Source organism: Aythya ferina, assembly GCF_964211825.1.
Source record: "Aythya ferina genome assembly, chromosome: Z".
NCBI classification, from domain to species: domain Eukaryota; kingdom Metazoa; phylum Chordata; class Aves; order Anseriformes; family Anatidae; genus Aythya; species Aythya ferina.
The window spans coordinates 56387103-56459191 of record NC_140299.1 but is presented as its reverse complement, the minus strand read 5'-3'; the positions used below and the strand labels follow the sequence as shown (position 1 = coordinate 56459191).

Below are 72089 nucleotides of genomic sequence, written 5' to 3'. Positions count from 1 at the left end.
CTATAACTACACTTTTAAGAAAGTTCTGGGGTTTATCCTGAAATGGGATAAAGCTGACATCTTAGAGGAGAAAAGATGAGGTTCCCAGGTGCTTTGTGGCAGAGTGCCCTGACAGGTAGTTCTCAGGAGCATGGGAACGCGGTAGAGGGAATGTTGTGGAGAATGTTTCTGATTGGAAGAACTTTCTGGGAGGAGAAGTGGGAAATGAGGAACTGAGATGTGTTCAGCTGAAAAATGGGAGGTATGGAACAGAAAGGACAGAATGCCAGTACCGGGAGACACAGACATCTTGAGCATCCTGTCATTTCCCTGCTGGATTTTCCCTTTGTGCTCTTATGGCATTCCTGCAAATCTCTCCTTCCATTTCTTATTTCTAAAATAGCCAAACTACAGGAGAAAATGATACCTCAAAACAAAACAAAAGCAAACAAACAAACAAAAAAACACCTTACCAAGACAGTTTTGGTTAACAATAGTATATTTAGTTGTAGGAATATCATCATAATTATTTTTGAGTTGTTCTGTTACTACTAGTAGGAGGTGAATTTTTTTTTTTTTTAAGTGCTTAAATTGACTTTCATCAGCTTTATTAAGTATGCACAGAGTTTTTAGATTAATGGTAAAAATGAGTTACATTAAATTAATCCTCTCAATAAATCACAGATTACTAACATTTGCAATATCAAGTTCAAGTTTTACATGCTAATTTATTGATTGCAGATTTAAGATGCAAAAGATTTATTGATAACTCTTTTGTGAGTTTTCCTAGTACGTAAGGTACTACAAGATGAAAAATTGGGTAACTCTGGTCACTAAAGTGTGAAACTATAGATCAAAAAATACCTTAGGTTTTCTAATGGAAGCATAGGGAGCAGAAACAATATGGAAATACTGGAAAATTCCCTTTACAAAGTTGTATTTATCTATTTATTTTCTGGTAGTGAAATGTTTCATTGAGTAACAAAATCCATGCTTTTCTAAATGTCAGCATATTGTTGCTTTTTGCTGTGGTAAAATGTGTTCTAAGGTCCTGTCCACTGCTAACCTCTAGATGAATTTCAAATTGCTAACATTGCTATCATTATTCTTGATTCTTATATATAAGAATGTTAAGGACAGATGGAAAAATAAAAATTAAAAATAAAAAGGGGAAAAGTGATCATTAAGGGGGAAAGGCAGAGAAAGTACAATTTAGACAGGATTAGGTAATATAACCACATTCTTAATTTATACTTGATGTTCCTTCAACCAAGAGCAAGCCAAAGAATCTGGGAGAGTATCATTGATAGTCTGAGAATAATAGTCTTACAACAAGATCATTCAGAGCCATTTGTATACAATGAGAGAGTTCATAAGACAGCAGAGCCAACAAGAAGCCACAAAAAAAGAAGGAAGGAAGGAAGGAAGGAAGGAAGGAAGGAAGGAAGGAAGGAAGGAAGGAAGGAAGGAAGGAAGGAAGGAAGGAAGGAAGGAAGGAAGGAAGGAAGGAAGGAAGGAAGGAAGGAAGGAAGGAAGGAAGGAAGGAAGGAAGGAAGGAAGGAAGGAAGGAAGGAAGGAAGGAAGGAAGGAAGGAAGGAAAAGTTGTAGTTCAGGAACTACTGTGTACATACTGTGGGTCTTAAATAGATGTTTCACGAAGAGGCAAAATATATTGGGCATGAAATTCCTGAAACATCATTTTATTAGTGTGAACATTGCATAGACCAGGTTAATAACTTGGAATAGAATAACAGAAATAATCTGATATCAAAACCAAAACACTAAGATTTAAATAATTTGCAGGAAGCTCTTCCATGCTTTTATGGTTATCCTGGTCAAATGGTTAAAGAAATTAGGTCATATCTAAGTATTCTGAAGACTTTTAGTAGCACGTTATTGAACAAAAAACAAACAAGGAAACACACACACACACACACAAAAAAAAAAAAAAAAAAAAAAAAAGATTTTGGATTACTCTAAATCATAGTATATTAAAAACATGAAGATTCTCTTCTTTCATACACCAATTTTCCATACAGTCAAATTTGTAGTAGTCATATTTAAGAATAAATTAGGAATCCTGTTACCTTCTTCTGTTAGTGAATGATATACCTTTTTGTAATGGTTAGCTTTTGGTATCTTTTCAATATGAATATGCACTGTGCTCTTTTGCATTTCAGCAATTTCACATCCTTTTCTATAAGAGGGCACAGTCTTTTAAAGTTTGACATTTAGTTTACATTATAAATGAGCAGCTCCAGAGTGACAAGGTTGATACAAAATACTTATGTGATTACTCAGCTCAAGCATTTTAAAAGTGTACATTATGCAGCTGTCAGACATCCATTTTTGAAAATAAATCAGACAAAATTCATGTTTGATAAGTAACACAAGAGAAGTGAAAATTTTGCTTCTAATCCATTAGTTAGTGACAGACCAGATTTCCTGTGCTACATTTAATCTCCCATCTGCCATTGTGAGTGAGTCATACTGGTTAAATTGGAGGAACACTACAATACTTCAAAAATTGCTTGCATTCTTGAGAAAACTGAGCTTCATTCTTTGGTCATGACAGATCTTGTCAAAGATCTAGCCTGACTCCTCAGAGATACTTAAAGAATAATTACCTCTCTCCCACACAAATTAAAATTATTAGTAACTAATAGAGAATTATGTGCAATTCTGGAAATCCAGACCTAAGCCTCTGTATGTTTCTTCTTTCATTTGTAAAATAGGCACAGGAAGGAAGCTAGACAAATTATCAGCTAGCAGTAAAGCTTTGATTGTTCCTGTCAACGGTGTCAAAAAAAAAAAAAAAAAAAAAAAAAAAAAAAAAAAAAAAAAACTCTAGCCAAAACCAATTTGTTTTCAGGTTAACGGGAAAGAAGTTGAGCAGACACCTACTAATCTATTGAGGGCACCAATGGGCTCATTATGTTCCTTGAAAGACAGGTGCTGACCAGAAATACTTAGGATCAGCTTATTTTATATGAGGATTTTGGATCAAACCCTTGCTCTGAAAAAGGCATTTAGATATCTTTTATTTTATTTTCCCCAGTTTCCAGGTAAGAATTCAAGTTAGTGGTAACATGGGTGCTGATCATTAAGAATATCCTGCTGACATGATTCCACAGAGCATCAAAGTGCAATAGAACTGATGCTATAGTAGTGTAAAATAGCTAGGTTTTAATTGGAAGCAGTGCTGTTTTTAAAAGACTAGCATTTTGCCCTTTCCCCCTCCTCACAATATTATTTTTTTTTAATGAGTGAAAAAAAAAAACCCTCTCATAGATGATTTTTTTATGTTTTTTTTTTTTTTTTCTGTCTTAATTTTACAACTTATTTTCATAGTATTTAAATGTGTAAAAAGCATCTCAATGTTGTCATATTTGATTACAAAGAACAATTTAATGAATTGCAATACTTATTGTTGAGGCATATTCAAAAAACTGTTTGTTTTTCTTTAAAAAAAAATAAAAAATAAGGAATCAATCTGAGAGATGAACTTTAGATTTTCTCTCTTATTTCTCCATTTTTTGGAAATGTCATCCACAAATGAAAGATTGATTATTTTTTAGTAAAGTTAGGAAAACTTTAACATATCACATTTGAAGACTCAGCTATGTTATAAATGAGGTCTGAATTCAATCTGAATTTTGTAATATTTATAAAACAAATATTTCTAAAAGGTATAAAAGGCAAGTAAACAGCGCTGGGTGTGCGGGGAGTCTATGCTCCACCAACACGCACACACAAACATCAAACATTCTAAATATACAGAACACTGCTTTACATACTAAACACAAGTACATGTATGCCTATACATACGTACAATCCGGAAAGGTAACAAACAATCTTTTAAGTTTCATGACTTACTGAACTTGAGTACACCTATACGTATGCACATTCAGAAAAGGTAACAAACAATCCTTTAAGTTCCATGACATAACAGTCTCCATTTACCATTCCTTTTCTTGATTACAAACAAGTCTCCATTTTCCATTCCCTTTGAACAATACGTCTTGCTTTAAGTTGTCAAGCAACTTGGTCTTCAGGCCTTATGTATCTCGTTCTTCCCAGATCGAAGAAAAGCATACCCATCTCTTTTTCAAGGCCAATAGGCCTGGGTCAAAAGGCACGTCCAAGTCGCCATGGGGCGGAACAGCAAAAGCCTTCAATGGCTGTAGCAGCAGAGGGGCCCATGGCGCAGCAGTCGGATCAGTAAAGGAGCCCACAGCTCCCTCACTGTCTGGCAAACCACACGTGTCTGACTGTGGTCCCACACGGCTCTTGAAGGCCTCAGAGACTGCTCACCAAGTGCCGAGCAATCCCACTGCAACTGTATCGTTTCTAGTTGCAGAGTCCCACACCTTGACCTCAGTTTGGTCCCATATTTAAGGCTCATAAACTGTCCGATTGTTAATAAGGAGAATAAGCTGTAACGTTACCAGGACAGTCTTTGTTCCTAAGCACATATGATTCCCCATGATGTGCAACTGCTTGCCAGCGAGAGGCAGTTGTGTGCACAGGTCCGCTTCTCTCAGCTCAAGCTTCTCTCCAGCTCCAGTGCCCCTATTTCCAGCAACTTTCTGTACAAGCTTCTCTGAGCAGTTTGTTGAGTTTGGCCGAACCTATCTTCATGAGGCAATCAAAGTGCCTGTTCCCATCCTGGTCTCCATTCTGCCAGCCTGTTCCTCTTCACTTCTTTTTCCTGCTTCTTTATTGATGTAACTTCATCGTGTTGCCTTTTTTTTTTTTTTTTTTTTTTTTTTTTTTTTTTTTTTTTTCTCGAGAGCAGTTTCCCCTCTTTTACCCTTCTCCCCACGGCAGTTCTTTTCAAAACAACTTTTAATTGGTCAAGCAACTTTGAATGTAACAACAGTAAACACACAGAAACATCCATGCCTTAACGGCTTGAGAACAAGAGAACCAGCTGGGGAACAAGAAACCAGAGACTGCATGGAGTCTCCTGAATCACCCTTCTTTGTTCCCTCTAAACTCTTTTATATTCCTGATGGCCTCGTCGTTAAGAGTCTAATGTTATCTCAATCATGGGGTTTTCCAACCCCCATGGCCACATTCCTAAATCTCCCCCTTCTTTATTAATATCAACCATTTTCTCAACACGAATTACCACTCCATATATAACAGCTATGTCTTAGAAAAATGAATAGAATGAAGAATCTACCTCAGCAAAATAAAAATTTGTTTTGTATTTCTCAAAAATAAGTGCTGCCTCATTAAATTTTTGTCCCATCGTTCAATGTTCTCAGTGCTGTAGTGAAAACTCAAGAAGCTTATGCACACCCCTGAACAGTTGAGCCATGTATTTGTCAAGGGAGTTCATAATGGTATTTGTTGTATAGAAACAAATGTCTTCACATGGTCGAGTTATCACCAAATAAGATGGTCCCTGTCTCCCATGATGTATTTGTCTCCTGACTACATTTTACTCAAGCTTGTAAGGGAAGGGCTAAACTGAAAGGTTAAACATTTAGTTATTTAAGTTCCCTTTTATTATTTTACAATCCTAACCAGGATTGGGAAAAGCTCTCACAGAAAACTGTTGCTTTACTTCACATTCTGTAAAAAATATATCTATAACCCAAGTCTTTTCTTCTCTGTGTTTATTGCTGTTTCACACTTTCACACATCATTTCACAGTACTTCACACCTCATTTAGTTTCTCATGTCTTCCTGTCTTAGCTCTGGAAAGATATTTCCTCTGATTGTTTAGAAAGTTATAAAAGAAAGTATTTTCAGATGCTGAAAAAAAAAAATGCATTTTAAAGTGCTTTTTGAATAAAAATGACTGAACTACATTTCACCAACATTCCATGCACATTTTAAGAAATTTTAAAAATAAATTTTCTTGCTTAAAAAGAAACTTTCATAATTAAGACTGTGATGCACTAAAATATATATTTTGAAGTTAAAAAAAAATGAATTTAGTTTCATCAGATCTGTACTTCAGAAATTACAGCCCTTAAGACCCTTATAGTTCAAGACTGTAGGAATCTTTCCTCAGTTCAGATTTTAATGCATTGAGAAAATGTTCGTGCAACTGCACAAATGCATGTTTAACTACATGCCTTGTAATAATTACTGCAATAGACATAACCACATGCAATTACATTGTATGTAATACAATAATTACAGCATGTGCTTATGATAAACATTTTTCAGGTGCTGATGAACTCATGTTTTTGCTTTGAAGTTTTACATTCATATTTATCACTTACAGGGTAATTTTGTGCCCGAAACATTAATTTGGAAGTTATCACAGATATCACAGATATCACAGATATCACAGAATTTCTAGGTCTCTGGAAGAGACCTCAGGATCATCTAGTCCAACCTCTGACCTAACGCTAACAGTCCCCACTAAACCATATCCCTAAGCTCTACATCTAAACGTCTTTTGAAGACTTCCAGGGATGGTGACTCCACCACTTCCCTGGGCAGCCTGTTCCAATGCCTCACAACCCTTTCGGTAAAGTTCTTCCTAACATCTAACCTAAAACTCCCCTGGCACAACTTTAGCCCATTCCCCCTCGTCCTGTCACCAGGCATGTGGGAGAACAGACCAACCCCCACCTCGCTACAGCCTCCTTTGAGGTATCTGTAGAGAGCGATAAGGTCGCCCCTGAGCCTCCTCTTCTCCAGGCTGAACAAGCCCAGCTCCCTCAGCCACTCCTCATAGGACTTGTTCTCCAGGCCCCTCACCAGCTTCGTCGCCCTTCTCTGCACCCGCTCAAGCACCTCAATGTCCTTCTTGTAGCGAGGGGCCCAATTAAATTGAGTTGTAATGATTCAAGTTCCTCTATTATATCAATGAGCTGAAAATACTCACATTGCTCCTTAGTGAATCACTGAAAGCAAAACTGAGTCCCGTTATAGAAATGGGGACAAGTAATTAGGGACACGCTACACCTTCGTATGTTTTTGTGAAATCTGTTTGGGTATACATGTATATGAAAAGTGCTGACTTCTGGAAATCTCTTTAAAAAAAAAAAAAAAAAAACACAGCCAAAAAAAAAAAAAAACCTACATCCTTCCATCATTTTGCTAGGTTATTTCAGTTTAAAATATGTACATAAAAACAAATACCTAAATAAATAAAGCTTATGAAGAATATCTCTATATAATATTTGAAATATATGGTGCAAGATTTTAGTTATTTCTAATAGTCATATGGCCAAGAAAATCCCCTTGAACTTAAACCCTCACTTTTTCCAGGTTTTGTTAAGTGCATTTTTATGCTTTAATAAATGTGATATGGAAGTATGCTGAATAGTGAGACACCTAAAATCAGGTGAATCCAAGTCTTGCACAAAATGTAATTTACAGAAATTCAGAAATACATTCACTAAGTTTTCCATAGTATACAAAATGTAAAAAGACAAAAAATAATAAATAGAGCTACATATCAGATATTAATTATGGTTTTCATATACATGTATGTTAGAAAAACAAGGCATGGTAGGTTGCAGTGAAGACCTCAGACTGAAGAAGTCTTTCTCTTGTGGCATAGATAGGCAGCAGACCTACCTGCAAAAGGAATACCCAGGTGGAGGCCCTCTGCATCAGGTTGCTGAGCTGCTGGAGCTGGTAAGAAGGCTTAACGACATCAGGGAGGCTGAGAAGGCGTTAGCTTGTTCCAAGCCATTTGCAGTGGACCCACAGCCAAACAGCCCACAGGCACACACAGAAGGGAGGAAGGCCCATAACAGAGAATGGAAGCTTTCAACAGCAAGGACTGGCAGGAGGAAAAGACTTCCCCAGATGCTCTTGCAGAACCACTCCACTGCTCTGTGGACTGAAGAGGAAGGACCTGCCAGGTCACAGGAGAAGCTGGCCCTGACTAAGAACAGCCCGATCTGTTTCCTATATAGAAACCAATGAAATGAAAAAAAAAAAAAAAAAAAAAAAAAAAAAAAAAAAAGTTGTATGTGACTCTTTTCTGAGTGATACATAGGCACCTGTTTGCCAGCCTGACACATACTCAAGAGAGGTGTGTTGCCTGCCAGGGCTTGTACTAGGGACATTGCTGAGACTACCAAGCCTTGTGCAGCTCACAGACTACTATACGCTGCTGTTTTTTCATGTGGACACCATCAAGAGCAGACCAAAGCATATCATGAAGGACGACAGATGTCTTGGAGCACCTGTAAGAGGCTCTGGACCACAGATAGTCTCTCTGATTCTACCAGTCAGAGGAAAAGGCATTGACAGTACCAGTCAAATCTTGCAGATGTGTGGCCATACAACCAGTGGAATTTGGTCGTTAAGACCATAGGACTCTCTCTGAGAAACCTTGCCTACTGGGGACTGATGAAGTTCATCTTCTGGAGGAGGGAAAGAGCGTTGTTGATCACAGGCTTGTCAAGCTGGTGAAGAGTGCTTTAAACTTAAAGGTGCTTGTAGGAGGGGAACCTCAATCCACCTGACTAATCAGATTGATGCCAGTGCTGGCAATAGATGTCCAGAGACAGGAAAAGGATCAGAGGTCAGCAAGAGAGCACTTAAAGAGCAGCACAAAGGGATTACAGCCACTCCAGTCAAAAACAAACTTTTTCATCAGGGAAACAAATAAAATGTCTTTATGCAAAAATAGGTAGTATGTGGAATAAACAAGAGGAATTAGAGATGTGCACACACCTGCAGGGCTATTGGCACCACAGAGACATGGTGAGGTAGTTCCTATGATGGGAGTGTTGCAACGGAAGGTTATAGACTCTCTAGGAAGGACAACAGATGAGAAAGTGAATGAAGCTCTACCTGGGATGGGTGAAGAGACAATTGGAAGTTTATGGGTCAAGATTGAAAGGAGAGCAGAGAGGTATGAGGTTACAGTCGAGGTCTGCTACATGCAGCTCACCAGGAAGACTGAGCATGTGAGGCCCTCTGTAGACAGACAGGAGGAGCCTCACATTCACAAGCCATGATCCTCATGTGATAACCACGTTGGTATCTGGTGGAAGAACAATGCAGTAAGGCACAAACAATGCAGAACGTTCCTGAAATGTATTGGTCATAACTTCCTTCTCCAAGTCACAGAGGAGCCAGTCAGGTGCTATGACAGACCTTGTTCTCACCAACAAGTAGTGGCTGGTGGGGAATGTGAAGCGCAAGGGCAGCCTCAGCTGTAGTGACCGTGAAATAGTTGAGTTCAAGACCCTTATGCCAGGAAGGAGGGCACAGCAAGCTCACAGCCCTGGGCTTTGGGAGGGTAGGAATTGGCCTCTTCAAGGATCTAATTATTACAGGAAAAGCCTTGGAGGGCAGAGGGGCCTAAGAAAGCTGGCTGATATTCAAGAATCACCTCTTTCAAGGTCAAGAGCAATGCACCTCAACAAAGAAGTAGTCAGGCAAAAATGCTCGGAGGCCTGCATAGATGAACAAGGAGCTCCTGGTCTAACTCAAGAAGAAAAAAGAAGCCTTCAGAGGGTGGAAACAAGGGTGAGTAACGTGGATGGAAGACTGTACTGGGTTTACACAGCAAGGTTTCGATAGTGGGGGGTTGCAGGGGTGACCTCTGTGAGCAAAGCCCAGCAGCTCCCACGTTACATAAAAGCCAGTTTCATCTGGCTCCAAACGGGACCTGCTACTGGCCACACCTTACTGGCTAGTAAGTGACCCTGGTTGGGCCTGTGACAGCATATTTAAGAAAGGGAAAAAGCTGCTGCACAACAGCAGCTGGAAGAGAGGAGTGAGTGAGAGGTCCTGCAGCCCCCCAGGTGAGTGCAGCAGGAGGGCAGGAGGTGCTGCAGGCAGGCAGCAGCAGTTCCCCTGTGGGCTGTGCAGGGAGAGGCCCCTGGTGGAGGAGGCTGTCCCCCTGCAACAGTTTCAAGAGCCAGCAGGCTGGGGGTGGGTAAGAGGTGGGGAGGGGACATCACCAGGACAGCTGACTTAAACCAATGAAAGAGATATTCCATACCATATGATGTCACACTAAGCAATGTGATGCGTGGGCTCTCATTATGAAAACTTCTGTCCTTCTGAATAGCAGCTATGCGTATTGAAGCCCTGCTTCAGAGACACAATCAAGCATTGCTCATGGATGGGAAATAGAGAGTAATTTCATTTCCCTCCCTCTGTGTTTCCACATGGCCTTGTTTTTTGTTGTTGTTGTTGTTGTTGTTTTTTGTTTGTTTTGTTTTTTGTTTTTGTTTTGTTTTGTTTGTTTGTTTTGTTTTTGTATTTTTTTATTTGTTTTTGTTTTGTTTTTCTTCTGTTTCCTTTTCCCTTTGGTTAAATTATTTAATTTCCCTTAATAATAATTCTACATTAATAATTATTTTTCCTTTAATTAAATTATCCTTATCTCAATGCAAGAGTGTTGTGTTTTTTTTTTCCTTCTTCTCCTCCTCCTCTTCTGAGGAGGGGGAGTGGGAAAGAGGTTGTGCTGGTGTTCAGCTGCCTAGCAAGGTAAAAACACTACAACCCCATGGTACAGATCCATATTGGAGCATTTCTTGAAGATCAGCTGCCTCTGGGAAGCCTGTGCAGGATCAGTTTGGGAAGGACTGGAGCAGGGGCAGAGAGTGACCATGAAGGAGCAGTGGAGACAAACAACTATAGACTGACTGCAGCTCCCATTACCTATTCCTCTGCACTGCTCAGGGGAGGAGGTGGAAGAGGACACGTAGAGGAAGGTGGTTTTAGTTTGCTTTTAGTTTCTCACTGCTCTAGTCTCTTAGTGATAGGCAATAAATTATTTTAATCTCCCTATGCTGAGTCTGTTTTGCCCATAATGATAATTGGTGAGTAATCTCCCTGTCCTTTTCTCAACACTTGAGACCTTTTCATCATATTTTCTCCCTCTTTCTCTTTGAGGAAGGGGAGTGGGAGTGTGGTTGTGGTAGAGTTCTGCTGAGCAAATGGTTAAAACCACCACCACAACTACCACCATGCTTTTCAGGGATAAAATTAGGAAAGCTAACACCCCGACAGAATTAAATCTGGCCAAGGACGTCAAGATCAACACGAAGTTATAAAGGAGAGATTAGGGAAAGTATGGGCCCTCTCCAGAATGAAGTTGGAGACCTTGTTACTGGGATAAGGAGAAGGCTGAGGTACTCAGTGAATTTTATGCCCCTGTCTTCACTGGCAATAGCTCTAGATACATATCCCAAGCCCCAGAAGGCAAAAGAAGGGCCTGGGAGAATGAAGAACTGCCCAGTGCAGGAGATCGGGTTTGAGACCATTTAAGGAGCTTACATGTGCACAAGTCCTTGGGACCTGATGAGATGCATTTGCAGGTCCTGAGGGAACTGGTGGATGAAGTTGATAAGCCACTGTTGATCATATTTGAGAAGATGTGGCAGTCTGGTGAATTTCTCAGTGACTGGAAAAGAGGAATCATTTTTAGAAAGGGAAAAATAGAAGACCCTGGGGACTAAGCCAGTCAGTCTCACCTTTGTGCCTAGCAAGCTTATGGAGCAGATCCTCCTGGAAACTATGTGCAGGCATATGGAAAATAAGGAGGTGATTTGTGACAGCCAACATGGCTTCACTAAGGATGAATCATGCCTGTCTAATCTGGTGGCCTTCTACAATAGGTTTACAACGTTAGTGGATAAGGGAAGGGCAACTATGTCATCTGCCTGGACTTGTGCAAAACATATGACAGTGTTTGACATGATACCCTTGTTTTCAAATTGGACAGACATGGATTTGATGGATGGATTACTTGATAGATAAGGAATGACAGCATCCAGAGAACTGCAGTTAATGGCTCAATGTCCAGGTGGAAACCAGTGACAGATGATGTTCCTCAGGGGTCAGCATTTGGAATAGTACTATTGAACATTTTTGTCAGCAACATGAACAGTAAGATTGAGTGCACCCTCAGCAAGTTTGTAGACGATGCCAAACTCTGTGGTGCAGTTGATATGCTGAAGGTAAGAGATGCCATTCAGAGGGACCTGGACAGGTTTGAGAGGTGGGTCTGTGCAAACCTCATGAAATTTAACAAGGACAAGTGCAAAGTCCTCCACCTGGGTGGTGGCAATCCCAAACATGAATCAGGCTGGGCAATGAACAGACTGAGAGCAGCCCTGCTGAGAAGGACTTGGGGGTAGTGGTGGCTTGTATCCCAGAAAGCCAACCATATCCTTGGCTGCATCAGAAGAAGTAAAGAGAGCAGGTTGAAGGAGGTGATTCTCCCCCTCTCTTCTACTCTTAGAGTACTGCATTCAGTTCCAGAGTTCCCAGCACAAGAAAGACATAGACCTCTTGGAGCAAGTCCAAAGGAGGGCTATGAAGACATTCAGAATGCTGGAGCACCTCTTCTATGAGAAAGTCTGAGAGAAAAGAAAGCTCATGGGGAGACCTTTTCACAGCTTTTCAATACTTAAAAAGGACTAATAAGAAAGATTCAGAGATGCTCTTAATCAGGGAATGTAGTGATAGGACAAAGGTAATGGTTTTAAATTAAAAGAGTGTAGATTTAGGTTAGGTTTTAGGAAGCAGTTCTTCACTATGAGGGCAGTAAGGCATTCTTTGCCCAGAGGAGCTGTGAATGCCCCATCCTTGCAAGTGTTCAAGGCCAGGCTAGATGGGGCTTTGGGCAATGGAAGGTGTGGAGGGTCCACTGCAGAAGGTCTGGAACTAGATGATCTTTAAGGTGTATTCCAATCCAAGCCATTCTGTGATTCTGTGGGTCTAAGAATGGTGCTGAGATCCTCCAAAGCAAACTGCAGGAGTTGTAGAATGAACGTATAATTTCCAGTAGATAAGGCCCGAGTGCCTTTGCTTGTGTGAATTTCCTGATCTTTTTTAAAGGTAATGACCTCAAACCTACTATTTTCACCGACCTGCTTCGATTTTAGCATTGTAAACCTGTGAGGATCTATTAGAATGAAACTAAGCCTGCTATTTGATTGCAGTTTCACAGTTACAAGGTAAAAAGACTCAGAGAACATGTTTCCATGTCTGTCATTCTTAAATATATATGTATACCCAGATAATTTCCTATGTTTGTTGTTCTGCTTAGTTTAAAATCTAATGTCTTAGTTTAGAATCTAAAGTCCTGTTTAGAAGCTGTGACTAGCCCCTCTCCCCTCCCCCCCCCCTTTTTTTTATCCCAAATATTTGAGGTAAATATACGCATGAAATAGTCCACATTAATAAAACCCTTAGCTGGGATGTCAATGACTTTCAAGCTATTTTTGAATTTTTGACAAGTGTTGTGTTTTGGGGCTTGTTCAGCAGATTCCTTCTGAGTTTGATTTGAGCTTTTGGGTTCTACAGTAGGATATGACTGCAGTGCATCCAAAGAGTAACTGAAGCTTCGCAGGTAAATATAACACATTTTGCAATCTCTTGTCAGTCCAATTCTGAACTACAAGGACATACACAAACGCTTGAAAGCTCTGTGTTATGTGCGCTTTGATTCAGAAAGCTGTAATAGATATGAAACTCAAAACAGCAACAGTGAAATAAGGTCCCTCAGGACTCAGAAAAATGCATTAAAGACAAAAAAAAAAAAAAAAAAAAAAAAAAAAGGTATAGGAAAGAACTGCCTGAGGCTATTGAGCACAAACCCTATGCCATACAGTTCGAGTTCACAAATTGTTAATGACACCACAATCTCCTGCATACCAAATGATGGCAAGTATTTTCTAATGCCTTTTAAAAAGGTAAATCTATTGTATAAGATGAAGATAGCAAGAGAAGAAAGGAAAACCACCAGCATTCTATATCCCAGACACTTGGGAATAGTTTCTTAAGCAATTCCAAGGATGAAGTTATTTTTCATTTGTTTCTCATGTAGCAAGAGTTCTTTAGAAGAAAAGGAATTGGTGAAGATCATTTAGAATATGTAGGAATCTTATTCAGGGACTGACTGGAAAAGAAAATTTATTGAAGGAAAGAAAAATCTGTATGACAGTGATTTCAGTGCAGAAATTATGATTTGTGCTTATAGTATTTTTTCTACCATGCCATTTTGTAACTACAAAACTTTTTTTAAAAAGAAAGAGCAAGGATTAAGTGAATCTTATGCATGGAGTATGATCTTGATCCTGTTACTTTTAATATGTCTATAGAATATAGTGTCAGTGTGGTACCAGTAACATCCCAATGGGCTGCTACTGTTGAGATTTAGTCTTGAAGTGTCATATGCTATATAATAAACCAGAAGTAGGGGGACATAGAAACTGCTCTATCTAAATTCAGCCAAAAACATTCTGTCAAATCCAAATATATCACAGAGTTATTTTAAAACTCTCAAAAGAACATACTGCCATTATTTAAGTTTAGGAATTCAGAATATTTTATGCTCATAAGGTAACCCTAAGCAATGGCATACACATTTATTTTTTCCCTAAGCAATGGCATACACTTTTTTTTTTTTTTTTTTTTTTCAGTAACAGTAATGTGATTGTGTCAAAGGAAGTATGATTAAGGTTCTGATTCCATACTTCAGCAGGCAGCTGGAGTCTGTCATTTACTGTGATTAAAATGGGATCAAAAATAAGTACTATAATAAGAGATGTGTTATAGAAAAATATTTTAAAAGTCCTATTTAAAGAAAGATTTTAAAACTGAGATTATTTTTCCACCTGATTTTTCTCTAACTTAAAAATTCAGGAAATGATGACTTTAGAATTTAAAACATTGTTATATTTATGAGTAAGGAAAGAATAGGTATCTAATGACATTGCAGTAATAAGACAACTAAATTTATACTTTAAAAACAAATTTTCAACACATTAAAATGCAATGGAAGAAAATCTACAGAAAAATATTGTTCTTTAATACTGAATGTGAAACATTGAAACATTTTGAGTAAGTGCATAAATTCGCATTAGATTTAAAGTAGACTGAAATTTAAAATAGACCTAGACTTTTCTGTGAAGAAAAATTTGCTGTTCTAGTTTGAAACAGAAAAAAAACCTTTATTATTTATTAACACTAGTGCAATAACAACCTTTTAATTTCTATAATACAGATAATATAGATGCTTTATTTATAACATATTGGCAATGAGTCAAATACCCTTAAAGATTATTCTATTCATATATACATGCCTAGATAAATATTTAGGAAATAACATCCCCCCCCCCCCAAAAAAAAAAAAAGGCCTTTTCGGGTCTCCAATCTTAAATTGACCTTAGCTTTTAAATTAAATTAAAATAAATTTTAATAAAATATCTTCAAAGACAAAGCAAAATACTGCTATTACCATTTGCAGGTGGTGATCCAATGGAACTATTGAGACTTCCTGTAGAAAGTGAAAAGGGAGAAAAATCTTCTGTATGGTCATTAGCAATGAGTATTATCTGGGCAGTGAACAACCTTGGACAGCAAACTTGATGAGATACTTCTGCTGATTTATCTTTTGTATCTTCTCAGCAGCCATTTGGGATGGAACTTAAGTCTTAGTTTGTCCCTGTTTTATTGTTTCATTTCAGACACAAAAAACTCTAGTGTTGGATTCCAGCTGTACTACTTCATTCTTGGGAACAAGACATTATTCCAATGACAATTTAACTGCAGGTTGGAGGTCTTAGCCTTTATATCTTGCAGTCTTTTACTAGTTCTGTTGATCTGCAAGTAGAGATGAGTCCTTGAGAAAAGCTTTTTCCACTTGCTCAGAAAATACTTTAGACTATACTTTTATCTCAGTCTGTCTTGGCATTCTACTTCGCTAATTTTACAAAAACAAAAAATTCTGAAAAGAAAGCTTTAAGGAAGGTGCTACAGAAGAGCAAAGACCATTCTAATTTGAAAGAACAGGCAGAGATTCAGAAATGCTCATTCTGTCACAAGCAGTCTTAACAGAAAAAAAAAAAAAAAAAAAAAAAAAAAATTAAAAAAAAAAGTATTAGAATGGTTATTTCCAAGAGATGAATAGAACAAGATTTGATAAAAGCACACAAGACGAAGAACATAACTAGCATTAGGATTCTGTTTCATATCCTCCGTGAAGTATGAAAAGGGGTACATTTAAAAAACTCAGAAAATAGCTGATAACTGGATAAAATATTTATAAATTTCCTTCCACATAATGTGAATTTACCATATATAACTTACTGTAGCAAATTTACCTGTATCCAAATACTAACAAGACCTTTCTATTTTAGCATTCATGCTAAATACTTCCAAGCATTAATGAAAAATGCTTCTGAAACTGTTTGAAATGATATTAAATACTTGCACTTCTTGTGCATAAAACATCACCTACATGAAGGGGAAATGAATATTTAAAAATAAACTTTCTCTGTGAGTAGCTAGCACTAGCATTGTTTGAAATCTTATGAAGTAGGTTGATCATTGGTCTAATCTACAGAAAACCTTATAATCTTTCCCATATCAGAAAGAATTCATAATTGCTAAGCAAGACCTGTTTTGTAAAAGAATAAATAGTTTTAGATGTTTTCATTGAAGTCCAATCTTACCCAGAGAGTTGGTGATTTACTCTTTTACCCATTAGAAACAAATAAACTCAAATTATCCCTCAGGTACTCTGCTAACTTATTCTGATATTAGAGTTTATAATTTGTATGAAATTGTTTTGTCTAACTCTTTCTTTTTGTATTCTTCTTCAAATGCATGGAAAATATTGGAAAGAAAGTTATTCCTCCATTGGGAGCTTTAAAAATATAAATGCAAAAGATGCTGCTGTGGTTTCAGAATGGAGGACGAAACAAGGAAAAGTGCAAGAGTGAGAAAATATAAAACAAATACTAATATATGTCCACGACAAGGTATAAAAAGTAAAGCAAACAAAAATCCACCCCCAAAAAAATAAATAATAATTATTATTATTGTTATTGTTATTGTTATTATTATTATCACTATTATGTCACTTTGCAAACAATGGAGATTTGAAAAAACAAGGGAAATGTAAGTAAGTAGCTTCAGCTACTCTTCTCTCACTCTGTTCAGAAATGTAGTAGATTCTGACATTAAATTATTTGTTGAGGCATTGTGAAATCACCAGGGAGAGGTAGTTTTATGTAGTAGAACCTTCTACTTCATTTCACCTTCTCAAAATAAAATAAAACCTATGCAGAATATATAATAGGGTTGACATGCTGTACACGTGGACAAAACACTACTAAAAGGGAATATGAATTCATGGAGGCTGTCAGCCTGTTAAAGCTCAAATCCTGGACAGAATGGGAGACAAATTCTAGTAATGGCATGCTTAAAAGTGATAAATTCCTGAAAGACATATGTGATTTCTTCTTTCAACCATCTTTTTACCTAATTTCCACATTTTAAAACTACAACTAAAAAGAAACATTTAAGTAACATTCCTTTTGGCTGAGCTAAGTAACTAAAGCATCTTTGGAAAATAAATGTTAACTTAGACACCTTGAATGTGTCATAGGTACATTTTTCATAGGCATTTAGCTAAATCTGGAATTCAGTTCTAACCACTGATGGAAGCTGACTATGGAAAACCAAAATTCAGAAGTTAAACTGTGATTTGTAATATTACAATTCATAGAACATTGCCAAGCACATAGAAGAAAAATCATTCTTGTTGCTCCCACCTTGACATATTCAAAAAATTAGACAAGCTATCCAAAAATATGTTCACAATATACCAATCCACGCAGAAGTGTAGTGACCTAGAAGGTAACTATCAGAAAATAAAAGGTCTAGAGAAACAGACAGAAGCACTATGTCTGCAGGTGGCACATTTATGTGCAGCTGGGGAAGGTGCCTAGATGACAAGGCAATGGAAGAAATGATAGAAAGAGAAGGTGTGACAGGGATTTATCAGTTAAGTGCAGTTATAGTCAATTCAGTCAGAATAATGATACTATTATAACTGGTAAAAACATTTTTAAATCAACAAGCATTCAGAGAAGGAAAAGGTGCAGAAGTGAAAAAATAGAAGGAAAATTTCATGCAGAGGGAATATAATTAAACTTATTAATTAAACAAAAATATAAATTATATAAATTATATATATATAAATTAAAAAATAATTATTCCTCACAGAAAAAATATTACAATTCCCATTGGACATGAAAAATATATGAGACTTAGAAAGATTTTCCAGCAAATATTAGGTCATGAAATTAAAAATATATTCTTATTTTGCTCTCATTAAACTCTTTCTAAAAGATTTTATATTTCAAAGGCATAAAAATAAAATTGCAAGTATTCTGGACATTTTTAAAGAAAAGTAAAAACGCTTTGATAGCTAACAGTCTTCTGTAAGAAATACTATTCTCTTACGTGTGAATTGTATTTACTATCTCTGCTTCTCCATCAAGGTCCTTATAGCCATATGTATAGGTAATCTTACAAAATAGATGATAAAAGCTAAGCACTGCTCCCCCCCCCCCCCCCCCCCAGTAATAACAAGAATAATAAACAACCCTAAAGCCCTTACCCAGAATTAATTTAATTAATATCAACTGTAATTCTGAGACTCCTTATGCACTTTCATGAAAGGTAAATGTGGGGAATAAACACATATATTTACTTACCATAGAAAAAAAGTGCACATGTGCAGTCAGATACCTTGGCTTAATTGAGTCATGAAAGGTCACAAAAAAAAAAAAAAAAAAAAAAAAAAAAAAAAAAAAAAAACCACAGCAAAAACAACAGTGTTGTTGTTTCTTCAACAGTGTTGAAGTCCACATGACAGCTTTAGCGGTATCCCAGGATTCACATTCTCTCGTAATATACACCTAAGATGACAAGAAGACAGAACTACTAACAGGTCTATTGGGTATGCTTGGTAAACACTACTTGCATAATTTGACCTAAATACCATAACTGGGAATATAATTTCACATACATTCATTCTAGTTTATACTGAACTTCCATAAATACCTTTTTTTTTTTTTTTTTTTTTCTCTGACATGAACAGCAGTACTGCCTTCTCTGGGCAGTAATATATTGTATTTCACTTCCATCTTCAAAATGGTGGAGAACTTAAACTCATTTCAACATGTTTAAACAATTTGTGAACTATTTTTCTTTGATCTTTCTATTTTGCAAATTGGAATAGCCAACAAAATGCAACATAGCACTTCATTTTATTGCTTTATGGATGTGATTAGTTACAGAACCTGCTATCTGCAAAGAACAGTTAATAATTATAATATACATTAAAGAAATCTGTTATATTCATTGACTATTTGTGAACTTTCTAAATAAAGCAATTCAATAAAGCTAAATTCAATAAATTAAATAAAGCTAAAGCATGTTTTGCAATAATCTATTAATTTTTTGATAATGTAATTTTATCAAAAAAATGTATTTAATGTAATGTAATAAGGCAAGCAGCTATATAGCTAGTGAGCACAGAAAGGTAGCTGGAAACTAAAGTATTGAGATATTACTTTTTTTTTTTTTTTTTTTTTTTTTAATAGTGGTGTTAAAACTGTTCAGATATATAATACTGTCAATGACAAAAAAAAAAAAAAAAAAAAAAAATCCAGATCTATTACTTTAATTTAGGAAATCATTCTCTAGCACCCATTAGGAAGAGTATGCACATTTAGAAAGGTAAGTTTATTCTTCAATAATAAAAATTATTTTAAATACTTGTTTGTCCTTTCAGGTGCTTTTCTGAGTTACACCTGACCACTGATTTCGTATTCAAATTTATCAACTGTCAAACCATTGGATGTGAAAAAACATTTGACTTGATAAGGATTCAAATGAACTAAAGAAATTAGATTAGTTGGTTTTCTTCTTGAAGCTCTTTATTCTTTGAAGAAGAAAACAGTATGAAGGATAGAAGAAGTATCTGGCAGAAAAAGAGTAAAGGATTCCTGTGAAAAATTACATTGCAGATTTTTCTGTGAGGCAGATGTGGAAAAAAACAAACAAATTATAATTTATTATAAATAAATAAATAACTTCCATGAAGTGAGGAAGATCAGGTGCAACAATATAGATTGTGTGTTTATTTTTTTTTTAATATTTTTGGCATTTCTGAAAACATAGTTCAAGAAAAAAAAAAGAACTTTAACATGTTCTTAAAAATTTAAACTGATTTAAATCTTCTCTCATGCACTGAGAGCTCATCATAGCTAACTATAACTAATAAAAATTAGCAACCGCAATTTAAATTATTCATCTTTACTGTTTTCTACTATTTGACTGTGTTACTACACTTGTGATCTTATCCTCTGCTAGCACACATATGAATCCTCTGCAACATTTTAGAAGTATAGAATAATTCATGTTGGAAAGGACCTGTCAAGGTAATCTGGTCCTATTTCCTGCAGAGACAATGATAACCTCAAAGTTTTAGCAGGTTGCTCAGGGTCTTGCTGAATTTTGATTATCTCCATTCTCTCAGGAGGAACATTCTTACTATGACTTATTTGTTTGTTATTCAGTATTTCCCATGCTGTAGTGCATAACAGTTCATCTCTTCACTAGGCACTTTTGAATGAAGACTATCTTCATCTTTTTTATAATCCCCCAGCAGTCAGATTAAATCAATCATAAAATATCTTTCTCATACTCTCTCCTCCAGGCTGTAAGAGCACTGAACTTCAACCACACCACAGAGCCCAGGTCCTCCAGGCCCTGGTTATCTTAGGGGCACTGAGTTGTTGCAGTTTACTAGTCTCAGTTTTACAGAATCACAGAATGTTAGGGATTGGAAGGGACCTTGAAAGATCATCTAATCCAATCCCCCTTCCAGAGCAGGAACACCCAGATCATGTCACACAGGAACATGTCCAGATGGGGTTTGAATGTCTCCAGAGAAGGAGACTCCACAACCCTCCTGGACAGCCTGTTCCAGTGTTCTTATACCCTCACTCTGAAAAAGTTTCATCTCATATTTAAATGAAACCTCACTTAAATCTCACTTGCTTGCACCCATTGCCCCTTGTTCTATCATTAGATGTGTAGTTTATCTCTCTTCCTTTTGGAAGTCCCAAACAGGACAGAATATTCAGGATGCAGAATCCATATAGGTAGTACAGAGAAAAATCACATCTATTGAACTGCCAGCTATGCTCTTGTTGTTAATAGGCAGGTGCCTTTTTATACTCAAGGCTGCACTGTCAAATCCACATCCACCTTTTTGTCTGGATGGACGTTTTCTGCACAGATGTAATACAGAGTTATTCCATTTCAGGCACAAGACTTTTTAAAATTGTTATTATATTCCATAAAGTGCCTTCTTTCAGCCAGGTCCTCCAGACTGTAAGAAGTCCCTTTGTTGAGCATACAGGTCGCTTCTCACAGATTGGTGTTACCCATAGGCACAACGACAGTGAAAAGATTACTTTGTTCACTTCCTTATCTTTATGCCCACATTAATATGCACTTCCCTTCTGACCCTAACATAATCATCTGTGCTTGACATTCCTGTTTTACTTTTACCCATTGCTCTACTCCAGGCATGCAAGTTATTCCAGCAATTCTTTGTAATCCCAGAGATGCTGCAGGTCTGTGCTTGAACATGAGTTATCCATTCTGCATCAGTTTATGTACATAGACGTAATCTTTCTTTATTCTTTTTGAAATTCAGATGTGAAATCATGTTGAATTGCAAGGTAGTTAGCCTACTCTTCTCCCCATAAAAATCATTTCATAATATAAATGCATTAGCTTCTAATTAATTAAAATTAATATTTAACAAAATCAATGGTGATTAATTAATTGCTAGGATTAAAGGTAATCTAAGAACAAGATAAAATATTTTCACAAGTCCCTGCTTTTCCTAAAGCCATTAAATGTCAAAAAATAGACAGGACATTACATTCTGGATATTGCAAGAATATGCCTTGTCATAGTTAAACATAAGGACCATTGGTACATTTTATTTGCCTGAAGAAAGAAAGAAACCCACAAATTATCTCTACAGTTCACGTAATACAAAATACTACTTTCCTAGTTTCTTAATGTCAGCAAATGAGCTTTTGTCTCTGGTAACACATTAAAGCTGTGTTTTCATTTCGCTGTAGCAAGGGCTACACGTTTCTCGTACTTATCACCTGGGCCTCTGTCACACTGCATATTCAGTTTTTCAGGTGAACACTTCTGAGCTGGACATTAACTGGCAGGTATTAGCTGACATTAAACTCTAGCAGGTACCATTAGCAGGCTCCATCACAACTGTCATATAAAATGCCTCAGTTATGTACTATACTTATGTGGCAAGGCTTTGGCAGCAGGTGGCTGCAGGGGTAACCTTTGTGAAAAAAATCCTGCAGCTGCCTCATGTTAGATAAAAGGCAGTTTCAGCCAGCTCCAAAAGGGACCTACTGCTGGCCACAGCTGAGCCAGTAAGTGACCCTGGTTGGGCCTGTGAGAGAAGGTTTAAGAAAGGGAAAAAACTGCTGCACAACAGCAGCCGGGAGAGAGCGAGGAGTGAGAACCAGCCCTGCAGCCCCCAGGTGAGTACAGCAGGAGGGCAGGAGGTGCTCCAGGCAGGTAGCAGCAGTTACGCTGCGGCCCATGGAGAGCCCCCGCAGGAGCAGGCCCCGGGCCGGAGCTGCAGCCCGTGGAGAGGAGCCCATGCAGGAGCAGGGGGTCTGGGGGGAGCTGCCACCCACCCGTGGGGGACCCGTGCTGGAGCAGTTTGCTCCAGGGGAATGGATGAATGAATGGATGGATGGACCCCGTGGGACGGAGCCATGTGGAAGCAGTGCTTGAAGAGCTGCAGCCTGTGTGCAGCCCCCGCAGGCTCAGTTTGGGAAGAATGGCATCCCTGGGAGGGACCCCACGGGGAGCAGGGGCAGAGAGGGACCATGAGGGAGTGGCAGAGACCAAGTGTTAGGGACTGACTGCAGTCCCCATTCCCTGTTCCCTTGTGCCACTTGGGGGGAGGAGGTGGAAGAGGGTGGGTGGGGGAAGGTGTTTTTATTTTTTGTTTTGTTTTGTTTGTTTGTTTATTTCTCGCTGCTCTAGCTTGTTAGTAATAGGTAATAAATTTTATTAATCTCCCTACTTGGTTTTGCCTATGACGATAAATGTTGAGTGATCTCCCCATCTTTATCTCAACCCTTGAGCCCTTTTCATCACAGTGTTTCCCCCTTTCCCTTTGAGGAGGTGGAGTGAGGGGGTGGTTGCGGTGGAGCTCAGGTGCCCACCAATAAATAAATAAATAAATAAATTAATTAATTAAATATTGTGTAAATATTTCAAAATGTTGATATTACTGAATTTCTTTTGGGGAAAGAAAGCTTAGTTTACTAGTTTACCTCAGTCACATGTTGTCATGTGGCTTATATGATAAGAAAGCACTTCCCAAGCCTAACCAGAAGTTTACTATAGTTCAGGCGTGTTACTTGCTGGCCTGTCAGCAGTGGACATAGCTAAAAGTAGCTTTTGTTTTTCCCTACATTGGCCTTCAAAAGATAGGCCAGTGTGGGAAACAGGTATTCTCTCAAGGATACCTGTTGTCTTCTTTACACTTTTAGGAGTCGTGTTGTTGTTCCAAACCTCCTTGTTCAGATGCAAGAGGAATTATATCCCCTAGATTTACCCAGTCTGTTATCCCAAGTAGATTCCACCTGAAAGGAAGATTGAGTTATACTCAGCTACATCAACTGACAACCCAGTAAGCACGCAGGAAATTACACATAAACTGAAGAACTGAGTTTTCAAAATATGAAATGACCAGCTGAAGTAAATTTATCTAAGCAAAAGTATCTATTAATGCCTGTAGGATAATACAAAACTGATAACTGAAAAAGCATTCTGTACAACCACTTGACATTGATTAGAAGTGCTCAAACAGCCTCTACAGGTGGAAACAGAACTCAGACAAAGTGATGGTGAAGTGCTTAATGATTTGTACAACCTTGATCAGACAGCATAATGTCTTAATTTAGAATGGATAATTTTATTTTTATTATTATGCTTCTTTCTCTTCTAATTCAAGAGCATGAAATATTCTTAACTTACTACACTGAGAGATGAAGAAGAGAAAAAATCATATAGTTAGCCATCTGTTATATCAAAAAATAGCAATTTTCTTTAAAGAGAAGAATTGCACACCAAAATTTCAGTATTGCCAGATGACAGCCACTTCTACTTAAACTTAGCACCCTAGAAACCTTTCATTATCTTATTCTCAGTCTCTGACCTCTCTGTATTCTGTGTAGGTGTAGGTATTACTACTGTATAACAAAGATTTGGGGCTACAAGTTGTTTGTAAGTGCTTACAGTGCTACACTTTCTTTACAGTTATTTGAGGCCAAAGGCATATGATACTGTGCAAGTGCATGTACTGCTGCCTGCAGCATGACACCCATGTCAAGTCCTCTGCCATATCTATGATATGTTGTCTTCTCTGCCCTCTCTTTTTCCAGAAGGAGTGGGCATTTCTCTAGGTCTACACATAGCAGTATTTTCTCTGAAAGTAGCTGGTAAACATAAATAATTCTCTCTAAGTAAGACTAGAAGTCACAAAAGATAACAATTTACTTATTCAAAGATGTAGTCTGTTTTAATTAACTTCAGGGATCACAAAATTTAATGAAGTCTACACCAGTCTCATTTCCCCAGTTTCTAGTCAATGCTTTAACATGATTTCTCCTTGCTTTCAGCAATATTCCCTCCCCATCCCCAAAAGCAAATAAATAAACAAAACAACAACAACAACAACAAAACAACAACAATAATAATGGTGATAATAATAATATAATAATAATTAATACATCAGGGTTCCCTTTTCCTTTGTATTTCATGAAGAAAGGGAAGAGACTCCCTATCACTTGGAAACTTTGTACTACACATAGAAGTGTGAGGGAGAGACAAAGATGTGATCTCCACCAGTAGGCCATTCTGTTGTCCATGAAATAAAAATATTTATTTTTATATTTAAAATTTTATATTTACCACACTGATTTAAAAAAAAAAAAAAAAAAAAAAAAAAAAAAAAAAGCTTTATAAAGATAGGTGGGAAAGTTATAAGCTTTACAAGAAACAGATCATCTGATGAAAGTTAAGGCTTTCAATAATATGCAGTAAATAATTTTATTTTTAAGTCCAGGTACATAGTTATTTACACAAAAGTTTTCAGAGAAAATCTTGCTATCCATCTTCATGAAATGCCATTCAAGCTAGTGGTTCGCAAGGATGGAGCTTCTACAATGAATTTTACCTGGCTTGGAACCAGAACCTCAAGCAAGTGCTTGACCAAATTTTGGGTTGGTTTATCTTGGCAAAAATTTTCATGCTGATCTACAAAAATCTTTCCAGACAAAGCCTTCTTGAAGAACAGTCTATATAGCAAAAACTTTCAATTTTTCAAACCTGGGTTTTCTGAAGCAAAGTGAAAGATGTGTGTCCATTAAAAAAATCCCAGATGAACCTCCATGTCTAATATTAAAGCAGGCAGTTTTTGTAGTCTTTCATGTTAGTTTCCCCAAAGGGGCAAACATTAGATAATTTTATGCTTAGAATAAGTCTACAATTAAAAACATGAATTTAACAGTCAGTTTTTAATTTAATTGATTGCAAAATTATGATTTTTCTGTGAAATTCCATAAAAAAATCCCTCAGGCAAATGAAATACCGATATCAATATTTGATTTATGATTGTAAACTTAGATTTAATTACTACAAATCCTATTTCTACCAGCTTCAAGCATGATCTAGATGAAATTTTAATTTGTAATGTATTTTAAGCACTAATGTTTAGACTAATTAAATTTTATTAGTGTCAGGATATGAAGTTAATTTAAAATAAAGATGGTTTCTTTTTTTCAAGTAGTCTAATGTTTATTAAATGTAAATGTTATTAAAGTTATTTGAATTGCATAAACAGGACATAAGCTTCCCTCACTTGACTTCAAATGTCATTGCTTCTCACACTGTTATTTTTTTTATATATATCATGAAAGAGCAACACTGTAAGTATTCAGCTACATTGGTAATCTCAGCATATAGTCTGCAATGACTTTGAAAGTATACAGGAAAGCAGAAATAATTATGCTTTAAGTTCACACTTAAATAATGAATATCATTCCTTTCAGGCATGTTTTGCAGGATTGTATTCAATAAATTATTCTAGCTTCTCCCCTTCACTTTCGTATGAATCTCAATTATCTCACACAGAGGGGAATTAAAGAGTAAGACAGCAATGAAATGGCAAACTAGTCCTTCTAAGAGGAAGAAGAAGAGTCAAAGAGGAGAGGTATGAGTCAAAGAGTAAGAGAAGGTGACCACTATTAATTTCTTTATTTTTATTTTTTGCTGGTAACATGAAGAGCTTCTGTGTAAAAGCAGTTATTTAAAGGTGGAAGGCAAGGAAAAAGGTATGGCACAAAATGTGATTTCTGAAACAAACTGGAAGAAATACAGAAAGTTATTTCTTTTCATCCCATTTTACATTAATGGTAAGACTGTGGATGTTGAATAATTTTTGACAGGGTTTTTGGAAACAGTATTTGCCCACTTCTCATTAAAGCCCTTACTATTTTAAGATTTTAATAATCTTCATTACACTTAAAAGTGATACAATCATCAACCACATGACAAGCATGAAAAGCCTCTCAAGAAATCTCTGCTAAACTTTTTTCTTTGTCTTACATTGGTGATAATATTCTTCATGATATTAGGCTAAACATCAAGGCATTGTTTTCTAAGGAGCCTCCTTGTGCTTTGCTAATGCTGAAGAGTTTCTGTTCTTGAATTACCTCCTGTCTGGTTGACTCAATGCAAATCCAGGAGAACACTATCTCTCTTAATTGTATAAACCCTTCATTTATTTAAACTTTCAATTTGAAAATAAGATCATAGCCTATAGGTTGTTCTTTTTTTTTTTTTTTTTTTTTTTTTTTTTTTTTAATCTTTCATTTTATATAAGTAGTATTATCAAGCAATCTTAAGGCTTATTCTCTGTGGTCCAGCACTCATCACTGTTTCCCAGAACCAGACATAAGGTATGATTACAGTTTGCCAATCGATTAATGAAGAAGGAAAAAAAAAAAAGATATTATGGATGTCAGGGTCTCACTTATTGGAGGGCATTTGTTCCTCAGATCTAGTAGATCAAAATCTTTTTTTTAATGACCAATACTCTGAAGAGTTTTTTATTTTAATAAATGAATTGGCATCTCTACCCATCTCCAGTTCTTATCTCAGAAGTCTAGAATATACAGGTATTATCTCAGCAGAAACTTGTTTGCACTTCTCAGAAGATTCTGATCTCATTTAAGCAATGCCTTGATCATTCCTCAAAATCTTTATTTTACAGTGCTGCATTCACAATTTTAAAGCCTTTTTTTTCCCCAAGCAATAACTACCTGCGTTACATCTCAGCTGCCATTCTTTCACATGGCTATGATATCTGGCTACATCTTTCATTAATAGCTCAAGCTCAGTTGTTTCAGTGCATTGACCATTCTCTTTTTAAAGGATTCTTTTCAAACTTCTTTGTTTCTTTATTTAAAGTTGAACTGCATTTTTTTTCACTGTATAAACAGTAACAGTTCTAATATTCTCATCCAAAAAAACATCATATAAGTCCTACAACATATTCTAGGTTATTCCCTGTTGTAAAACTGGGGAGAGAACACCATGTGTGACATTTGGGTGGCATAAAGATTACTGTTTCTATTTTTTAAATATTGGCAAATATTTGCTTTTCATTATCTTCCAGGCTGCACTATTTAGAATGTTGAGAAGGACAGAGAGACACACAGAGACAGACACAGACAGAGATGCACAGAAAGAGAAACAGAGCTGTGAAAATGTGGTTTGATGGACATCACTTCCCATACATGCTCCAGAAAGCAAGAATATTGACACAGGGAGAAAAAAGTGAGAGAATGTTGACAGCCTAAATGATCAGCACAGTGGGTTTCATGCCAGGCTCTCACAGTGCTACTGCTGTTTACCTGTGTCCCTTCCCAGTTACTGCTGAGAGAACTCCTGTGTTAGTATTATTGTATGTACTTCTGTCTGTTTTCTGCTCTTGTCTCATTACAATTGAACACTCATTATCGTTGAGGATGCAGAAACTTAGGCCAATTAACTATATGCAAAAGCATTTTTATTTATTTATTTGTTTGTTTGTTTGTTTTCCATATAAACCATGGTTTACCTTCTTATCTGATTGCCTTCATATGGGAAGATTATCGTGGATGGACTGCTAAGTCCCAGTTTCAATACACAACTTCTTTTTCATATGCATGCTAGCTGCATTTCTTTCACTCAGTCTATTACAGTCTGTTTTATGCAAGACTCATGAAGGTATCTGGGAGAGGAGTGACTGATCTCTAATGTAACTCCACCATGAACATTGTTTCACACACCCGAACAATGAGACGTGCCAGGATTAAGCATACAGTTTGTACAATTTTTAGCCCCAGACACGGTGAAACATAAAATTGAAAATTTAGCTGGAAGTGTGAAATAAGTGGGATGAGATTTTTATTTATTTATTTATTTAGAGAAGAATTGGAAACAGCTTTAGGAGAGAGAATTTATATACTGTTCTCACAGAAGGACAGCAGGCATTGGTAGGGAGTTTAAAACATGGAGAGACTGCCAGGAGAAGAGAAGAGGAGTAAGTACACAGAAAATGAACATGACTGAAAAAAAATAAAAAGGAGTATAATGAAAACAGATACTGTGAATGAACAAGTCAATTACTTCCAGTGAAACGTAGAGAGCAGGCTAAATCTTGGATTTGGATTTTGTATTAGGAATATTAAGAAGAATAAAATCAGAGTAATTGTAATCTATGTAAGCTAAAGTAAAAGAAATATGAAGACTGTGTTTGGAGATGCTTAACTTTATGGAGACCTGGTAAACAATCCCTTAATTTCTAATGACACAGAAATAATTTAATTTATACCAGTATATCTATCAATGGACTTCTGTGGACATGGCTTAATGGGACTGAGATATTTTCCTAAGAGGAAAATGAATAACAACCAAAAAATAAAAATAAAAATGAAGCAATATGACAATGATTTAGGAATCGCTGTTAAAAGACCTATATGAAAATAACAAGAATATTTTAGCATCAGTAGATTTTTTGAGAGTAGAAATTTTCAAAATGTATTCGAATCTGATTTGTCAAACTTCCATAGAACTGAACAAACCTCTGATTTTTTTCTTATAATTTTGAAAGTTTCCTCTTTTCTGTCATGTAGCCTTTGCAGGAAAAACTTTAAAGACTTTCCCATATCTTGTTTTCTACAAGAAAATAACTTATTGGAATTGAATGCAAGGATCACATAAATCACAGGAAATGTGGTTTTACTACAAAGGTTTATAATACAGTATACATGTCATGTAAAATTATGAAACTACAACTTTCAGCCAATAAACTACAGTCTAATTAACTGCTACAAGTCAATAGGGTATTCTTTGCCTTCTCTGTTAATGGTAACATCAACTACTCTCAGTTTGTGACTGCTGGTTGTTTGTGTTCAATATTTTCATAAATACATCTTTTGAAGGGTCTGTTAATCAGTGTTGAGAAATATATATATAAAATGTTTCAGTTTAGGGAAAATAAATAGGCAAATGTAAACTGAGTAAATATAAACTAAGATCTATGTGTCATCATACTGTTTTTAAAAAGTAAAAGTCCTGATAAATGTTGATATTAAAGACTCATTTTGAATTCTTCCTCACTATTTTATAGAGTCAGTTAATATATTCTATATCTATTTTAAAGGTAAGCATATCAGGCACAGGAAACTTGTACAACAGGTTCAGAAAAGCACACTCTTAATCAGTCACAAATCCCCACCTGGGGATTCATTATCAGATAGACTATATTATATTACAGAAGGGGGTAAAAAGGGACTATGGAGAGTTAATTTAGCAGACCCACACATTTTGAAAAAGAGCACAAACCATTAAAAGTAGCTTTTATTCAAAATCCTGAATAAAACAAAAATAAATCCATCTATCAGCTCCTCAGAATAATCCTTTCATCTTGGAACATGTCCCACTTGAGGAAGACCTATAGAGGAATATTTCTTACTGAGGGCTTGTCTACAAGGGAAACTTTCCAGTGTAAGTTACTATGAATTAAACTCATGTCAAAACTTTATGAGTACTACCTTCCTAGCATAAACATCTGTAGTTGTTTATATAGAGCTTTTTCAAAAAGAAACTTAATTTGACTAAGACTACATACCTGTAGCACCCATCCAACACTTTGTTTTCAAACTGTTTGACCCAGAGGCAGATGGTAAAACGAGAATCTCACAAGTCAGCACCATTATTATGATGCCCTGGAGTAAATTTTCCCTGTATTATTTTATATTCCTGAAGCAATTTATAAAAGCCTTCCTGATAGCATTTAAGAGCTACTTATTTGTCTGAAAGAAGCATCTCATTGGAGTTGATACATATATACGTATAGATATATAGATACATATATACACATATATATATGTGTGTGTATGTATGTATTTATTTATTTATTTATCTATCTTTTTTTTTTTTTTTTTTTTTTTTTTTTTCCCTGGGAAACTTAATGTCATGATCAAATTCAAAACCTATTTGTTATCTCTTTTTGGTTCAGAAATTCTGCAGATCCCAGTGGAATTATTCCTTGTGTTTTTGTTTGTTTGTTTGTTTGTTTGTTTTGTTTGTTTTAGGTTCAATACACTCTATTTGCTATCTCAGAATTATTTCCAAAACAAAAAGATAAGTTTAGCACATGACCTTTTAAATAATGTGTTGCATAACTGTTATTTATGCAGGAAGCCCAGAGAAGACCCAGAACAAGCAAATCTTTTTTTAAGCTTCCAATGAAATCACGCTCACTTGGTAAAGCAGACCAAGAAAGATGTTCTACTGTCACCAGTGCAGCCATATCCTGTGCTATATGGACAAGGCTTTTCATTGCAAGATGACAGGTTAAGCCAAGAAGCTAACTCTTCAGTCCTATATGTTTGGCTGTTATGCTTACCCAGACTCCAGGCTTTATTTTCTCTTCTGTATTTGTGTAGAGAAGGGTAGAGATTCATATTGATTTCTTTTTTCCTCTTAAGGAGCATATAACCATATAAACATTTGACCAGGTTGCATTTTTTTTTAATGCTCTTCGGTATACAGAAGTCTGTGAATAGTTAGTTCAGGGGAAAGGTGTTAGACTAGATTGCTCTACTGATATTGCTTATTTCAGGCTTCTGTTTTGAGAAAAGGAGATAGACTTGGACCCGAGTTATTCATCTTAGCCTCATTCGCATCTGAGTTGCAAAGGTTAGGTGCAAAATCTTTGTACCCTATAACCAGTTGTCATGTAAACCATTTTCTCTTCTGCTCTTTAACTTCATATACTACCTGTCAGATTGTATTTCCACACTTAAATATAAAAAGATTGTTCTTTTTCTCTAGAATAGACAGAGAAAGTGATCAAAAATGCTTTAACCTCTTTCAAGAAAGAATTAACTTCCTTCCCCTTAGACTTCATCTTTCTCTCCCTTTTTATTATAGAACTACTCAATAAGTAGTAGTGGAGACAGTCATTTAAAAATAACTTCAAGGGCATCACATTTGTTGACAGTCAAATAGAAAACAGTTTTATCTCTTTCTCACTTTATCATCTTTATTGACTGTGTCACTGGTAAGTGTAAAAGCAACTTTGGATCTCACAAAGCTGCCTTCATGAATGAGCTGTGATGTTCTACACAGTTTCAGTGCTCTGAGTGAGAGGAGGCTTTTAGGAAAGCAGCTTAGAAGTAACAAAGAATTTGCCTCATAATATTTTATCATTCCTCAGACAGAAACACTGTGTATGTGTGTGTGTGTCTCCCCATTGTATTACATTGTCAAAGGCTAGATGCAATTGATAAAAGAAGTCTTGAACTGATATGGCTAAGACAAGGCAAACTATTTGACTATGTTCTGATTCAAATTGTGTTGGTGATCTAAACTGCAGAAATACTTTTCTTTCTGTGACTTAGCTTAGCAGATGATAATATTTCCCTGAAGGGAACAGATTTTATTTATTTATTTATTTATTTATTTATTTTTCAATGCATCTATCACAAATAAGTAGTTTTCTTTGTGTTTACTAAGCAAGAAAAAAAAAAGGCAGATCTTACTTTGCTCATTTAAATAAATACAACTTTCAAAATTATTCTATCAAAATAGTGCTGAATTTGACTGTCCAACCTAGAAAATTCTGTGATTCTGTGATTCTGTGTTTGGCTGTTAATTTATATACCACAGAGCACATTTTCTTTGTTTCCTTCATTATGATTACACAGCAAATCTGATGAAAAGTCCCTATTCACTTTTCAGGTTTATGACCAAGAATCATTTTCAGACCTTTGTGTGAATAAACAATTGAACTTACAATCTTTTCTCACAGAACTTTTGAATACTATGTTCAGTGTAATTTAATTAATTTTTATTTTAGAATTGTGTGTTATTTTCCATTTATAATATTATAATGTTGTAGAAAATAAAATCCAAGAAACAAAATAAAAAACATTGAATCAAGTGGAAATTACTATACTCAAGCAGAATCAAAGGTATTGCTTACTGTTATGCAAATGACACTCACTTCTGACATTTCAGATAAATAACCTATCTTTTAAATTTATTTTCTCAGACCTTTTTATTTAAAAACCATTCAAGCAAACCTAGCTAACTAAATTCAAACTGTAATTAGCCTTTTTGAGCTGAAAGTCTACAAGAACTTCCAAGTCCATAGATAATTGGAAATGTCTAAGCATACAATAGGTGTCCCTGGTCATTAGTATTGCGGATGACAGATGCAAAATTGTGCCCAATTAATCTTATGATAGCCTAGACAAACTAGCATGTAGATGTTATTGTAAGTTTCCACATTTAGAATCCTCCTCTAGAATTTATTTTATTTTTTTATTTTTATTTAAATATGAATTATTATTTGCTTAACATTTATTATATTATATTGATATATATGTAATGTTATATGTATGATAGTATAAGTATATAGTATGAAGAATAATTTTTATATGAATCTTACACAGCCAGCAATAAAATGAATATCTATTAAGTTGTTCCATTCCCTAAACTCTCTAATAACAAGTTTTCTGAAATTGCATTAGATGTATACACAATAAATTAGTGTTTTCTCTCTCCAGGATCAAAGTTTTACTTAAAATAGTATTTCACTGCATTTGCAAATATGATTTAAAAGGTTTTGTCAAGACATTATATATTGTTTCTGATGATTTTACAAACTCATCTTCACTTTTACATACCAATTTCTTTAAGAAAAACTAAAGACCAAACTGTCTTTTCCTCTAGAAACATATCAGATATGGACTTCTTTTTGTTGAAAGTTCTTGTTGTTGAGTTGTTGAAAGAGTAAAGTTATAACATACAAAATATTTTTAAAAATACATTTTAAAACAAACATACCAAATAAACAAACAAGAAAAACACAAAAAAACAAACCTCCTTAGGATTGATTTAGACAAGCCCTGGGGTTCTGTTAGGCAAGATATTTTTAACAGAATCAAAAAGGAAAATTTAAAAAATCAGTCTCCAGATAAATCATTATATCTTAGCTTGTTTTCTCTTGTTATGTAAAAGCATGCCTAACCCCAAATTTTAGTTCTGTCACATTATATGAAATATCCTAAAATAATCATTATAAATGATAGGCATATCTACTAAAAGAATACAAAAAATCATATTTTTTGTTAATTGTTTTTACAGTCATTTGGCTACCGTTATATTTAAGTTGGGATGCATGTCTTGGGATGCATGACAGTCCTTTCTGTCTATTAATTTAAGCAATCTATACTAAATTTATTGTGAAAATGAAAAGGCTTTATGCAGTAAGATAAGGTATACCATTATTACAGATGTTTTTCAAAGAGTTCTCCCATGCTAGAAATGCATTCTATACCAAAAGTAGAGGAGGCAATATGCTCAGGTACTGCTGCAGCATTCTGTAGTGCACGTTACTGGTGTGTACTAAGAGCATCTATACCAGAGGGTAATGGCCTTGTCCCCTCCTGCCCTGGGGCTGGCAGAGACAGCACACCCTGGTGCAGGCCCACAGGAAAAGTCCCCAGGCCACTAGCATGTGCACATCCACCTTCCCCAGCCCCAGCATGGCCCCTCTGCCCACCTGGCACCCGTACCCCCACCCTGGCCCCTTGCCTGACCACAGGGCCCCTGCTTACTTACTACTCCTTCTTGGGGCTGTCTGCATGCACCAGTGCCCACAGACTCATTCCACTGGCACCCACTCTCACAGCCCCTCCATGAGTGCCAGTACAGGACCTCTGCCCACCTGATGTTCATGGTCTGACTCCAGTAGCTGGCATTGAGTGCCCACTGCTCCCATGCACACAGGACATTAAAAAGTAAGAAAGGATTAAATGAGAAGACAGGAGAGACAGCACTGACCAGGCGCAGGGCTCTGCCAGACAGTCATGCTGACAACCCCATTTCACACACAAAGCAACCTTTTATCCCCCTTTCTGACAGCCCCCTCTCTGCACCTCGCTGCTTCCCTTCTCCTGCAGATCCCCCAAGGGTTTGCAGAGCTCTGCCCATCCCTGCATTCCTCACAGCCCAGGCCCCTGGTTCACAGCTCTACCATCTGCCCAGACAGGACTGATCTTCCTGGAAGTGATTCCTGTAGTTTTTCCATAGCCGATCAACCAGCGTGACTGAGAGATTTGTTTTTGTCATTGTCTCCATGTCATTCTGTCAGGTCTGTGTCTCAGTATATTCTGGTTTTTGGTTTCCTTTTATCCCTTAGTTTCCCAACAGACCAGATCCCCAATCAGATAATCTTGCTGGAATAAGCCTTCTCACCCTATTTCATTTCATCACCAATCCATGTAGTTTACCAGGTTTGGTTCCCATCACTTATATTCTGTTGGTTGGGTGTCTGTCCCTGTGCAGTTTTGTCTACCGCTTCCTCCCTTTCTTATTATTCATTGTTGCATTGAAAATGATTCTGGACCAGATACCCAAAAAGGAGTAGACACTGTTCTTCCGCACACTCAGACTGCAAAAGGTAGCCTGGTACCAGGGATGTCTTTGTACTAGAATTCCCAATGGCTTGAGGATCAATAAAAGGCATGTTACTCTGCACAAAATGTCAGTATCTATGCAGACATTGCTAGGAAATAAGCATATCAGACCTGCAGAAAACACCTTTGTTTGATCAAAAGAACTGCAGTGAACAAGAAATTTCTTTACCTTCCACCTCCTCTACTTAAACATTCTGCATAAGAGCTGCCTGTATCTTGAGTTCAGCAAAAGCTATCAATTGATTCAAACTTGCACAAATTACATGTTGCCTGGAATTGTCTTTCTCTTAATAATTTATTTAGTTGAAAATCTCCATATATTTCAAATGTCCCCTTAGTTCAGGTCAAAAATAGTTGCCACGATATATAATGTCAGGTTGTTTTGTTTCCTTATCATGAAATCTTCTGTGTATTACAAGTATAAACTAAGTAATTTTATTTCAACTCCAAGTGCTGAGAATAAGTCTTTCCAGAAATGTTCATTTTCTGGTAGGCAATTCTGTATATTTTAATTAACCTTATCACTATATATCTAATTATTTCTGACTACACTGTCCTCTACAGAACTCAGATAACATAAAAGACATATTTACACCAGTAATTCATTTTTCTTAGCAGAAAGTCTAGACTACTTGCAAAGCAAAAGCAAATTTCAGTGGAAGACAGAGCTGAAAAAAAAAAAATTACTAACAGACTAACTAACCTATCTAAATTGCTAAGTGTGCTAAGTGATACCAGATTCTGAGTAAAAATATATATGTCTCATGCAAAATTAAGGTTTTATCCTCCAAAGCCTTTGATCTTTTTGCAATTTTACTGCAAAATGCAGTGTTATTTATTTCCCCTGGACAATTACTCTAAGTGCATTTACACAGAAGTGCAGAAGTTTGCAGGGACTTAAAATTTTAACCTTAAAATTTTGGAGCAGGTATCTCATCTTTGCATCATTGAGTGTTGTGGCCAGCATACTGGTAAGGACTGGAACTTTTCAGTTTGGCAACTGAGTGCTACAAATATTTAAATATAATAAAATGAATGGAATCTAAACAAATCTATGAGCATGTTTTGATCTGAACTAACACAGACATTTAGGGTTGAGTAGAGTTAACTGCTTGCTCTAAAAGGGGCATTTGGAAAGCAGAGGCAAAAAAATTACTGATTGAAAAAGACAGTATTTCCCAGAAAAAGAAGGGATGTTAATTAAATGTATGGCTAACTTAAGGAATGTTAAATATTCTTCAATATCTTTTATTATGTCATACTGCATGTAAAAGTTCCCATCTACTTCACTAGTTTTAACAATTGGTTAGCCCTAGAAAGATCAGGCATATTGGCTAGACGGTCTTTGAAGGCCCCTTCCAACCGAACTATTGTATGGTACTCCTATTCTATTCTATTCTATTCTATTCTATTCTATTCTATTCTATTCTATTCTATTCTATTCTATTCTATTCTATTCTATTCTATTCTATTCTATTCTATTCTATTCTATTCTATTCTATTCTATTCTATTCTATTCTATTCTATTCTCTCCTGTCCTGTCCTGTCCTGTCCTGTCCTGTCCTATTTAGATTATAGCTATAAAACAATGTCTGACAAAGGCTTGTAGGAGATCGAGAAATGCAGCAGCATTATTTTTATTAATGTATTCCTGCTTTAACTGCTATGAGGGCATTGCAACATACTGAATAGATGTCTAAGAAGGCTGAATGGACTCTGAAGATGACAGGCAAAGGACACAAACTGAAAAACAGGAAATTTTAGCTAAATATGAGAAAACACTTCTTTACTGTGAAGGTGACAGAGCACTGGAACAAGTTGCACACAGTTTGTGGAGTTTCCTTCTCTGGAGATCTTTAAAACCCACCCAGATCCATGCTAGATGACCCTGTTCGGCAGGGAGGCTGGAATAGATGATCTTTAGAAGTCTCTTTCAACTTCAACTATTCAGTGATTCTGTGACAGCTTTCTCAGACTGGTGACTTGATACGCCAAAATCCTTAGTAACTAGCTTCGTAGCAGCCCTGTATACTACATATTTATAACAGGACATTGATATCTGGTAAGTGTTACACAAGCAACACACTCTCAGAATTGTGTTGCTATCTTATAGAATGGGGAACACTTTGGGCCATTAAATCCTAATGTTTCCCAACAATACAACCACTTCAATGAAGGATTTATCTATTTATTTATTTATTTATTCATTTATTTATTTATTTTCTGATTTTGGCTCAAGACAGCTAGAGAGAGAGAAGGAATTACCACTTGAAATGTCTTCAGCTGTGAAGGAATATATGTTTGGAAGACAAGTTTATATAAAACAGAGACATCCTTGACAATATATTTAAATACGAATCTTATCCTCAATACAGAAACAAAGGGATTATCCCCCATTGACTTCTTGTATCAATTTTTATGAAGACAGAGTAACAGGTCAGATTATGTCTTCTATTCTGAATCTGCCATAGTGTATGTAACATTTCTGAGTCATTGGCAATAGTATTTGAAACTGAATTTCAATTTCTACCCAAATGGTGAAAATAAATATATATATATATAAAGAAATATATATATATATCTAAAGAAATATATATATATATATTTTTTTTTTTCTGGTATATAAACATCTAACACAAGAAAATCTAGATTTAGAATCTGAATATGCTACTCTGTAATTACTGGAAAAAAAAAAAAATATTATTTTAACTCACGTCCCAAGAGGCAGACACATCTACTGGAAAGACTATATTTCACAGTAAATAGGCTAACAAACCTTGCATTTTTTTTTTTATTATTTATTTTTTAATTAACCAGTGAGAATGAATCTCTTTTTTAGAAATTAATCTAAAAATTCATGTATGAGACATCATTAAGACTATGCACATTGAAGATTCTGATGACTGATTAAAATTACAGTTGCAAATAGTCACTGAGCTTTGGCTACTATCTGCAGATATTCTCAAATGGTTAAGGGAAGAGGCTAAGAATAAAATATCTCCATTTACACAGATTTTTTCCTCCCCTTTTATGAAGGCAACTTCTTTTTGAAAGATTCTTATGAAGCTGTACTCATACGCTGGAGTGGTGACTGCTGAAATACTGCTCCATTTATGTACTATTGCCTAGCTTTGGTTTTATACTGTAGGTACTGAACAGATATTAAATTATATTTTTATTTTTATCCATAACCGCATAAAAGTTGCCAGTTGCATAACTCTTTAATACAAGCAAGGTAAAAAAAAAAAAACAACAACAAAACAACGTGGTCATTAAAATCCTGTTTCATACATCCAATGGGCTATTGAACTGTAAATAATTTAATATTATATCCTTAATATTTCTTAATATTTCTTACTTCTGTCCCCTTCCCCTCCCCCCCACCCCCAAAAAAAAAGGGGGGGGGAGGGGTCAGGACATAATACAAAAATGTAGTTGATGAAACTGCTGTTCAACAGTATAATTACTGCTAGGTATTTCTGATGAATTCATTTTTGCTGAAGTTTGGAGAAGCAGAAGTACTTGATTTTTTATAAAGAAAAAAACAGGTACAATGATATAATGTTATTAATATCCATATAAATAAGATAGCACTTAGTTCTATTAATATCTAATAATCACTTTCAGGAAGGGCAGAGACGTCACACACAAAAGTTCATTCTCATTACAACTGACTACAGGCAACACCACTGCAGAACCATATTCACATTCAGCATTGCAAATCACATCCATCTACAATCCCCATACTCACTCACTGGAAACTCACTGGAGTGAGGTAATTCACTTGTTATTGTGGCCACTTTTTAAGATCAGAAATAGGAACTCTTCAATGGTCGGGGTTTGTTTGTTTTGCTTTGTTGGTTTTGCTTGTTCTTTTCTTTGTTCTAGGCGTCCTTACTGCAGACCAAATTCAAAATAATTACATTGAAAGTTTAAGAGCAATCTGCAAAGTTTTCTGCTTGTTACTATTACTCTTCAAGAAAACCAGAAATTCTGAAGGGCTATTTTAATTCAATTGTTTAAAGCAAATATCTATAAGTATTATTCTGGTCTTGATATACCCTTTAAAACAGTTATTGGCTTAGAATGGTCTTAGCTCAAATATTTAAATGAAGACATGTAGGCAGCTTTTTCTCAGCAGCAGTGCAAAGTAGCAAGGGGACGAAATAGTATATACAGGTAGAAGGAGATTTTATGTTAAAGTAAAATACTACTGGAATCTGTAAAATTTGCAAACAAAATAAAAGGAATATACTTACAAAAGAGTTTTTTCTTTTCTGCTAGGATATAAGTGACATCAATCAAGAACTGCCTGAAATAACAGATGACATCTGTACATGAAGATGAAATTAAAGAAGGAACTAGGTCAAAGTAAACTGTAACCTGATAAAGCTTAAAGAATGTATAAGGTTACAGAAATTCCCACATCCCTGGTTTTGTTTAGGTTCAATACCAAAACTAGTCCATACTGTCAGGTTGCTCAGAAAAATGTACTACTCCATTCACTTCTAAGATATTTTGTTTCAATTTTCTTGGCTAAAATTCTTATTTACTAACAGTTAACATGCAGCAACATTTTATCAGAATTTCCCCCAAGAATATGCCACTATTGAGATGGATATCACAGAACTGCTGTGTTGCTGGATGGTTGACTGGACTGGAAGTTCCTTCATTTTCTTTTTGACAGTCTAAAAATGTACCCCACCCAGGAAGTTGTTTATGCCCTCAGCATTCAAATACTTGAATTTAGTAAGTATTTTTGTTCAAGACATTAAGTTATATACTTTCTCAGACTCAGTGAAAGTCCTGCAATTCATAACACAAATTTGAAAAGTGTAATTTGGTTCATTAAATGATGGTCTGCTGTCAGTCATTTCTTAAATCAATGCCTCTTCAGCCTAAGTAATATCTTATACCTAGGAGGATGGGAAATCGAAGTTTGATTATGCAGAAACACTGCAGTCCTACTTCAGAAAAAAATTGTTCACTTAAAGGTACCAACAAATACATTTTAAAAAATACACATAGTCTTAAGTTCAGTTTATTTTTATTATAATATAAGCAATCACAGTGTAAGGCACTACTATGAGATGTCAGTTTACAGCTATAGTTTATGGCTGAAGTCAAGAAGCCAACTGTACCCGTTATTGTTATTACAGTCTTGATATAAACTGAATTACTAAACTGACTCTTGTTAGACAAAAGGCACCAGAAAAATTAAATTTCAATAAGTAATATGTATTTTTTTCAGTCAGACCACTATCATGACAGCGCTGTCATTCTGACAGGAGTAACAAAAGCCAGAATAAGAGCAAGCAAAAACTAGAATTGGAAATTCCTTAAGAAGGCTTTCCTTCTGAAAGCAACATTTTTGTGGAAGTAAAGCATGTCTCAGTAATAAACTTGTGGCAAACAAAATAAGATCCATTTTTTGCTAAAATTGGTTAAAATGTCTGCTCATCGTATGTAATCCACATACTGCCTTTCATTATGTAAACTATTAACATTTATGATATTAAGGGACCTGTTAAATTTTGCAGCTTGTACTCAGGAATACTCCAGGACCTCCTTGGCACATGTCCAAGTTTAGTGAGTAAATTGCATAAATGTTACTTATTTCCCCCTTTTTTTTTTTTTTTTTTTTTTTTTTAACTTACAGTACTATATTATATCTAAAAGCTAGTAAACAAAATATTTGTTTTCTAGCCTGTAGCCCTTTTAAAAAATGGAAATAAAATATTTTAACATGCTTCAGATTTATGAGATCCTGAGATAGGAACCATAAAAATGCAGTGAGCTTATTAAAGGTAGGCTATTTATATTAAAAATAATTCCTTACTTAAAACAGATAATTTTGTAGCAGTATAAATTAAAAATTCAAGAATTCAACTTAATGACAGGAAATTCTCTCATTTCTTCCAGTTTATGATTAGAAGAATCCCCTTTTAGACACTAGAAGTTACACTAAGGAATTATTTCCTCCATAAATCATCAGAACATATATAAAACAGATTTATGGAGCACACTCAGTCTAAAACATGCTTCCTGCAAGACTAAGACCCATGAGCTGCATATACAAGAGGCTGAAGAGCCTCAGCAATAAGTATTTCAGTGTATTTATACAGTCCTATAAAGTCAGCCTTTGTGAATATCATGGTGTCTGCTCCAGGAAACGAAAAATTAAAAGTTTCACAATTGTAAAAAACGTCATGATGTTCTTGGCTATAAGCCCAGAAAAATCAAGGAATTAAATTAAAAAAAAAAAGTCAAGGAAGTCTTAAGAGAAGGACCACCAATAAGATCACAGAATCACAGAACTGTAGGAGTTGGAAGGGACCTCAAAAGATCATTGGGTCCAACCCCCCTGCCAAAGCAGGTTGCCCAGGTAGGCATCCAGACAGGCCTTGAATATCTCCAGAGAAGGAGACTCCACAACCTCCCTAGGCAGCCTGTTCCAATGCTCCATCACCCTCACCGTGAAGAAGTTCTTTCGCATGTCAGTGCAGAACTTCCTGTGTTCTAACTTGCAGCTATTGCCCCTTGTCCTATCCTCACAAACCACTGAGAAGAGGTTGGCTACATCCTTCTGTACCCCACTCCTCAGATATTTATATACACTGAGGAGATCCCCTCTCAGTCTTCTCTTCTCAAGGCTGAGCAGACCCAGGTCTCTCAGCCTTTCCTCATAAGGAAGATGCTCCAGGCCCTGTATCCTGTCTGTGGCCCTCCACTGGACTCTTTCCAGGAGATCCCTGTCTTTCTTGTACCAGGGAACCCAGAACTGGACACAGTACTCCAGGTGAGGCCTGACCAGGGCAGAGTAGAGGGGGAGGATCACTTCCCTTGACCTGCTGGCCACGCTCCTTTTAATGCACGCCAGGATCCCATTAGCCCTCTTGACCACAAGGGCACAGTGCTGGCTTATGGTCAACCTGTCATCCACCAAGACCCCCAAGTCCTTCTCCTCAGAGCTCCTCTCCAGCAGGTCATCCCCCAGCCTGTACTAATACTTCGGGTTGTTCCTTCCCAAGTGCAGGACTCTACACTTGCTCTTATTAAATCTCATTTGGTTTCTTCCTGCCCATCTCTCCAGCCGGTCCAGGTCTCGCTGAATGGCAGCACAGCCTTCTGGCATGTCAGCCACTCCTCCCAGCTTTGTGTCATCGGTGTACTTGCTGAGAGCAGACACTATTCCCACATCTAGGTCTTCTATGAAGATGTTGAACAAGACTGGACCCAGCACCAACCCCTGGGGAACACCGCTAGTCACAGTCCTCGAGCCAGACTCTGCTCCTCCGATCACCACCCTCTGAGCTTGGCCAGTCAGCCAGTTCTCGACCCACCTTGCCGTCCACTCATCTATCCCACACTTTCTCAGCTTTGCTAGTAGGATGTCATGGGAGACAGTATTGAAAGCCTTGCTAAAGTCAAGGTAGATGACATCCACCGCTCTCCCCATATCTAAACAGCTGGTGATGCCATCATAGAAGGCAACAAGGTTGGTCGAGCACAACTTTCCCTTGGTGAATCCATGCTGACTACTCCTCATAACCTTCTTCTCTTCCAATTGCTTGGAGACGGCATCCAGAACAAGCTGCTCCAATACCTTTCCAGGGACAGAGGTGAGACTGACTGGCCTGTAGTTTCCCGGATCCTCCTTCCTGTCCTTCTTGAAGACTGGAGTGACATTGGCTATCCTCCAGTCTTCAGGCACCTCACCTGTTCTCCAGGACCTTTCAAAGATGATAGATAGTGGTTTGGCAATCACATCTGCCAGCTCCCTTAGCACACGCAGATGCATCCCATCAGGACCCATGGATTTGTGTGTGTTGAGCCCACTCAGACACTCCCGAACCACTCCCACGTCCACCAGGGGGGAGCCCTCCATTTCCCAGACCCTTTGTCCTATTGTCAGGCAATACTGAATTCAGAGATACTGAAGCAAAGAAAGCATTCAGTATCTCTGCCTTCTCAGCATCTCCCATGACCAGGACACTTCCCTCATTCAGCAACGGATTTTATACTAAGGATAATGTGGGTCCCTTGCTGAAAATATATTTAAAATATATTTAAAAGATAATACAAATTGATAAAAAGTCCCTCTCCAGCTTCCATTAGAAACCGTTTAGGTACTGAATGGCTGCTACAACATCTCCCTAGAGCCTTCTCTTCTCCAGGCTGAATGTCCCCATCTCTCTCTGCTTGTCTTCATAGGAGACGTGCTCTATCATGATCATCTTCATGGCCCTCTTCTTGACTCTCTCCAACAGGTTCATGTCCTTCTTATGTTGGGCTTGTCAGAGCTGAACGCTGTTCCTGGTGGGGTCTCAAGAGAGTAAAGAGCAAGAATCCATAGGTACTTGTGTACGCTAAGTATCTAAGTATTGAGATTTTCTTTAAAGGCCTCATCCACTATGCAAAAACTTAACTGATTCATCTCTTCTGATTACCACCCATACAACCAGTAGGGGGAAAAAGCATAAGAAAGGAAATCCAGAGGAAAGGAGTGATGGGAAACTAAACCACACATTTTTTATTTAACATATTTATTAAAAGCTGAAGAAAATTTGTTACAATGAAAATGTTCTATAAAACAAATTCTAAATTTCAGCTTGAGTTGACTTTTTTGACAGCCAATTGAAATTTGCATGGCAATGTTTGTAGAATTTGCTGTTTCCCTTGGAACCAATATCTTAAAAAGCAGAAAATAGGTATTCAACCCCTTTCCTAGAAAATGTCTCCTTAAGCTATCTTCTCACTTGTTTAAAGGTACAAAATTTTGGACAATGATGTCTTTTCATCGTAATTACTAACAAGCCAGTATCAAAATCAAAGTCTGCTGTATTTAGCCTAACCTACAGCTAGATACCTTCTGTTTCTTTCCACAAACTATCCAGACCTCAAGAAAATCTGGACTCAATTTTAAACTCAATTCTAATTTGTCTGTCTAGACTAGAAATGTACTTACATACTACAATGACATTACAAATCACATCTTAGAGAACATAGTCTTGACAAGAAATTGAAACTTTTGTGAAAAGTCTTGAAAATAATTTTAAAGTTGTCTTTATCTAGGTACAAAGGCACTGCAGAGCACAAAATAGTGGGAACCATCTTTGGAAGTTTAGCATGCAAAAATATAACAGAAGTAGTCAGTAAAAACTAGAAATATATATTTTCTATTATTCGTCACATAATGAAATGCTAATCTTCCCATTACAACATCATGCAAGTAGCAATATATTAGTGCTTAGCAGGACAGTTATCTGTTGCTTTTACCTTATAGATATCCTTATCTATCCATAAAGCCTAGCAAGCTGGCAGGAAGCACGTATTCACTGGCATGCAATATAAATAATAACAAGCATTATTACTTATTTGATGCCATTTGAAATTGATTACAGATGACTAAAAATAAATCTGAGTTCCTAATATCTCGTGGAAAAAGCAGAAAGAATGATTCATAACTATCAAATATTAAGCATGTCTTGTTGGCACTGTTAAGTTGTGACCAGGTTGCTATTTTCCATTTTATTCAACAAGAGTTAGGACAACTCTTTGCATTATAAAAAAGGCAAAATTTTTGTTCAAATGTCTGATCTTATTGTTACAGAAATGTGTAGTTTTCATTGTTTGTTTGTTTGTTTAAAAAAAAAAACAAAAACAAACTGATGTGACTTTTCTGTCAGGGATCAATCATTACCAAAAGAAGCCAAGTCTAATTTAAGGGACACCTCACTTATCATAAATGCAACTACCTTTTCTAACTGAAAAGTATATTTTTCTAGTGTTTGGAATGCTTACTTACCCTGCACACTAATATGAATGAAATAGCCAACAAACAATATTTGGGAGAAAAGAACACTTAACAAGATAGATAAATGGGGTTACAATCACTATTTCCCACTGCATAGTTCTAACAATTTACAATCTGGTCATCTAGGCAGGCAGTGGTGAAACTAGCAGGTTTTTTTTTGCCCACCTTGCAGTAATCTCCAATTACACTTCATGACTATAAGTCTTTGTACTGGGTCTGGCTGGAATGTTAACTTTCCTGGCAGCAGCCCATTCAGTGCCGTACTCTGTACTTGTAGCTGGAACAGCAGTGTTATCACACCAGTGTTGTGTCTACTGCTGAGCAGCAGTGGCACAGCATTGGGCCTTTCTCTAACCCTCCTAGGGGGTGGGCAAAAAAGTGAGGAGAGAAACATCACTAGGGCAGCTGACCTAAACCAATCAAAGGGATATTCCATACCATGTGGTGTCATACTCAGCAATAAAAGGTGGAAACAGGAAGAAGAGGGGAGGGGTGGGCTCTCGTTGAGAAGACGTCGGTCCTCCTCTCGAACACCGGCTGCGTGCGTTGAGGCCTTGCTTCAAGGACGTGGTCAATCATCGCTCATTTGTGGGAAGTAGAGAGTAATTTCTTTCCTCTGCACTTCCATATAGCTTTCATTTATTTTTTGTTTGTTTTCCTCCCTTTTTCCCCTTTCCCTTTTATTTCCCCTTAGTTAAATTGTTTAGTTCATGGTAGTCTTTATTTAATTATTATAATTATTTCCCTTTAATTAAATTATCCTTATCTCAACCCGTGAGTTGTTCTTTGCTTTACTTCTCCCCCTCGTTATCTAAAGGAGGGGGAGTGAGAGAGCGGTTGTGGGGTTTAGCTGCCCAGCACGGTAAAACCACCACAGTCTTACTGGATAGCAAGTGTGATTTAGGCTAAGGTGTGTCACGCTGCGGGGTGTGACATGTTTTTGTTAGCTGCAGTCTAGACTGTCTCACTCCACTAACACCTCCAACTAACACTCTCAGCTCAGCTCATTTTTTCCCCTTCTTTTTCCTCATGGAGAAGAACTATAGGTCATGCTGAGAACATGTCCCTCAACTTAGAGGATGACTTTTAAGTATTTTCTTCTCCCTTACAGGCATATAAAATCACAAGAAAATCACTTCTCTGTCCTTTGGGTTGTAACCTGCAAGTTACTGCCTTAAATTAGGGTGACCTCTTACTCCAGCACATGTACACAGACTTTGTTGTTCAAGACTTCTGAACAGTGTTAGAACAAGAACTTATTGATATTGGTTCACTTTCCATAGAAATAAAGCTCAAAGTTTAAAAACAACACATGAAAAACATATTTCTGCAATTCTGCAATGCCAGTTTTCTTTTTTTTTTTTTCTTTTCACATATCTCATCTTCAACAAAGATGAGTAGAGCTCATCTCCTTGTTCTTGCTCCCTTGCCTGTCAGAGCATTTTCAGAGAGTGTAGGTGAATATTCACACATAAACATTTTTAAAGGTGTTTTCTGGGAACAGTGTACAAGCAAATTTCAAAGAGCAGAATATTTGGAAAAGTAAAATGGAAAAAGATATACAAAGTCATATCATTAAAAAAAGTCAGTTATCTCTGGCTTGTGTTGCAACTCAAGACATATAGAAAGCTGTTAGTCTCTCTGTTAATGACTACTTTCCTTGCAGTTACTTAATCAAACTTATCTGTCTTCTGGGATGCTGTAATAAAAATAATATTAAAAAAAAAAAAATCCAGTGAAATATCTCCTGTCTATATAAAATAAAAGATCAGATGAAAAATGAACAACTGCAGGAGAAGAACTGTGTTCCTATATATCATAACATTTACTTTGAGAAAGTTATATTGATTTCTATCTTCTAAGAGAGAGGCAACCCTTTTTTGAACAAGGGAAAAGAATACCTCCAGTCTCTGCAAATTTTCAGAAGTTCACTACCAAAGAGAAAACATATTGTTTTGTTTACTCATTGCAAATGTGGATCACTCCAGGTAAATCATGAATTTCAGAAAGTGTTGTTGATCAGCAGTTTGCCCATCATCAGCTGTACTGTGGGATAAATAACACCAATATATCCAGTGAGCTACTACAAAATCAAATTTACATCTAAATTTATGATCTACTTACCTCTTTGAAATGGAAACTATAATGATTTCCTGTCTTTTTTCCCTTGTGCCTTTTATCTGTTAAGATGGTTATATTTCCAAGTAGGGGCTGTCTCTCAGCATGCGGGTGTGTACAACAGTTAACATAATATGGATCAAGCCAATATGGATCTTAATCCAATATGGATCTTAAACCAATATGTCTTAAAAAGAAAATAATAGTTACTTCTTATTGTAATCTTAGTAATGGTAAATGTCTTGGTTTTGAGTAACACTGCTTTACCATTCATAAGACTATACATAACTGCAGCCTCAGGAGAACTTCTACTATACTTACAGAGACTGAATCAATAAATTAAATTTTCTATTATCTTTTTTTTTTTTTTTTCTTTTCCACTGTTAGCAACATTAAGCTCTGTGAAATCATGAGAACTTCTGAGTATTTTTGATAAGATTAGACTGATTTATTGGTTTAATTATCAGTGGTTCGGTTTTTATTAGATAGGGTTCCTGTTGATGTGCTGCATCATTTGACATTCTGAAGAAGATATTGCTGTGATTCCCTTTGCTGCATCATCTGAAAAACAGCAGGGAGTTTTATTTCAATTCCTTGTTTCTTTTTAAATCTCCTTTGCTAAACAACTGTTTCTTCTGAGGACTTTTTTACACTCAAGTTTTAAACTTTATCTCAAATAAGAATGGAGAAAAGGAAAAGGAAAAGGAAAAGGAAAAGGAAAAGGAAAAGGAAAAGGAAAAGGAAAAGGAAAAAAGGAAAAGAAAAAGAAACAGAAAAAGAAAAAGAAAAAGAAAAAGAAAAAGAAAAAGAAAAAGAAAAAGAAAAAGAAAAAGAAAAAGAAAAAGAAAAAGAAAAAGAAAAAGAAAAAGAAAAAGAAAAAGAAAAAAAAAGAAAAAGAAAAAATGGATGTCATCCACGAACTGGACAGGTTTGAGAGGTGGGCCTGTGTGAACCTCATGAGGTTCAACAAGGCCAAGTGCTCTGAGCTGGGGCAATCCCAAGCACAAGTACAGGCTGTGTGGAGAATGGGTGGAGAGCAGCCCTGAGGAGAAGGACTTGGGAGTGATGACTGACAAGAAGCTCAGCTGGCTGCATTAAAAGTAGCATGGCCAGCAGGGCTGCAGAGGTGATTGTCCCCCTCTGCTTTGCTCTCATGAGGCTCTACCTGGAGCACTGCGTTCACTACAGGGGCTTCCAGCACAAGAAGGACATGGACTTATGAGAGTGAGCCCGGAGAGGGCCATGAAGATGATCAAGCAGCTGGAACACTTCTCCTATGAAGAGAGGCTGAGCTGGGGGTTGTTTGACCTGGAGAAGAGAAGGCTCTGGATAGACCTTATAGGCCTTCCAGTACCTATAGGGGACCTACAGGAAAGCTGGGGACTCTTTGTCAGGGGGTGTAGTGACAAGGGTTAATGGTTTTAAACTAAAAAGGGGTGGGTTTAGGTTAGATAAAAGTAAAAAATTCTTTACTATGAAGGTGATGAATTCACCAGGAACTGGTTGCCCAGAGAAGCTGTGGATGTCCCATCCCTGGCAGTGCCCAAGGCCAGGCTGGATGGGTCTTGGAGCAACCTGGTCTGGTGGGAGGTGTCTGTGTTCCCTCCCATGGCAGGGATTTTGGAATTAGATGATTTTTAAGGTCACTTCCAAGACAAACCATTATATGATTCTATAAGCAGCATCAGCTGAACTTTGCAAAGATGGATGGGAATCAGATGTGAAGCTCAGCTGATACCTCTAACTTTTTTTCTTAATGTAGGTGACACTTAAAAATGTATTCTTTATATACCTAGCTTCTAAGAGTACAGGATGTGCAGAATTTTTGTAGAATTTATGTAGAATTTAGATGTATTGTCATTATGACAAAAAGCACCTACTGCAAAGCTTAGAGGGGGTGTGCTGCTGTTTAGGAAGACAGATGCTTCACTACTAGTTATTTGCCAGCAGTAAAAAAACTATTCCTTAATTCAGCAAAATTTTTTGATCTGGATGTGTTTGGCATTATAAATATAAATAGTATCCTGAATTGTGGCAAAAGGTCTCATATTTCTTCCCTAGCTGTCTGTAATTTACTATGATGATGACTAATAATACACAGATCTGTTCTCTTTACATTCCTGGTAGATCAACAGCTTCATATCAGTGGTCTGCCTTTTATCATGTCTATGATGAAATGTATTTTTTATCACACATGAATAAAAGTTGGGATTTTTACAGACCATGATACTAATTCTTATTAGCATATGTTTTTTAGAAACTAACTATGTTTTCATTTACACTTAGTATTTTCATTTGTTTGTATGATGGTAATTGCATTTTCATGCTTACATGCCAGAAATAATGCTCTGGATTTTCATATCTTTTCAAATTAGTGAATAGGTGCTTAAACTAGGAAAGACACAGAAGTTAATCTATACTTTTAAGAGCATGATAGTGATCAGAGAAAAAAAAAAATATCCTAAAAAGTAGATATTATGATCACAGTGCTGATACAGCCATACAAATTGAACTCTGGTTCCTGGCTCTCACACTTCTATTGAATAAAACAGAGTATTTTTTATGCCCTTGTTGGGTTTCTTCATATGGAATACTAACTGTGGAACATCTAGGAATGTGAATTCTTTTTATCTAAGACACCAATCTAAGCATCTGCTATTGAATACAGTGTTTAGAATTATACTCTGTGACAGAGCTTAAATAAGAGTCTATGATCAGGCAGCTAATTTGCAGCTGGGTCTTTGGAACTTGAGTATTCAGGAGGAGAACTACGAGGAAGTGAAATTTATTGGCCACATCCGAATAGATACTATGGATCCTAGATATTTTTCCTTAAAGATTTAATCTAGAATGCATACTGGAGTGTTCTTGAGCTTTGTACCTAAGCTTTGTACAAATTAAATCTCTGAAGCTAAGTTAAAATCCCTGAAGTGGACTGTGTAAATATTTGGGAAGTAAATTACCAACTAAGATTATGTATCTAAATCATAGCGTGTCCTATTAAAATCACAAAAATATTTACAGTAATAGATTTTTTATGGGAAACACAGAATACTAGTGGACCACCAGAGGCCCAAGCAAAAGGAACAAATTAATATGCTGACATCTAGAAGCAAAGAAAAAATGAGCAATGGTGGATGGAAGGCAAAGTTTGGCCTAATGAATCCTGGAGCTTTCCTAGAGGTTTTTAGAGGCAAGCATACCACTAAGGTGGTGGAAGAAAACATTCACTCTGAATGCAAGATTTAAGTAATAGAAGGAAAAAGGGGGGGTGAGAGAGAAAGAGAGACAGTCTTGAGAACACCTGCCATCTCACTCAGGTGTCAAAAAAGAAAGAGCTTGCAAGATGGCAATAGATGGTCTATAGCTGATGTGAGATATGTGCTGAACACTGGGATGTCTGCACTGGTGAGATTCTGTTTGAATTACAAGGTTTGTAATTCCAGTAAGAGGGTAAAGTTCTCACCCTGGAGAAAACAGGTTCACTCTCAGTCAGTATGAACCTCTGTGGGAACTGTCTATGCATGAAGAAGCAATGAAACTAAGGAAAATAAGAAGTGACTCTAAAGAGCGAGATACCACATTTCATGAGTATGAAACGCAAGATGGCAGCTATCCAAGTTCCCAAGAACATTGAAACTTATGAAAAGAAGCTTTAAAACAGCTTTTAACAAAGATTTTACTGATTTTAGTAGTAGCATGTCCAGCTGCTGCCTTTGGCCTGTCCCTCTGCTTATCCCTTATAAATAGAATCCACCTTTTCTTTTTTTTTTTTTCATCAGTTTTTCATCAGTTCTTCATTTTCTGCTGGAGTCTCTGGGACCCTCTGACTGAGGTGTGACAGTTTCTGAGACTTTGAAACCATATGTAGGCAGGTAAGAAGTCTAAAGATGAGTAACAGTTTACAGTTACAGCATAATTAGTACTGATGTAGTCAGAGGACTTCATGTATATTAGCAGATATATTTCAACATTGCCCTAAGCCATAGGTCACTGCTTTTTTAAACTATTTAAACTGCACACAAAGAGAAAATATGGTCAATTCACAATTTGACAAATATTATTTAATTTTAAGTTCCCTTTGTATCACCAGGTCAGACCTGTGCTATACATGAATATCCCAGGTAACAAAGTAGACATGTTAGAATTATTTTTTATTTCACAAAGGAAATGGTTTGTTAACTGAAATAAAAGAGACTGACAAAACTCTGCTTATGTAGTTATTTCATAATAATCGCCCACTGCATTTTTCTAGCTCTTAAATTGACTACTGTTCTGCATTTCAATCTATTTAAAATCCTCAGAAAAGTATTTTGTTTGATTCATATGTCAAAAAAAAAAAAAAAAAAAAAAAAAAAGACTAAGAGAACAAATTACTGTAGAAGAAAAAGATTTTTAATGAAAGTCGATAGAATCTGATGCACAAAAAGCAGCAGTTTAGCCTTTTAATTATTCCACAGGATGAAAAAGCAGATGAGAAGATCCTTCACAGATTCTAGAAATATATGTGGGCATTAGTGCTTGCTGGTATTAAAAGACCTAGTTCATTCAATTTTCACCTTATTCTTCTATTGCTAGGATTATTCTGAAAAGCTGTCCATTTGCAGATTACAATAGTGTGAGAACTTATCCATTGTGTTTGGAAGTTTTCCTTAATATTTATTAGATATAAAAATATTTCTGCACCTTTTCCAAACAGGTACACTTGAAAATGGTTTTTTATTGAATTTTATGGTTATGTCTCTGAAAAATTTCCAATAAGCACACTTGTCTTTGTGTGCCTCAACACTGAAATCTATCCGTGGACTATATGGCTCTAAATTCATTGTACTGCATCCTGGAGAAAAATCCTCGGCAATTCCATAGAAAAACACCATATATGTTTTAGTATTGGGATGCTTCTCAGTCATTCAAGACAAGAACTGTCAAAAGGATTAAACTTATATTTGTGGTGTTACTAGTAGTAGATGTTTAGGAAATCACAAAGGCTGTTATAATCAAATTACAAAAAAATAAATAATAAATAATTCTATTTTGATAACTGATCTTTTAAAATAATTTTCCTGAACCTTAATCTTTCAACAATCAAAACAATTAAAACATTAAAGTTAATAAATTTGTACAATATTCATATAGGTTTCTAATTCTCTGAATGCCTGTCTAAATTCATAGTCTATTAGGGGCCATGTTTCTCCTTGTTGTAATTCATTTAAAGTCACAGCAGCTACATCACAGATGAATTTTTCACAGTGTGCTCTACTGGATGTCACAGTGAACAGCTCTGAATAGTTCTATTGACTAATTCCACAACTAATTGTTGTAATTTAAAATAGTGAAAACATCTGGAATAATAATGAGCCTTAGATCTTTTGCACTGTTAGATTTTCAGAGAGATAACCCTCTGGCAATACCTGATTTATATTTAAGCCCTATGTTTGTTCTCAGTGAAGGGAGGGGGGGGAGAAGGGAGGAGGAGGAGGAAAGATGTTTTTAGATTTTATTTTCACAGTGTTCTAATCTGCTAGTGATGGGCAATAAATTATATTATTTTCTGTTTTATCTGTTTTTAAAATAATTTTAATAAATTATACTAATTTCTTTTTATTATTTAATCTCTACAGTAATGTCTCTTTTTGGCTGTGATGGTGATTGGTGAGCTGGATTGGATCTCTCTGTCTTATCTAAACCCTTGAAACCTTTTTCATCATATTTTCTCCTCCTGTTATTTTGAGAAGGGAGATTGAGAATGTGGTGTGGTGGAATTTAGCTACTCTTCATTGTGAAACCACTACATTTCTCTTCATCTGTGTAGGAGCATTTTCTGCACAGATCAGATTAAAAAGCACCTGTAGTTTGACTCATGTTTAAAATCTGTAAAAGCAGCTCCTCCCTTCTGACATGCTAAGGCTACTGCTATTGGTGCAGTACTTTGACTTAAAATCCCATCAAAATAAGAGAAGTGGTAACTGGAAGGATGTCCCCCATTTGCTTTTCAGTAATCCTTTTTCCTGTAGATGGAAAGCATTCTGAACTGTGCTCTCTGATGTATTCCCCATTCTTCTCTCTTGCTAGAAAGAAGATGGACATTTGAGTCATAGTGCCAGTGATGATGGATAAGAAAGATGGCTGTATGTGTGGTGTGGATAAATTCTTCCATTAAAGTGAGAATGATTTTATCCTTTGCAAATGCTGTGTCTGTTTACTGTCTTTTAAGTGCCAATGGACTCAGGCTGTTAGAAGAAAGCCGTTTTCTAGTAAGAAAAAAACACAGAACATACATATAAAGATATATACAAAAAGAATCCCCTAAATTAATAATAATTATTATTATCATTATATATATATATTTTAATTATTTAAATTATTCAGATATTTAAGAACCTTTTTGTGACAGGATTTCACAAACACAAATTAGTCTTCAAGAAAGAGATCTGGTTGCATGTTTTCATCCTAAGCCAGGAAAATGAAAATCTTTTCTCACAGAGCATAGAAACAAATCTTTACATAGTACATGTATATTATTAGGAAAGTAAACTATTGATGATCCTTTTTTAAACTGCTGATACAGCATTTAAATACTATCTTCCATTATTTTTGCTTCAAATAATTAATCCTAAAGAGAAATTGGACTACATAATTTATAGGTTTCCTTAAAATATCCCTTACATTTGTGTATTGCATTCATTTATTAAAGTAGTCGTACTTTGTTTATCTAAGATTTTGCTCTTGTCAAAATCTATGTAAAGTGAAATGCATATCTTTGTCTTCCTATATCCAAAAAATAATGGCTTATCAAATTATCATTTGCTAGGAGTCACAGGATTTATGGTCATTCCTCATTTGAAAGCTCTGTGTCTGCCTGTGAGTTTCCTGAATTCAATAAGAAAAGGGACAGAGGCACACTCCAAAACATTTGGGTATTTAAGGCATAATACAAGCTGGAAAACATACATAAAATTTACTTCAGTCTAGGGAAGGAACTAAACCTATGACTTCCACTTGCCAGTCAGGTTTTTCTCTCTCACATGATAAAAAGCCAGGACTGCTTTCTGCAGTACAGTTCTTTAAAGTGAAAAACTCTGGGATTTGGGAGAGTGAAATTCTCTGTTTTCTTCAAAATTTAAAATCTAAGTCTAAATCTAAATATCTAAGTGTCCACATACCTATTATCTGAGTCCTCCTGCTAGATCAAGATCTACTTGGCAGAGGACTTTGGGTGCTCCCTTTGATGGCTCTTAGAAGTCCAGAGAGGCTGTAGGTTCACCTATGGAGCCATTTCAGTGCCCAGCTAGGAACATCTCAGAAAATGACACATCAAAAACCAGGGCTCCTCGTGAGCCTGTAAGCTTAGAGGGCCAAGGATTGAATTATATTTTTTGGACTTACTTATGTACAGCTCACCTAAACCAAGTTCTGAGTTTCACTATCTTTTCCTGTATCCAAGTCCAAGAATGTAGGCCAGGCAGAGATTTCTTTTTTTGTTGTTTGTTTTTGTTTTTTAAAAGAAGGGTTCCTTAGTAGATATTTTTCATTTTCTGGACCACTACAGCTTATACGTAGGAATTTATTCTAGGCAACAAGATGCTGAGCTAAACGAGGATTGTCTCAGAAACTAAATTCAGGGTAATTTCTCTTTTAGTAGGAAGAAAAGATTAAATGTATGTTTCATTTTTCTTATTATTTTCAATGGAATTTCAGGGGAAAACATCATCTAACATGCTGTATCTCAATTGTACTTCATGTTGTTCCCACAATCTTAACAACACCAACAAAATCAACAACAGAAGTGAGAAGATAGGTAGGTTTTCACCTCAGAAAAGAAACAGTTCATTGACGAAGGGAGAATGGAAATTAGGTAATGGGAAAGAAGCAAATAGGGATTGATGTCAGGTCACTCAAACAACACAAACCTGACACACCAGGTTCACTAGGGCAGAAATAGGGCAGAGAACAGAACTGCCTTATGGCAGTGTCCCAGGTGGCGCAGCAACTGCCTGTGGTTCAAGCACACTTTTTCCATGGCAAAATGCATGGATCTATTGGTGCCTTTTTTGTATAACTAGATGAGAATTCCTGAAAGCAAAATGTTTGTTGAAATATTTGTGGAAAGCTATTATTCAACAGATCTTGTTTTAGAAAGAAAATAAGGAAAAATAATTCTGGTAAGATCCAAGTATTTTTACATTTTGTTTCTTGAAGTAAAATTGTTAAAGTGTTTTTCATCTAAGAAATGTGTGGAGTATTTAACGTCACTTGACATCACATATCTATCTGGATTTTTACCTTCATTCTTAAAGTTTTTACGTTCCATGTCCAAGCAGGGCAAAACTGTAAAGGAATGCCCTAGACCATGGGAACAATAGGTCTCTCATAGCTTAGCACATGCAGGGAGCTGCAAGTGAGGTAAGTGTGGTGGTTTTACCGTGCTGGGCAGCTAAACCCCACAACCGCTCTCTCACTCCCCCTCCTTTAGATAACGAGGGGGAGAAGTAAAGCAAAGAACAACTCACGGGTTGAGATAAGGATAATTTAATTAAAGGGAAATAATTATAATAATTAAATAAAGACTACCATGAACTAAACAATTTAACTAAGGGGAAATAAAAGGGAAAGGGGAAAAAGGGAGGAAAACAAACAAACAAAATAAATGAAAGCTATATGGAAGTGCAGAGGAAAGAAATTACTCTCTACTTCCCACAAATGAGCGATGATTGACCACGTCCTTGAAGCAAGGCCTCAACGCACGCAGCCGGTGTTCGAGAGGAGGACCGACGTCTTCTCAACGAGGGCCCACCCCTCCCCTCTTCTTCCTGTTTCCACCTTTTATTGCTGAGTGTGACACCACATGGTATGGAATATCCCTTTGATTGGTTTAGGTCAGCTGCCCTAGTGATGTTTCTCTCCTCACTTTTTTGCCCACCCCCTAGGAGGGTTAGAGAAAGGCCCAATGCTGTGCCACTGCTGCTCAGCAGTAGACACAACACTGGTGTGATAACACTGCTGTTCCAGCTACAAGTACAGAGTACGGCACTGAATGGGCTGCTGCAGGGAAAGTTAACATTCCAGCCAGACCCAGTACAGTAAGCAGAGCCACACAAAGTGGACAGCTAATAGCACCTCAACCTTATGCTACTAAATTCACCTGACTTGCGTTTCAACTCAAAGGTAAAATAAACCAGCTATTGTCAGAAGTGTGTGTTTATGCTATTATGCCACTTGTTTTAGGAGCCACAACAATCTTCTTCTTTCCACTACCTTATACCTGCATCTTTAGGAGATCTTGAGGTGCTTGCTACATATTCATTTGCTTCCCTCATGCTTTCACCAGAACCAGGAAAGCAGAAAAGTGGGGCTAAAGGTGGTGAAGCTTCTCCACAACATATCTACAAATTTCATTATGCTTAGAAATCCTTGCCTTGCCAATTTCCATTTTCAAGAATTATAAATGGGATCCATACACTGTATTCCCATGTCTTCGGTGTGTTCACTATCATCTGAGTATCATTATCTAGCTCAGTAGTTTGAGAGACCCATTTACCATCCAACACCAGTAACGATGCAGTACACAGCAACTAAAAAAACTCCTGCTCTGAAACATAACACAGGGACTTGTGAAGAACACTCCCATCACTTCTCACAAATAACAAACAGCCCTGGTGAAGAGCCCAGGAGCAGCCAGCCCAGCAGCTGATAACTGTACAGCTGAGATTCATTTCTGGCAGCTTAGAGCATTAATAGGTTTGAGTTATAGCCATGATGGCGTTTTTGGATGCAGAGTTGGTATGAAGAACCAGCACAAGCTGCTTCAGTTTAGACTACACATTAGGATTGGCAGAGCAAAGAGACACCAGTGACCATCTCTAGTAGGACCTTAGGAGAAACTTTTCTTTTGAGCCACTTTGCCAGATATTCATTGAAACCAGAGACATTACATGGGGGCAGTTAGCATATGGGCTGGCATTTTTGATCTGTGGTAAAGACCTTACATATTTGACTGCTTAGTACTCTAGTTGTAATCTCTCACAAAGGAGCATTTTTTCAAACTTTATTTTATAGCAGTAACATGTGGAGCAAAGGGCTGCTGGCTAAAATTCAGTAACGGCACTGATGGATATAAGATGTCAAAGATTTCCAGTTCCAATATCAATACATTTAGAATTTGTATAGGTAAACAATATGGACTGATCCCTTATTCAATTTAGATCTATCTGTCTCTTCAAAAAATATAATAAAAACAAAAATTAAGCAATGGACATAGCACACACTGTGAAAATAATAATGACATAATTGTATTCTTAGGACATATTGTGGTGGTTTTACCCAACTAGACAACAGAGCTCCTCCACAACTGCACTCTCACTCCCCCTCCTCAAAGGGAAAGAGGGAGAAAATATTATGAAAAGGGCTCGAGGATTTAGATAAAGCCATGGAGATCACTCAACAATAATTACCACGGGCAAAAGGGAGTCAGCATTGGGAGATTAATATAATTTACTACCTATTATTGACAAGCTAGAGTGGTAAGAAATTAAAAACAAACTAAAACCACCTTCCCCTCATCCACCATCTTCTATCCACCCCCCATCAATCAAGCAGTGTATGGGAACAGGAGAATGGGGGCTGTGGTCAGTCCCTGATGTCATCTCAGTCCTTTGTCTCTGCCGCTCCCTCACAGTCCCTCTCTGCCCCTGCTCCCCTTGGGGGCCCTCCCACGGGATGCCATCCTTCCCAAACTGAACTTGCGGGGGCTACCCACAGGCTGCAGTTCTTCAAGCACTGCTCCCACACGGCTCTGTCCCACGGGGTCCGTCCATCCGTCCGTCCGTTCATTCATCCATCCATCCATCCATCCATCCATCCATCCATCCATCCATCCATCCATCCATCCCCCCCCAGGAGCAAACTGCTCCAGCACGGGTCCCCCACGAGTGGGCAGCAGCTCCCCCCAGACCTCCTGCTCCTGTGTGGGATCCTCTCCATGGGCTGCAGCCTCCTCCAGGCCACATCCACCTGCTCCACAACCCATGGGGGTGCTGCAGCGTGCTCCATGGGCTGCAGGGGGACAGCCTGCTCCATCAGGGGCCTCTCCCTGCACAGTCCGCAGGGGAACTGCTGCTTGCCTGCAGCACCTCCTGCCCTCCCGCTGCACTCACCTTGACGCCTGCAAGGCTGGTTCTCACTCCTCTCTCTTTCCCAGCTGCTGTGTAGCAGCATTTTTTTTTTCCCTTTCTTAAATATGCTTTCACAAAGGTGCAAACGACTTTGCTTATTGGCTCAGCTCTAGGCAGAGGCAAGTCCCTTTGGAGCCAGCTGAAACTGTACCTTATCTAACATGGGGCAGCTTCTGGATTCTACCAAAACCTTGACACATAAACCCAATATACATGTATACATACTAAAAAGGTAATCAAGTGTGTCTGATTTCTCTTGTATGAAAGAGGATAGAGGGAGGAAGGAAGGGTAATTAATATGTATCATACTTTACCCCCCTCTGTTAGGTTATTTCTTACCTGAGATTTATTTTTTTTCCTTTTTATTGTTAGAAATAAATAATATAAGGATGGGCCACTTAGAAAGCTGTACAATTATTTTTGTTGTATTACAATATGTCATTACGGAGTGTTAATTCATAATTAGGTAATCAATGATATGCTGTCAAATCAGAAGTCTTCCTGAGTCCAGATAATTTTAATCATTATAGAAGAATACTTGTATCTGGTACAGCAACTGACAACACCAATTCCCTTCCAAAGAAAGACCCTGTGGAGAAAAGTCAGACTTTGCACCCAAAGATTGTGTTGACCTCCCCTCTTCCTCTCCCTTCTTACCTCAGGCTGTCCATTGCAGAGGAGAGAATGGAAGTCCTTGGATTCCACAGCCCTGTCTCCTATCAGATTTAATATTCCTTCCTTCCTCCCTCCACTGTTACAGCTCTAGGCTGTAATTTACAAAAGAAAAAAAAAAAAAAAAAAAAAAAAAAAAGTTTAACTAGTTATAAAAAAGCTTCCTGAAAGGGAAGTCCATAGAGTTCAGATAACATCTTTTCATCGTGGTTGTGTAGCATAGATTTATATTCTACTCTTAGCTTCAAAAAGATAAATGAACAAAATAGTTCATGTTGTGTAGGATCAGTACCTTTCAGTTTTATTCAGTGGCTTGTCTCAATTCCCACTGAATGCAATTATCTTTTTTCAACTCATTTTGTAAATTATGTATTTCTTACATATTACCAGTTCTGTTTTGTGCTTAACATCCATGATATGTGGCGTGGCTATCACAACACATGGACTTGGGTAGATAAAACTTTGTATTTAAATATGAGACAAAGAAGAATGAATCATTAGCTGTGTACTAAAGCTGCTATCTAAAGAGTGTGTTTAAATGGAGCTAATAAAGAATCAGAAACAAAATATTTACCTGGTACAAAGAGAAAAAACATTTTCAAAATCATAAAATAATTTCAAAGAATATCAGTCAAGAGATTTGAAAAAAAATAATAAAGACATACAAGATGTCATCATTATGTCAGAGACATTAATTAATGCTTCTTTTGTATTCTCTCAGAAGATCGTATTTATGAAAGCATGACAGAATCCCAAAGAAATATTAAACACTAAATGACCTCTGACAGAGAAATATTGACTGCTCTGCTTTCCACTGGGTATTATCAGAAGCTTTTTTCTTACTCTTTTATTTTTAAATAAAAATAGTATTGCATAGTTTTGATTGTAAAGTATACAAATAAATAAATAAATAAATAAATAAATAAAAGCTGCACCTGTTGGAAATATTCATCAAACTTATGCAAAAGGACATATTATTTTCTGTATTTCAGTCCTGAAATAATCAGAGACTGAATAGGGACCAAGGTCCCTGACTACCTTGGTGAGGACCCTGATCACTGGTCAATGAGGCATTGAGCACATGCTCTCAGACTTCCAGACACTGTTCCAGTTCGATAATGTGAAATAGACAATATTTTAAATTACTAGTATACAAATATTTATTTTAAAATAAAATTAAATATTTTAATTATATATATATATTTAAATAAATAATTTTAAAGTAAAGTGATAGTGAAACTATCAAAAAGAAAAGGAAAGCATCTTACTACATTGCAGTGCTGGTGATTTGGTTGTTTAGCTGGAGGAAAAAAAGTGAATTCAAATCTACTGACCCAGCAGACAGCACTGAACCCAGATCTATCTCAGATAATTTTCTTGATGTGGGAATAGAAATGTTGTTTTTGCAGAGTTACATTGTTTAGAGGAAAGGAATGTGGTATTGAGATATGCTTACAGTGATAAGAAAGTTTAGCAGTTGACCTTGTAAAATGCAGACAACCAGACTCCTTAGAGCAATTAGGTGAAAATCACGGTGTTAAGTCAAGTCAGATAAGTGAAGAAACATTACCACTTTAAACAGTAAAAATGTCAAAAGAAATTTGAAATTTAACAGGCCGGCAACTGAAGGCTATGCATTGTCTGTGAAGCATCAGATAGATTGTGAACCTGGATTACCCACTCAGTGGGGAAACGGGAGGGTTCTGTCATCAAAAAGTATATAAACTGTGTTTTGGAACTAGTGGGTGTGCTCTCTTGCTTGTGGGGCGCCCACCATTGCAATCGCAAATAAATTACTACTTCACTGAGATCCTCGCCTGAGACTAAGTTATTGGCTATGGAGCATTTCTCACACTGAGCTGCCAGACAAGTAAGGCCAAAGAAACAACTTTGTTTCTCTATAAAATATGCATGCCTATGTATAATCAAACTGTGTCTGCATATAACTTTTCAATCTGTGTAAGTTAATATATTCAAACAAAACATTGCTTTACTGAAACATTTCTGTCTCTGTTAAATATTTTACATAAATAACCCAACTAACACATATCTGTTGTCAATATTGGTAGATCCATACTTTACATTACTACATTACTGAAGATTATATACACTTGGGGTCTTACTTCCAGAAAATTTACTAGTGAGTGAGTTTGCATATTTTTAAGTAAAATTCCCAGCACAGTTTATAGAAGTTTTGTGTTAATAAGGACTGTGGGAACTAAGCCTCATATTCGGTGCTATAAGTTGAGTGCTTTATATATTCTTCACTTGTAATTTTTCTATTGTATTTTAGTCTCACCTATAACAAAGGAATTCTGCAAAGAGAGTATGAACCTTTATTGAAATGACATTTTACAGAGACCCCTTAACTTGATTAAACTCCTGACAGTTTTAGTAATATTTTAATAAGGCCAAAAGAATTGCTAGAAGCTTCTAGTCGAGATTTACTTTTGTAGGAACCACAGTATAGGTTAAAATGTTCTAAAAGCCTAAGAATTTTTTTATGCATAGCATAATGCTAAGAAAACAAGAAAATGTTTTAAACTGACAGCAAAATTAATGCCACTTAGAAAAATAAATATATTCCGTATGACAACTTCATCCAGTGTTGGAATTTGGAATGTCTTTAGAGATGTTAAGAAATTTGCAATCATCATATGTCAGCTATGAACTTGGTCTTTTTTTTTTTTTTTTTTTTTTTGGTCTCTCTTTTTTTTTTTTTCTCTCTCTCTGTTTTTTTTTTTTTTTTCTTTTTTCTTTTTTTTTTCTTTTTTCTTTTTTTCTTTTCTTTCTCACTTAGGCTACAATATACAAAATTAAAAACATTCTAAACCTTTCACTCACTTCTTTCGGCTACAATGAGCAGCAAAGCTTTGAAGACCTGAAAGTAGATAGTTGCTTTAGCAAGTATACTTGTTTTGATCTAGGCTTTTATGCCTTGTTTTTATGACATGGTCTGTATTTACTAGCCTATGCTAGTAAATTAGGATTATTACTAAGGACTATTACTAAGGATTATTGCTGAAATGTAGTCATCTATGAGGACATCACCTGGTGTGGTTTTGATAAATGTCACCTGAAATATTGTCAAGCATCGGCTCAGAACTCTGAGCACACTTGGGCTATCCCCATGCCTCCAACCAGCCTATTCTGGTAGATGAGGTCTAATAAGCATTAATGGACAGCCCATTTCAGTCAGAGCCCATGCTCATGTGCATTTCTGGGCACATTTAATTGACTAGTATGCACACACTTTTAGCATATTTAGTGTATTTAGTTCAGGAACGCTGTGCTTGTTACAGTCACCTCTTGACTACTCTGTAGCAATGTCCTGAAATCTGACTTTCAGATAGGCAACAACTACTCTTTTCTGTAAGCAAAATGTTTTTATGTGTTATTATTATGTATTGGCAGGCACATGTGAGTAAATCTGTCTATTTCAGACACTTAAAATTCAAACAGCAGCAGTACCTGGAAAAAAATGTTCTTATTAGGTATCTTTTACCTAAAAATATGACTTCAGAAAAAAAAGTTTATGGCCTCTTTTTGGTTCATAGTCTCAGCTTATGCCTGAGTACAGTGATATGTCAAAATTGGTTGAGAAAATAAAAAGGCAAAGAGTAGGTTAGAACTAATAGTTTTACTCATGGTTCAAGTAGTGAGATTTCAGTGCAAAAGAATTACCAGCATTTTTGAATTATCCTTAAGGTTTTTGACCAATACAATTGGAAAGGAAAGGAATATAGTAAGAAAATAAGTACAAAAAGATGAGGTGTGTATTGTATATAAACATATCTTACTTGGGTTCTGGAAAAGACCTTGCAAAGATATAGTGACATCACAGGTACACAGCTTCACATACCTCCCTGAAAAAATTGTCCAGAGTCAGTAAGAGCAAATAAGAAACTCCTCATCAACACTTCCTTGACTCTGATCTTTCTTTCTTTCTTTATTTATTTAATTCTCATTCACCACATAGCAAATAAATCACAATGCCTTTTTTTTTTTTTTCAAACTTAGGAAACAGCAGCATTTGACTTTTACTTGGACTGAGGACTGTTTTAAGTAGTTTCTTCTCTCTGAAATGAAGAGGTTACATTTTCACATAAATAAAATTCAAACTGGCTGATTGCCAGTCTTGCTTGCACACTCACTTTCAGGCTGACTGTACTCAGGTATACCAAATTTCTATATCCCACTCTTATTGATCTTCAAAATCTCAGCTTCTTGCTATTGAAAAAGGAGGAAGCATACTTGTTTTCTAGGACTTTCTATTCAAAGAGATAGATTTCTTTCAGATTCAACAATGTGCTTAAGTGCATCTTATTGGAATGCATCTTAAGTGCATTATTGGAATCCTCAACAGAACTGAGTATGAAGCACTTACTTCTCAGCAAGTCCAACACTCAAACCCTAATGGAGAAATGTAATGTAATGCAAGAGGGTGTTAAACAGCACTGGGAATAAAAATTTTGCTTGCATAAATTTAATCAGTCCCCAAAGAGTCATAAAATACTTTTTAAAGCTGTTATGCTTCCAAAGGGTATAAAACATAATAGACTGTCCATTTATATTGCATCATCTTCGTGTGTTAGTTGGGAACAGAGTCAAGTTAAAGTTTATGAAGACACTAAGGAAAAATTAATTCTGCATCATAAAAATGTTATCACAGTATTTGTTTCATTAACTGTTTAATTTACTGTGGTTATCTCAGAAGAAAAAAAAAAAAAAAAGTAATTAGAGGAAAAAAATCCACTGTGTTTTATAAGAAACCAGTTATCAACAGCTCTTAAATTCAAAATAAGGCAGAAAACAAAATTATGCCATTTTTCTCATATTTTGTCCAAATGTTTTTGTGGAAGTGAGCAAGGGGTTGGTGCAAAATAAAAATCAGCATACCACTGTTCAGCAGTGTCTTCAACATTTCTCCCAAGATTCTTCCCAACATTTCTCATTGTTTGGTACATTTAGTCAAACTTCAGTTCCAATGACATTTAAAAATCCACAAATTATATAAGGCATATCTGTACCTTCATTTCATGAAAACAATAAAAGTTATCTATCCCAACAGTGGAAACTGTCATGCAGACTATCATCTATGACAGTGGTCTTTGATAATGGTCTCATAAATTTGTCATTTCCTGTTGTTTCTGAGAGACATGACTATGTTTTTCTGTGCCATAGTGCAATCATGGCCATGAATTTACTATAAAAATCACTGGGGCACTAGGACAGTAAAATTATCAGAGGTGATTGCAATCAACTTAATTATGAATGCAAAACTCCGAAAAAAACACCAGACCCCAAGCACTGCAGATGAAAATGTGTTTCTCTAAGAAATTTCCAGAATTACCTTACAATAAAAGAGTAAATGCAGATTGAAAATTCAACACTACTGTTGGAATTTCCTACTTTCTGTAAAATGAAAGTCAACCACCCTGAGAGAGAGAGATATCAAGCTACAAGGGCCATATCCTAGGGAATGCAGATCTCTTTGCAAAATGTTATAAAAAATATATATATATATATAAAAATCAATTCACAAGTGCATATGTCTTTCCTGATAAGCTAGATGTAAATTTCCCCACAGGTCCCTGAATTCTGTACTTTTGACTCTCTATGTGTCCTCAGGCACCAAAACTTATATTCACTTAAGAAATCCTCCTTGATCTTCTCTGAACTCATAAGGAGATTAGTAGCTGCTTCTAGGCAAGAAAGCAAATAAGAGATTTAATAAAGTGCTTTAAATGAATTCTGAGATGACAAAATAGTTGCCTGGCAGATTCTTATGTGCAGAATACAGAGGTGTTCTATTTTATTATTTTATTTTATTTTATTTTATTTTATTTTATTTTATTTTATTTTATTTTATTTTATTTTATTTTATTTTATTTTATTTTATTTTATTTTATTTTTTGTTTGTTTAATTGTTTCATCACAGCTAAAGAACAGAACTCTGATGAAGCCACACTTCTCTCAGCTCTGGACAGTCTGTTTAACTAGTTTTGGGACATGGCAGAGCATGGTAATCTGGGGCACATCAGAAGTACCTACATACTTAAGGAATGAGGTTTCCTTTAGCTGCTGGCTATGGCATCTGTCTACAACATGCTCCTGTGTCCTGGATCTGGAAAGGATGCCACAGATCAATAAACCCATTATGGGGTAGGGGGATAAGTCACTGCAACTCTATACAGCTGTGAGAAGAAAGGAGGAGAGAGATTCTATCTGACAGAGACTGGAAGTTGCAGAACAAACTAGCATGGTTTGAGGTTGTAGAAGTTGTAAAATTCAGTCACTTAAACTGAAGGGTAAACTTGGCTCTTGAACACAGGTGTCTTCTGCTTTTAATGTCAGAAACTTTAAATCATAAAACAAATAACTTTTCCCTTCCCTTCCCTTCCCTTCCCTTCCCTTCCCTTCCCTTCCCTTCCCTTCCCTTCCCTTCCCTTCCCTTCCCTTCCCTTCCCTTCCCTTCCCTTCCCTTCCCTTCCCTTCCCTTCCCTTCCCTTCCCTTCCCTTCCCTTCCCTTCCCTGCCCTGCCCTGCCCTGCCCTGCCCTGCCCTGCCCTGCCCTGCCCTGCCCTGCCCTGCCCTGCCCTGCCCTGCCCTGCCCTTCCTTGCCCTGATCTCGCCCTCTCCTTGCAATGTGATCTGCCCCATGTGGGACCCATGCATGGGCTGCAGGGGGACAGCCTGCTCCTCCAGGAGCCTCTCCCCGCACAGGCTGCAGGGGAACTGCTGCTGCCTGCCTGCAGCACCTCCTGCCCTCCTGTGGCACTCACCTGGGGGCTGCAGGGCTCTCATTTTCTCATTCCTCACTCATTTTCTCATTCCTCTCTCCCAGCTGCTGTTGTGCAGTAGTTTTTGTTTGTTTGTTTTTGTTTTGTTTTCGTTTTTGTTTGTTTTGTTTTGTTTTGTTTTCCCAACCAGGGTCACCTACTGGCTCAGCTCTGGCTAGCAGCAGGTGCCTTTTGGAGTTGGCTCAAACTGGCCTTTATCTAACATGCAGCAACCCCTGGATTCTTCTCACAAAGTTTACCCCTACAGCCCCCCATTACTCAAATCTTGCCATGTAAACCATATACAGTCACTTTGTTCATCCTAGAGAAGAGGAGAGTGAGAGCTGACTTCATGGCGGCCTGCAGCTTCCTCATGAGAGGAAGCAGAAGGGCAGGCACTGATTTCTTCTCTATGGTGACCAGCACTATTGGAGCTGAGGGAATTGAATGAATTTATGACAGGGAGAGTTCATGATGGATGTTAGGAAATGGTTCTTTGAGAAGGTGGCACTAGAACAGGCTCCCCAGTGAAGTCATCATGGCACCAAGCCTGATGGAGTTCAAGAAGCATTTGGACTACACTCTTAGATACACGGTTTAATTTTGGGGTGTTCACGTGTGCAAACAGGATTTGAAATCAATGATTCTTGTGGCTTCCTTCCAACTCAGGATATTCCGTGATTTGTTATATCCATGTTACCAAGGCATGGGAAACTTGTTCACATAAGACATCCATTTTTTTATTTTTTATTTTATTTATTTATTTATTTATTTATTTTTATTCTCTTGCTGATGTGTTTCTTAGTAGAAGTGATGTAATGTCACTTCTATATAAGTGCAGTGTAGGAAGTGTTTGACATATGGGTCAGATTGATAGCCTAGCTTTCTACCTTTCAGTGTTGGGAAGCTCTGCCCTGCATTACAGACATCAGGATGTAAGTACAAAAAACAACAGCTCTGTCTGTGAGCATGATGCCCCTCAGCTGTCATGTCTGAGTCCAGCCCTGAAGGCCTTTTGTCTAATGGACTTTAGACCAGCATGTTTCAAAAACTGGGCAGTCTAAGGGGGGAAAACTCTTGCAGAAGTGTTGAATCTATGTTGTCACAGTAGACAAGAGGAGAGAAAAATCAAAGAATGGGCCAATCCAGAAAAAAATTCCTCTCAGAGGAATGCTGTGCTATTTTGTCCACAGATTCTGATAAGCACTAACAAAGTCTCCAGCAGTACCCTACAATTCTATTCCCAGCATAGCTTCAAATTAGGAAGGCCAAAGCTCATCTGGAGCTTAATCTGGCTACTGCTGTTAAAGATAACAAAAAATGTTTTTTATAAATACATCAACACAAAAAGGAGGATTAAGGAGAATCTCCATCCTTTACTGGATGCGTGAGGAAACTTAGTTACAAGAGAAGAGGAAAAGGTGGAGGTGCTTAATGCCTTCTTTGCCTCAGTCTTTAGTGGCAATACCGGTTGTTCTCTGGATACCCAGTACCCTGAGCTGGTGGAAGGGGATGGGGAGCAGGATGTGGCCCTCACTATCCACGAAGAACTGGTTGGTGATCTGCTACGGCACTTGGATGTGAACAAGTCGATGGGGCCGGATGGGATCCACCCAAGGGTACTGAGAGAACTGGCAGAGGAGCTGGCCAAGCCACTATCCATCATTTATCAACAGTCCTGGCTATTGGGGGAGGTCCCAGTTGACTGGCGGCTAGCAAATGTGACGCCCATCTACAAGAAGGGCCGGAGGGCAGACCCGGGAAACTACAGGCCTGTCAGTTTGACCTCAGTGCCAGGGAAGCTCATGGAGCAGATCCTCTTGAGAGTCATCACGCAGCACTTACAGGGCAAGCAGGCGATCAGGCCCAGTCAGCATGGGTTTATGAAAGGCAGATCCTGCTTGACAAATCTGATCTCCTTCTATGACAAAGTGACATGCTGGGTGGATGAGGGAAAGGCTGTGGATGTGGTCTACCTTGACTTCAGCAAGGCTTTTGACACCGTTTCCCACAGCATTCTCCTCAAGAAACTGGCTGCTCTTGGCTTGGACTGGCGCACGCTTCGTTGGGTTAGAAACTGGCTGGATAGCCAGGCCCAAAGAGTCGTGGTAAATGGAGTCAAATCCAGTTGGAGGCCAGTCACTAGTGGTGTTCCCCAGGGCTTGGTGCTGGGGCCAGTCCTCTTTAATATCTTCATCGATGATCTGGACGAGGGCATTGAGTGCACCCTCAGTAAGTTTGCAGATGACACCAAGCTATGCACGTGTGTCAATCTGCTTGAGGGTAGGAAAGCTCTGCAGGAGGATCTGGATAGGCTGCACCGATGGGCTGAGGTCAACTGCATGAAGTTTAACAAGGCCAAGTGCCGGGTCCTTCACCTGGGGTGCAATAACCCCAAGCAGAGCTACAGGCTGGGAGATGAGTGGTTGGAGAGCTGCCAGGCAGAGAAGGACGTGGGAGTGATGGTGGATAGTCGGCTGAATATGAGCCAGCAGTGTGCTCAGGTGGCCAAGAAGGCCAACAGCAACCTGGCTTGCATAAGAAGCAGTGTGACCAGCAGGGCTAGGGAGGTGATCGTCCCCCTGTACTCAGCTCTGGTGAGGCTGCACCTCGAGTACTGTGTTCAGTTTTGGGCCCCTCGCTACAAGAAGGACATTGAGGTGCTTGAGCGGGTGCAGAGAAGGGCGATGAAGCTGGTGAGGGGCCTGGAGAACAAGTCCTACGAGGAGTGGCTGAGGGATCTGGGCTTGTTCAGCCTGGAGAAAAGGAGGCTCAGGGGTGACCTCATTGCTCCCTACAAGTACCTTAAAGGAGGCTGTAGCAAGGTGGGGGTTGGTCTATTCTCCCACATGCCTGGTGACAGGATGAAGGGGAATGGGCTTAAGTTGCGCCAGGGGAGTTTTAGGTTGGATGTTAGGAAGAACTTCTTTACCGACAGGGTTGTAAGACATTGGAACAGGCTGCCCAGGGAAGTGGTGGAGTCACCATCCCTGGAAGTCTTTAAAAGACGTTTAGATGTAGAGCTTAGGGATATGGTTTAGTGGGGACTGTTAGTGTTAGGTCAGAGGTTGGACTCGATGAGGTTGGACTACATGATCTTGAGGTCTCTTGCAACCTAGAAATTCTGTGGTTCTGTGAAATGAGAATATAAGAGAACCCTTGTGAATAAAAGACATCACTTAGCAGAATATGCTTTTCCTGCAAAACAAAGGAAATTATGGACCAGAGCAACATCTGTCACAATATGCACATGTAGTAATAATAGATCAAAGACTCCATGTCTTTCCTGCTTTTCTCATGATCTGTAGCTTATTTGGATCCATGTCCAGTCAAATCAAGGCTTGGCTCTCATGTGTGGTCAGGACCAACGAGAATGCTCAGTGTTGACAGGGGATGAAGGGATGACAAATACCCAACCATTTGCTAGGCCTTCTACAAAGGAAACAGCCTGTCATTTTTTTTTTTTTTTTTTTTTTTCCTATTCATCAGACAGACGTTTGCCTTAGAACTTCTCAGAGGTACCAGTGCAACTCTGTCATCTCAATCCAAATGATACATTTGAAAAACACTGAAGTACAGTTCAAGGTTGTAGAACAGGTCATATAAACTGGGGATTTTTAGCAAGATCTACTATTTCAGCAATAGAGAATGCACCTGACATGGAAACTGCTTTTGTTTCGGTCTGACATGTAAATTAAATAGACATTTTTCTTACTTTTGATATATTATTTCAGTTCCTTTTCTAATTTAGGAAGATGTCCACATCATTTTGCTCCTCATTCATATTATTTTGGCAATTAATTTTGGCACCAGGGATAACCTTGTGACCCTGTATAATATTGACATGAGAATTACTAGGAGGTTGTGTTTTCAGATAGCACATATTTTGCTTGAATATAGTTTCACTGCTGGTGATAGCATTCTTGAAATAACCAGCTGTTGTTGGAACAATGGGAAAACAAAATAGAACCGGTGTGAGCCTCTGAAGATACCTAACAGAAAAGTCTGTGAATTTGGAGTATTTAAGTCAATATAATAATCTGAAGCAGCTGATACAAAGAGGTTAACAGCTAGATAAATATATATATATATATTGTGTCTCAGTATCTAAAATGGAAATAAAGGAGATGAATACAGGTTTGAAAAAAAAAATGTCTTTAAGAATTTCATCTGCTTATCAGACACGCATCTTTTGCTAAATCCATTAATCCAAGTAGTTTTATTTCTCTGTTTGCTTGCAGGAGTTTCCCAAACATCCTTCTTGCTGCCTGTTTCCTTTGAAGATCATGAACATATTGTACAGTACAGTATTAAAAGCTCCACAACAAATTCAAAGTTAAAAAGATAATTAGTTTTCTTTTCTTCCTTATATGATGCATATGTAACAAAATTTCTGGGGGAAAAAATAAAAATTGGAAAATTAATAGGTAGAAGAACTATTATATATCAAAGTGCCTGCTGGTAAATCCACAGGACTGTGATTTCAGTGTGACTTATTTTCTCTGATGTCATTATCTTCTTTGTCATTCAAGATTCCCCAAACTTTAGTGCTCTGCAAGATTCATGGGGAATAAAAGCTTATTTTGTCTGTGAAAAAGTATTGATTTCAGGTTATGATTATACTACAGATTTTATTATGAGTTAATGTATTATGTAAAAATTCAATTTAATAACACTTTTCTCTAAGCCTGTAACAGTTATTGGTTATGTTTCTAAGTGAAGTAATACTGACCAAATGACAAGGCAATTAAAGTTCCTCGTACCTTTTGTTGTAAAAACTCCCTCATAAGGGAAAAATAGCATAATAAAATGAGTTAAATATTCTTGGAAAGCCTGATTTAATTATTTGTTTTTATTTATACTCAAACTGTTAATAGTTTTATTATTTGTGAGCTTTATTCTAGTAAATTAAAAACAAAAGGACAGAAAGCATCAATATAACGTTCAAACAAATGAATTGTAATCTTTGAAAAAATTAGCTATAGTCCAGTATATTCATTTTGTTCAAAACACGGGAAAAAAAGAATTCTACTGTTTTTTTTGTTAACGTGATGACAAAATATTACCCCCATTTTTTCTAAATTAGGGTTCAAACCTCCTAAAAATCTTTTTTAGAAGGTAGTACTACTACTAGTTTTCTGGTGCAATGCCCAGTCTTGAACCCTGTCCACCCCAGAGGCAGACAATTATTTATGTACATACTGCAACAAGGAAAGACCAGCAGATCCATTATTTTCTTTTTCTTTTTTCCTTTTTTTTTTTTTTTTTCATTTAAATAAGACAAAATCATTAATCACTTGTAATAATAAAAAAAAATAAATAGAAGAAACAGGCAGCTTTACTTAGCAGACAAGCTGGCAACATAGTCTATAAGACTAACAGAAGGAAAAGAAGTTTGTGATGTGTGTAAATCTGCTGTATTAAGCCTGCATTTCACAAGCATCCAGTGTCCTTTGTTGAAGTCTAACACTTAACATGAATGTTCTGTGGGAATCACCTCTACTTATATTTAATTACAGTAATTAATCTCTGGAAGAACTCACCAAACCCTGCCAAAAGGGAATTTATGTCCATTCATTACTTTCAATACTATAAATTACTCTTTGCATGTAATTTTTTTTTGGTACTAAGTTTTCCACATACTTACAGCATTACTAAACAGTATTGCTTTGTACCTCCTCATAAAATCAAGCAAACAAACATGATATTGAATCAAAAGTTTTTAAAAGAGTAGCCCTGTTATTGATCATTTATTCTGATTCCATAGAAAATAAAGGCTGTAGAACTAATTTCTGACTAAATCTACGACTTTTTTGTAAGACGTAGTTTTCTATTTAGAATTAATTAAATCTAAATTATCACCACATTCCTGGGTGAGCTCTTTCAGGGGCTGATTGTGGTGGTTATACACTCCTGATAAATTCAAGCAAATACTAAAAAATATAGTAAACATAACTCTGACCCTATTAAAGTCAAGAGCAAGATTTTTAGGGATTTAATTGTGTCAAGGACTTCCTCCAAGTAGTTCGTTTGCTTCGTGTTTTTAACTTCCAGAGATAGTTTATGTTTTTGTTGTTTGTTTTCTTGTAGGCAAGCATATTACTATAATATTTCTTTGAATTTTAAGAGTCTCCTGATAGATTTAAGGGACTACATGTAGGTAAAAACTGATAAGAATATAGTATATTTATTCAAGAAATTGTGTTTTATGCTGAATTGTTGTTCGTGTTGATTTATATTCACTAATCAAGGTGGGGAAAAAAATCAATTGCCAAGGTAAAACCAATCACTAAAGTGGATTAAAAAGATGAAGAAAGTGCAAAAGAGTAAACATACAAATTAAAACAAATAGGAAATTCAAAAGCAAAATACTTCAGAAAGATGTATGTTAAAGAGGAAATGCAGCATTCAGGAACACGAACAGTGCCAGATCTCCATGGGAAACTTTTAGAACAGAGCAACTATAGAAACTACTAAATACTGTTGTAACTCTAAATTAGTCAGTCTATTTATCAGTTTTGCAAAGCAGAGAAAGTGAAAGCTAATCTTAAAACAAGAAGACATAGAAGTGTTGCAAACGATAGTTGTACCAAGCATCTGTGCCTTCATCTTTTTATGAATGATTCTAA

At 36.9% G+C, this 72089-nt stretch overlaps 1 long non-coding RNA gene across 1 annotated transcript; it reads left to right on the top strand.

The window, feature by feature from the left end:
- The first annotated feature begins 45582 nt into the window (after nt 1–45582).
- Nucleotides 45583–53023, top strand: LOC311427321. Its single transcript, XR_014687295.1, has 3 exons — nt 45583–45628; nt 50619–50711; nt 52909–53023. It is a non-coding gene; the product is annotated as an uncharacterized lncRNA (long non-coding RNA).
- The last annotated feature ends 19066 nt before the right edge of the window (nt 53024–72089 follow it).